The 60,948-nt window shown below is 34.6% G+C and overlaps 3 protein-coding genes across 3 annotated transcripts; all 3 read left to right on the top strand.

The window, feature by feature from the left end:
- Window positions 1-491: 491 nt before the first annotated feature.
- LOC145610142 (protein DETOXIFICATION 53-like) lies at window positions 492-7,377 on the top strand. The gene is made up of 2 exons (XM_081665413.1): window positions 492-639; window positions 5,989-7,377. The coding sequence occupies exons 1-2, from the start codon at window positions 496-498 to the stop codon at window positions 7,375-7,377; spliced, it is 1,533 nt and encodes a 510-aa protein (XP_081521539.1). The 5' UTR covers window positions 492-495.
- Window positions 7,378-21,812: 14,435 nt separating this feature from the next.
- Window positions 21,813-29,432, top strand: LOC145623683 (serine/threonine-protein kinase STY13-like). The gene is made up of 6 exons (XM_081676536.1): window positions 21,813-22,689; window positions 23,727-23,859; window positions 24,028-24,223; window positions 24,638-24,762; window positions 27,455-27,613; window positions 28,798-29,432. Exons 1-6 carry the CDS (start codon window positions 22,526-22,528, stop codon window positions 29,101-29,103), a joined length of 1,083 nt encoding a protein of 360 aa, XP_081532662.1. The 5' UTR covers window positions 21,813-22,525; the 3' UTR covers window positions 29,104-29,432.
- Window positions 29,433-32,125: 2,693 nt separating this feature from the next.
- Window positions 32,126-37,440, top strand: LOC145623682 (MACPF domain-containing protein CAD1-like). The gene is made up of 7 exons (XM_081676535.1): window positions 32,126-32,555; window positions 34,306-34,544; window positions 34,669-34,864; window positions 34,966-35,043; window positions 35,453-35,636; window positions 35,739-35,902; window positions 36,576-37,440. The coding sequence occupies exons 1-7, from the start codon at window positions 32,298-32,300 to the stop codon at window positions 37,203-37,205; spliced, it is 1,749 nt and encodes a 582-aa protein (XP_081532661.1). The 5' UTR covers window positions 32,126-32,297; the 3' UTR covers window positions 37,206-37,440.
- The last annotated feature ends 23,508 nt before the right edge of the window (window positions 37,441-60,948 follow it).

The following is a 60,948-nucleotide window of genomic DNA, read 5'->3' as shown; positions in this document are numbered from 1 at the left end:
ACCCCGCATGACCAAAGAAACTGGCTACTTTCGTCTCGTGCAAAGGTTTGTATTAATCTCCCACTAAATTACCATTTACTATCTTGGTAACAAAATCTTTCATTTATGTCATTACTTTGACTACAAAAATACAGACATAATAGTATGGCATATGTAACCACATAATTGTAACTCCTTTTATGTATTTTTATTTTCTTATCTTTACCCTAATTTCATTTCCTCTGTTATTTCCCTGATTTTTTTTCCCTCTCATTCTCTGTTTTCCTCTGTTTTTTTTTTTTTTTAAAGAAAAAAATAATAATATTTTTGCATAATTTTTCATTCTTGAGTTAACATAAAAATTTCTCCTGTTCTTAGGAAAATCTCTTTTAAGTCAATCCGTGGCACGGAACTGTCATTTTCTCTCTAGTCCGTACAACATCGATAATAATAACAATAGTAATAATAACAATAACGACGACGACAACAGCAACGCAGTATAAATCCCGATAAGCTATGTGCCCCGCGAATGATTCCGGAGCGATTATCGATAGCGAGTCGTTGATCCAACCTAGTATAGAAGATAAACAAGAATGTGATCATGATAGCAGCAATCAAAGACTTCTTCATGGCATCCTCCATCGTCTCCCATTGAGTGAGGTAATTAACAGTTTTTTTTTTTTTTTTTCTTTTTTAACTCTTCTATTTTTTTTAATTAAATCTTTCTTTCTTTATTAATTTACTTTTATTTATGTAATAAGAAAAAGAATTGTCAATGTGCAAGGGATTTTAAATTCCTCTAAAAAGATGTTGCAATATTATCGTGAATACTACCTCTTATTTTTATTAGGTGCAACTTTGGGGTATTATTTATAAAGTATAAAATATTTTAAAGTTGCAACTAAAAAAATCAGAGGTAGTATTTTTTTTGATATTATATGACCTTATTATGTTAATCTAATAATATTATTACATAGACTTTAGGTTTGCTCAAGAGTTTGATAAAAATCATACTTGGGCAATTTTCTTGTCACTATTCCATTAAAATTTTCTCTATATCTTACAATAAACTTCATTGTAGTTACTAAATGTAGGAAAAACCCACAACTCAATTTCAATAAAATTACCATTTACCCAAAATCACTACCAAAGCACCAAGTCGTAATTGCACATTTGCGTAACCTAAGGGGTGATTATGTCTATTGAATTTCCACGTGTGTTGTTCATTTTCAATATATCTTATAAACTTAGAAACTTCATTAATTTTTATGAAGTATCGAGAGGTGTTTCGTGCTTGCAAAGAGTAACGATATATATTATAGACAGAATTCGACCCCTAACCCGGCCACCGGGATACCATACCCTAGAGGCTTTATTATGGCTAAGCGCTCCTGCTCAGTAGTAGACAGCTAACGCTGTTTCCCTTTAGTCCATAAATATAAAAATGAATTTAAGTACTAAATTTAGTAAACAATAAAATGGGCCATACTTTTTTTAAGAGTGGAGTAGTCCTCTAATATTCCTTCAAAATTAGACTAAGAATCTTCATTAGTAGCACTAATTGATATGAACCCATAAAAAGGAGCAACCTACTTAGTAAACTTTTTCATATTTTTAGTGTTCAAAATTATGGAACTTATTCTCTTAATTATAATTAACACTATAATTACTGTACCCTTGACCTTAATTATTACCAGATTTGCCCTCTTTAATTTATCATTATTCCCATTCTATTCTAGGAGCTGGCAATGTGGGCCCTTCTTTTAGTAACTGAAATCACTTTTGTCATATTATCCATGGGCAGTTTCGTAATTTCAATTCCTGACCAAGTGGCTAGGGTGGAGTTGTGGAGGTTTCTAATGAGATGAATGAAATTAAAATTCTTTGAAGTAAGCTTAATTAATAAATTTTATGTCACAAATTTGACTAGCATATTGAGATTAATGTATAACATGTTTGAAATGAAGTCTATAATTATGTCCCTAGTAACCTTTTTTTTTCCCTAACAAAGTCAACATAATAAATTTGGTGCAACTAATGGCATAAATTGGGAAAAAACTTAGGGGGAGACCAAACTAATGAACTATTTACAAATATTCAATTATTCATTCATGCTTTAAATTCATCCAAACTAATAAATTATGCTTTAACTTGTTTTGCAAATATTCAATTATTCATTCATGCTTTGAAAAGTTAAACTTTTGTATTAGTGATATGAAAAGATTAGTAAATGATATTGGAGTATGGAGTATTATTTTGCCAAGTACGGAGTATCATGAAAATGTCTCTTACTCTCTTTTATGTGTACTTGTGGACATACATTTGGTCCTTAAGTAACGTGGAGACTCAAAGTATAACTACCTTCGTTTGTTTCATTATTTGCAATAAAAGTTAGAGTATGATTTGTGGGACATAAAAGATTTTCTAATAATAATTAAGAAATTAAATGGAGTTAATACAAATTTGGTGCTATATGTGGCTTTGTCTACGCAACAAAATAAGTGGTAAGAAAATTAGAAGATCTTCAATGTGTTGGCATTAGATTAGTAACTAATAAGATAAAAATCTTTAGTAGAATCAAACCACATCATAATATTTCTCATTGTATGAAGACTAGTTAAACAACTTCTAATCTCTGTGCAATGTACCTATTAAATACAGTGTTCCTAATGATGGCATTGGTTATTCCTTCACTCAAAATTTATGAAAATTGAGAGATTTTTATATACGCACAAGTGCAAAATCCACTAAGGTTATTATTTTTAAAAATATGTTACATACATCGTACACCCAGATGCATGTAATAACATTTGCAAAATATGTTGGTACCACATTAGAATCTAATGAACTTTGGAAAATATTGTAAACAAATTACCAAACTAGTTACTGAGACATTTTCTAACAATAACGTAATTGAATTTAACTTATGATTTACTATATTTTCCATCTTGTATTATCGAAAAAAAATTAAACTTAGTTTGAAAAAAAATGTTGCTTATCATTGTAATTTTCTAATATACACAAGGAAATCTTATCATAGATATTTCGTTTCTAAATACATGTAACAATTTGGCTTTTATAATTGATGATACTAAGGGCCAGTTCTCTTCAGATTATTTTCAGTTCAATTCAGTTTCAATAAGTTTAGTTTAGTTTAGTTCTTGATTTCCTTCTCTCGTAAAATAAATATTCAGTTCAGTTCAGTTCAGTTCAGTTAAGCTCTAATAAGTTCATTTCAGTCCAGCTCAGTACAGTCAATCAGAACATACCCTAACTTTGATCATCAATATCTTTATATGTAGTATTAGTTAAAAAATAGTGAACATTTTGAAATTTACATGGAAACTAATCCAACAACATTTTACATATTCTTTAATAACATAGTTTATCCATTCCGGCATTGTGAATTCACATTCTTGTATGCATTACTCGCCCTAATTAAAATTAGAAAGTAAATTTAATGTGTGAACGGTGCAAACAGAATGTAAATCTAATGTGTGAGTTATTGCATGTAGTTTTAAAAAAAATTAACATGTATGAAATTGTTTGTTTTTTTTTTTTTGGTGGGTAAGAAGGAAATTTACTGATCCAAGTATCCAACACCTCTCACGGACTAGTCAACTTAATTACGTCCGTCATTGTTTGAGAGTAAAGGGAAAAAGTAAGATAATCCTCTACTCGTGACTAAATATAGGTGATGGATCTCGAATTTGTGACCTAGGAATACAACTTTCAATTTAATCTTCACAAATACAAAAATGTATAAGGCCATAAGATGCCAAGAAGCTACAGCAAAAGAAGTAGTAGAGCCCAAAAAGAGCCGCCCACCACCTATAGAGAATAACACCATTAAATCCATGCACACAAATTTCTTTCTTCCCAACCCTTTTCAAGCAAGAGTATCGGCATCGAATTTCTATATTTTCCCCCCATTATATGTTTCTTAGCAATATTAAATAATTAGTTAGTTGATAATATATTAAATCCTATATTAAATCAATACTAAGTGTTCTTTAAAGCATATAAATGGGAGATATTATACTAAATGTTTTGCTAAAGCTAACATGTTAAATTATTCAACTTATTATTTAGTTGATGGGACAACTAAGTTAGTGGTCAACATCAAATTCAAATGCTTAAATTACAAATTAAAGTCTTTTAATAAATATATATATAGAAGAAAGTCTATCTGCCTAACAAGTTAGGTAACTAATACCAGACATATACTGGTATATATCTAATGAAACAAACTATAGTTACTTTTGGGTTAAAAATAAGACACATCATCGTGTATACTCAACAGTCAACACTGTAGTACGTCCTTTTTAGTTGTCAAACAATTAAATCGATCTATTAATACTTATCATTAACTAATAAATAAAAGAGTGAAAGATAATTAACCTAATGACGATGATTAACCAGATGATGTCATTTAGCCTTAAGCACGTGGAAGAATCGATTAACTCCTATGTTAGTATTTTTGTACACTTGACTTTTAAGACATGAGATTATTCTAAGCAAAAATATGAAAATTCAATAATAAAATAGTGTACTTAGTTGGAAATCTAATAATCTACACGTAAGCATCACATCGTCGAGTACAAGAAACAATGCAAAGTGGAGGCAAATAGGATCTGTTGCATGTGACCACATCTATCTTACATTCTTACTAGTTTCTTAGAAATATTTTTGGTCAATTAGATGATTGATTAACGTTTTCTCAAGATAAGAAATCCTAGATCATTTACCCTATCCTGTCTCCTACATGTAATAAATTGATTTTTGCATTATTCACGTACCAAGTTTGACCAATAATATAATTAATAATAAGTACCAGAATGTAATATCAACTTATTATATATTGTTTGCGTCAATAGTTCATTTATATGCAGTTTGGAATCTAGCTTATCACAAAGATACTCATAAACATTCATGTCTTCCTTGGTGCTACATGACTCGTATAATGCCATAAAAAAAATTACTATAATACGTCGTATTGGACTGAAGTTCCCTATCGGACCTCACTCTTGCCTTCTCTATCTTAAGTAGCTTAGGTTAATCTTGTAAACCAAATTGGTACAAAAATCTTGTAATTAAGAAACAATGCAGTCTAATCTTTGAATAGTTGTAAGACTTGTAACCAAGTCTTTAGCAAAAACATACTAAAATGAGGGTAAATTTGTATAATAAAATCACTTATTACACTTTTCAAGTCTTGGTCATGACTTGGTCATTGTATAAGTTACAACTTACAACATGTTATCAAAATGCTTGAAAAGAGTTAATAGTGCTTACGTTGTTCAACCTTAAATTAACGAAGTTTTTGCCCAACTAAAAATAAATTTCTCTATGTTTGTTGCAAGCTATATACACCCATATTGAGTTTATTCATTTAGAAAGGAAGTTTCAATTAGTAATTATTAATCTTCCTTGACTTTAATTGATCTTAAAATTTGATTGCTTTGAATTTTCTTTTTCTACATGCTGCTAAGTTTCTTCCTATTACGAAAAATATTTGTTTCCTAGACAATATCTTGTCCAAAGAAACTAATAAGGAATCCATTATTTCATATTCCAAGTTACATACTTATGTCAGTAATTTTTATTTATTTTTTATTTTTTTTATTTAGACAAAGCCAAAGGTGTCTTATATTAATAATTTGTCCATCAAGACATACATGCAAAGAAACCTTACATGGGTAATAGACGGGCTAAATTATGGGCAACAACATTCTTATCCCGCTTAACAAAAAAAAAAAAAAAACTGAATTAAAGTGAATACTTGTGTCAATTACTAAAGATTAGTCAATAAATAATTTTTCTTTGATCCATAATAGTCAATTAATATAGGTGTATAAATGATGAGATGAATGAAGAAAACAGAAAGAAATTCACATTAGTTTTCAATCGTTACATAATACATACTACACAATTTAAATTGATATAATGCACAAATAAATGTATGTGATATGTGCTTAAGTTAATATGGTTTTGTATAAAATGATGCAGCTTGCAGAGGACCTGAGATCACTTGGCAAAATTGTATGTCCTGTAACAACAATGACACTCTTGCTCCACTCGAAATCTGTCATTTCTATGCTATTCCTAGGCCATCTAGGAGACGCGCCACTAGCAGGAGGAGCTCTAGCTATCAGCTTTGCCAACATCACCGGCTTTTCAGTCATTAAAGGCATGAGCATGGGAATGGAACCCATCTGCTGTCAAGCTTTCGGGGCCAAGAAACTGTCAGTTATCAGCCAAACCTTTCAAAGAACACTCTGCCTACTACTACTTACCGCGATTGCAATATCCTTCCTCTGGCTCAACATGGAGCCTATCCTCTTGTTTCTTGGCCAGGATAAAGATATAATCGATGTTGCTAAACTCTACTTGCGATTCTCTATCCCCGAGCTTATTGCTCAGGTTCACCTCCACCCCTTAAGGTCCTTCCTTAGGACACAATGCATCACTAAACCATTAACTATTGCTACTACAATATGCCTAGTTTTACATCTTCCAATCAACTACTTTTTTGTTATATACCTTAAATTAGGTGTTAAAGGTGTTGCACTAGGATCGGCATGTAACACCATTAACTTGGACCTCAGTATCTTCATCTACCTTCTTTGCTCGAATATGGAGCCTAAGCCGTGGCACGGTCTAACTTTGTTCTCCCCATTTCAAGGTTGGAAAATGGTGCTAAGTTTAGCATTACCAAGTGTGTTATCTGTGTGCTTAGAATGGTGGTGGTATGAAATTATGCTCTTCCTCTGTGGACTGTTGCAGAATCCTAAGGCCAGTGTCGCGGCAATGGGGATACTTATACAGACAACAGGGCTTCTGTATGTCTTTCCACACGCGCTAAGCATGGGCCTGTCAACGCGTATAGGCCATGAGTTGGGTGCTAGCCAGCCTACTAAGGCACAACGATTGGCTGTGCTCGGGTTAGTTTCAGGCTTAACTATGGGTGTGACAGCTTTCGGGTTAACTATAGTGGTGAGATCAGTCTGGGGGAAGATGTACACTTCAGACCCTGACATTCTGTCATTAATTTCTGTGGCACTTCCTGTTTTAGGATTCTGTGAGATCGGAAACTGTCCTCAGACAGCTGCTTGTGGGGTTTTGACAGGTTCAGCAAGGACTAAAATCGGGGCTAAAATAAACCTTGTCGCGTTCTATTTGGTTGGCTTGCCTGTTGCTGTTGCAATGGCATTTTGGCTCAAGGTTGGGTTCATTGGTCTATGGTTTGGACTAGCTGCAGCTCAAGCTGCGTGTATGTTCATGATGATATACACGTTGATTAGGACCGATTGGAAACACCAGGCTAAGAGGTCTGAAGAGTTAACACAAGATGCTGAGGAGGAAACTGAGGACTTGGAAACAGGACTGTTATCTTGAGGATTTTTGGGTTAATATGGGAAATTAAGTAAATATGAATTAATCTTTTTTGGGGTGCAATTATTTTGGAGGAGATTAATTGCTGAGACGGTCTCAGCTATCCAAAGGGAAGGCAAAATAATAACAATGGCTTTCATATAGAGATGAATGATTGATTATACAACAATTTTTAACACTAACATTTTGTACAGGCAAATACCGCCTTCTTTACATTATTGCTTCCCTAGCAGATTAAGGGAGTGTACCATCTCTTGCATTTATTTTTGAGTATAGAAATTTGCATTATTTGAAGTTGATTTTATGTGAGTTTATGTACGAATTGGCTATTTAGATACTTACATGTACAAAAGGGCAAGTTTATCTCTGAATTGCCTTAAAACAAGATTATTGTACCACAAACTCTTACGAGTAATCCATGATAGATGTAGAAGAGACGTGCTCCAGTAAATTGTCTAAAATAAGGTATACCACGTACCATACATTGGTATACCTTCCATTTTGTACACCTGAAGGATCAATAGAACTTTCTTTTCGTACTTAAAATTTTGTCGGAAGCCAAATTTGACAGTCTTTATGTTTATTAGATTACAGCAATAGTAAAATTAAAATTTTTGATCGTATTGAGTTCTGATTTGTGTATATAATAATCTTTCAAAAGCTTATGAAGTTTCTGGAGAACATAATTCATAAGTACTTCGTTTAATGCATGGAAGGAAAACAAATGGGTTAAATAATAAGCCCTTAAAAGTCAAGCCCAATCAAAGAAGAATTTCCTGGCTTCTTGGGCTCATTAATTATGGTCTAGATAAACAAATACAGTAGAATAAATCGAGAGGCCCAAGAAGAATGAAACGAAACAAGTGACGGTGTGAGTGTTTGAGTAAATAATTTACGGCTATTTCACCGAATGCCACTGAGCACTTTAGAAATTCACCAAATGCCATCGGACTTTTCAGAATTCACCAAATGTCACCGAGTTTATAAAAAATTCACCGAGTGCCATTAATGACCAACGACAGTTAACTCCGTTAGTCATTAAGGCTAATTATGCCACGTGGTGGCTTATAATTGGTTGCTTATTAAATTAATAAATTAATTACTTAATAAAAAACTTTATTAAAAATAAAACACCCACCATGACCCAGCCCCAACCACCGCCTGTCACTTCCACCACCATATCTCCGCCTCCAGCCAGTCCCCACCGCGGCGCAACCCAACCCTGAACAACCGCACCGGCGACGACGCAACCCAGCCTAGCTAACCTGCGCCAACGACGCAACCCAGCCTAGCCAGCCCACGCCGACGACGCAACCCAACCGCGATTCACAAACTCTTTTTCTCCCTCGACAATCCCTCCCCTCCACACCGCCGACGACCAAACTCCCCCCCCCCCCACGCCGGAGAACCCAAATCAGTTCATCCCCTCTGAGCTCCACCCTTTCAACTATCACGCCGGATCCCTAAAATAAAAACCCCAAAAATCGAAATCTAGGGTTTCGACACCTTAAACCCCCAATATCGATTTCCCTTAATTCGAAGCCCCTTCCCCACTCCGGCGAACCCAAACCAGCCCTCCCCCTCCCATCTCCACCCTTTGAACCACCTCGCTTAAACCCCAAAATCGAAAACCTTCAAATTAATATTTAGGGTTTTGATTTTGGAGATTTCAATTTTGGGGTTTTAGGGTGCCGAGGATGGTGGTTTAAGGGGGGGAAGGGGAGGGTGGCCGCCGACACCGAAGAGGATGTTGGTCGTCGGTGGGGGTGGGGGCAAGGGATGGGCTGGCGTAGGGGCGGTGGTGCGGTGGGAAGAGTGGTGGCTGGGGTTTAATTTTTTTTTTTTTAAATTTTTTTTATTAATAAAATGAACCAATCATAAGCCACCACGTGGCATAATTAGCCTTAATGACTAACGGAGTTAACTGCCGTTAGTCATTAATGGCACTCGGTGAATTTTTTATAAACTCGGTGGCATTTGGTGAATTCTGAAAAGTCCGATGGCATTTGGTGAATTTCTAAAGTGCTCAGTGGCATTTGGTGAAACAGCCGAATAATTTATACAGTATATAAAGATTAAACGGCATAGTAAAGAGTAATGACTAAGGTATTGTTATGTTCACCTTATTTTTACTTAGTTCATGGTTAGTAAGTTCAGATTAGTTCAAATAAGGGTTAATAAGTTCATATAAGATAAGTTCAGGAAAAATAAGTTTAGATAAGTTGTGATATGGGTTAATTAGGGCTGCCAAGTTTATTTTATAACTAAAATCAAATAAGTTCAGATTAATAAAAATTAGGTGAATAGAACACATCCTAATTGTAAAAAGTGAAGCATACTAGGACCGGCAATTTCACCCGAACCCATGGATAACCGAACCATCCGCCCGATTAAATGGATGAAAACCTGACAAAACACGGATTTTATATGGATGGTGGATGGATCGGATCGGATTTGGGTGGAGCGTCATTCATCTGTCATGTCACCTGACCCATCCATCCATCCATCCATCCACTTATAATTTTAAAAAATTTACAAATGATTTTTTTACCTACTTGTAATACTAAAAAAGCAAATACTTTATATATAGAAGTAATATTACTTACTCTTTGTATAATAATGTGAATATTGGGAAATTTAAAGATTTTGTCAACTACATATCAAATTCTTAGTTTATGTATATTAGTGTTAAAAATAAACAATGGTGTATTTAAGTATTTTATTTCACCCGATTCATCCGCTGATGATGGATGGGTTGGATGAAGATGAAAAGTTAAATGGTTGGATGACGGATGGATTGGATGACGGATGGATTCTTAGGGGATGAAGGAATTGAGCTCCACCTGATCATTGCCATCCCTATACATGACTAAACAAAATAAAACAAAGGAGTATTATGAATTCGAGAGAGTACAAATTGATAGTTGCTACAATGGTGATTGGGGCTGCACTTGGTTGGAAGGACCGCGTGTTCGATCCTTTACAACAATAATTGGGAGGAGATTGTAAACTACCCTCCCAGTCGAGCCCCAATTCCGGATTATCCCAAAGGGTGAACAAAAATAAATAAATAAATATTGAAAGAGTAGAAGAAAAAAAAATATTATAACGTGTTAAATGGTAAATAATTTTATTTGCGCTAATGGGTATTAATCAGGTTCTAAGCATGTGCAGGGTGACCGGTCGCTCAAAGCCCCAAGTGAAATAAGACCCATAAAGTTTTTTAGATAAAATTGATAATTTAGTACTCCAAAGTATTTTTTGTTGATATTAATCATATGAAATATTTATATCGATACAAAAAATTATTTTATGGCCGATAATTTGACAAAATTGCATCAAATCATTTTTAGTGTTAACACTTGTAGTCTCACCTCTTGTATTAATAACATAAACTAGCTTTTAAGTTTGGGCGATGTCTTGATAGTGTTCATTTATTAATACTACCTCCGGATCATATTATATGCAACTTTGGAATTTTTTATATCTCACAAATAATACCTCAAAGTTGCATGTAATATGATCCGGAGGTAGTATTTTCTTTTGCTTCAAAGTTTAAAAATCTAATACGAAGTATTGCATTGTTTAGTGTTAAAATTTACATGTATAAACTTGAGATTCCATGATCAAATATAGAACCACGACTTGAAAGTTGAAACTACTCACCTACCCCAAAAAGGCAAAAACCACCACCGACCACCGAAATGTAGGTAGAACTAAAATTCAGACCATTATACTATACAAATTCTAAAATTGGCCTACCTATCACAGTAATTAAATCAATCTCTTGCCATGCCAAATTGTGTCTTTGTGAGGAGGGGACGAGAAATTAAATCTAATATATTTAAGTTATAAAAGCCTTTATTTCTTGTAAATGAATTGAACCGAACAAAAATATGTAGCGAAAACTGGCTGAATGAAATAAACTAAGCTAAATTAAATGTAAGATGAATATTACTGAATTATATCATTGTTATGTTTTTTTTAATTGCGTAAGATAATAAGAGGCAAATTTATTAATATATATACTCAATTGTTTAATATAAAAAATAAAATTCATCGTATGTTGGAGAGAATTGAAGGAACAATGGAGGGAAATAGAAAGCATAGACAATGAATTTGAAACCTATAACCGAAAGAAAGAAAATAGAGAAAATCTATCGGTCAAGATCATAATCTATCAACACTATGTTAATAATTTAGTGTGTTATTATAAAGTATATCTCTAAGTACATACTAGTATAATAATTTGGTGTACCATTGTAATCACATTTTCTCTTGTATTTTAAAAAAGAATTACTATCAACGAGTGCTCTCTCCTCATTCTCTTGGTTAGAGTTTGCTACAAGAAGAAACGGGAACATGTTGAGGAGATAGCTTTTTACTATACTCTACACAAATTTTATTCATTTTTTTCGCCTTTTAAGCACACAAAGAAACAAACTAGTAATGTCCCACGTTTTCCTTGAGGAATATAATAAGTGAAATTGTCATATCATTAATCCACATCAAAGAATTAGACGACTTTTGCCTCACAAAGAGACATTGTTTCAGACATGTCATCTACTAGATTGTAACGTCTCTCTTGCATATCTATATTATTGTTTTTGAATAATAATTATGATTTCTCTTTTGCCACATATAGTATATGTTTATAATAAAGGTAATATGAAGGCAACTGGATTAGCGATGTTAGGACAATAACAATAATAAGGGTTTGTTCTCTTCAGCTGATTTTCAATTTACTTTAGTTCATTTTCTAATTTTATTCTCTTATATAATATTCAGCTCAGTAATTCAGTTTAGTAATGGTCCTCATAACCCCAATGCATATACCTTTGAACAATCTTATATATTGTAGATAATAACTAGGTGAGGGGTTTGTATGATGATGATGTGACAATTGAACAAATTAAATCCCTCTAAAATCTGATCTAAAAGCTAAAAAAAAACTTTTTTTTCTTTTTATCTCCACAATGAAATCTAAAATGCAATATTTTTCATGTAGGGATTGGATTAGATTATATTATAAAAGTTCTTTAAAAAAAAAATTGTTTTATGATTTATATCGGTCTTTAATTTCTTATTACATGTCAATCCCAATAGGAGAAAATTATTGAAAGTAATAGACTCACTAAACTTCTAAAAGGGGTTTACATGTCTAGAAATCAAAGTCGATTAGGAATATTGAAAATGATTCATGTTAGAGGACCAACTCAATCAAAAGCTTAAGCTGATGGTTGAGGCCCAAAAATATGTTTTTATACTCTATCAATTCATAACCCTTTAAATCAAAATATTTAAACCAACTAATGACTCAAATCAATTAATTAACGGGTTTGCTCTAAACGATAATTAATTATGAATGGCAAGTACCAAAAGCAACATATATTATTAGTAGGCATGTACAAAACTATCCGAGAATCCGAAAATCCGATAATCCGATCCGCAACCGAACCGAATTTTTGGATATCCGATCCGAGTTTTCATTTCGGATCGGATATCTGATCCGAAAAAGCGGATATCGGATGGGGATTTGGATATTAATTTTCAGAATTTCAGATATCCGATATCCGAAAGATATCCGAAATATAAAGCCTAAAATAATATAATTTTTAAATTGTTCATATAAAACTAACCCTGTATTATTAACTTATTGTAATATTCTTAATATATTTGATGATATTATTAATTGCAAAAGGACTACTATTTTTGTTAAAATATTTTGTACAACTTAGCGATAAAAAAACGGTAAAATTAGTGAAATTTAGAAAGTAATCATAACAATTTTACTTAATATTGGATAATGGATATCCGAAGCATCCGATCCGAAAATTTTGGATATCCGAATATCGGATATCCGAATTTTTCAAATCGGATTTGGATATCAATTTTTGATATCCGAGTCTTCGGATATCCGATCCGTGAACATGCCTAATTATTAGGACAACGAAATATTTATGGGAAGATATAAATTTAGAAGCAAGTAAAATTTAATTTCTTATATTTGAAATATCAACCTCCTAAACTTTGCTCGTACCAATAATACTATGCTCATTGTTGACCAAAGATATCGACAATTGTTTACTTCCTTTGTAACCAATGGTATTAGTAGTTATAAGCAAGTTATAAAGTATAGTTTAATTTTCATAAACAAGTTTAACGACTATTAGAAAATGATGTACTCAAATTCAATAGTTTATTTCAACAATTTAGGCTTATAAACTAATGGGGTATAAACGCGTAAGGTACAATGTCATTGACAAATTACGCTACATATAATTGTCAAAAGTCAGTAGCATATTTCTATTTTATTTGACATCATAAACAACTTATTTTGACCAATTTTGGTCTTCAAAATATTAAGTTGACCAGCAAACCAAATTTATTCACATTCTTCTATCGAATAAAGGGTCTACATTTTTCAAGATCTCAACTACTTGAATTAATCTTCCAACAACATTCTACTCAAGTACTTTTGTAGTTTTGTAAATGTACTTGTGCCAAAAACAGGAAAAAAGTAGAGTTATGGAGTTAGCAACCTCTTCTTGCTTGTTGCTTAGCCTTATGTAAATAATGAGAGTACTAGATGATTCTTAGAAAAAAGTTGTTTATTTGGACATATGCTTAATACTACGTAGAAGAATATACTCCATAAGAATTATATATAAATTATGGCTAAGGGTCTGTTCACATTTACTGAACTGATTAGATCTAAACTGAACTGAGCTGAAATGAATATTTTATGAGAGAAGAAAATTGGGAGCTAAACTGAACTGATTGGAGCTGAACTGAACTGAACTGATTGGAGTTAAATTGAAATTAAGCAGGCCTAAGTTCGTTGAACTGCACAAAGAAGCCTTATAGCTCAAATGTTAAAAGCACTCTTAAGTAAAGTACAATATCCTTACCATGCATAAGTAGTCGGTTTGAAAATCAAGCTATTTGTCTTTGAATATACTACAGGATAGACCAGACAATACCATTGTCGGCTTTGTACCTGTCAGATAATATTAAACTCCTCGATCAGAGTGATTTCCATTGATCAATATTTATAGGGTTACAATGAGAAACCTAATCATATTAGGTAACATAAGATATGTATAGATATCAAAGATAATCTTATACAAAATATATCCTAAACCTAAGATGAGAATATTCTATGGATATTCTCTATCACACCCCCGCAGTCGGAGCTGGAGAAAATCGGATGCTCAGACTGGATCTGAATCACGCATCGAGCGGTAAGGATAGTATGGTAACCCATGATCAAAAGGGAAGTAGTAGACATGTGCCGATGATGACGATGAGAAGCAACAGCCACGACCTACGTAGAGTATAGATAAGCACTGCTAGGCCGGAGGAGAAGGAGAAGAGTCGCACACAGGCTTGGGCTAAGTTGCAGATCCAGAGAAGAAGAAGCTAAGGGATCAAACCATCATCGGGAAGAAGGCACTACACTACTACGTGAAATCACAGTTGAAGAAAAACAAATAAAATTGCGCAAGAAAAGATTAAATCCCACCGCTTGAAATTAATCAATTCTCAAAAGAGAAACCGGGTAGCAAGAATTAATACTCCACAAAGATTCCAAGTGCTGCAACAATAAAAGGAGCAAACTTGATAGCAAAAGAGATGTGCAAAAGTTGACCTTATTGTGATATACCACCACCAAAACAAAATCTATGTGATTATGTGTAAAAAAAACCAATGAGGCAATGTAAGAATCATTGTTGGTCATACGGAGGTGGAAATAGAGTGCGGCACATGGAGTAGGTTGACAGATGTGGTTACTGCCAGTAGTGGGAGGCGGTAGTGTATGCGATTGCCAACAACGATGGAGGAGGCTTTCGCGATTGCTACTGTTGGTAGGAGGCGCAAGGTTACATAAAGATTCTAAAAAAAAAAACTTTGAGAAAAGAAAAAAAAAATCTATATGTGTGTTTGCGGAAGCATAAAAAACTTTGTATATCCCGCCGGTGGGTTTAATTTTCTAACCCACCGGCAGGGTGAGAATTTTTTGTATATGATCCCAAGATCTCACCTAAGCTGTGATACCATGTCAGATAATATTAAACTCCTCGATCAGAGTGATTTCCATTGATCAATATTTATAGGGTTACAATGAGAAACCTAATCATATTAGGTAACATAAGATATGTATAGATATCAAAGATAATCTTATACAAAATATATCCTAAACCTAAGATGAGAATATTCTATGGATATTCTCTATCAGTATCCCATATTCCATTGATCTTGGGAAATGAGCAGAATGACATAGAATACACAGGTTTTGGCAAGCAACAAATAAATCGAGCTCAACAGAACACCAATAGTTATGAACAGTATGAAAAATATTTTGCTTAATTGAAATCTATTTAGTATCAAAATGTAGCTTTATTAGTGCTAATCAAAATTTAGTATTTGTTGGTATCCAATTGTTACCAAAAATATAACTTAGTACAAACAAGTTTCCACTAAAGTATTTAATGAGTCGCATTACTAGACAGACTTTCTCATATAATGAGAGGGTAGAGATGTAGAGAGGCATATCTTGCACCATTACACGTTACAATATGTTATACTTTGTCTTACCATTTAACCATCTGACAAATTATGTAATGGCCAACGAATTCATACTTGTGTTTATTGTAGGTAATAATGGAACTTCTGTTTTCGCCGGAGTACTTATTTCGGGGTTGCTCAGTCGGTCAATTAGCGTGTTTTCTATGTGAGGGTAACTCTTAACCGATCGAGTAACCCCTAAATAAGTAATCCCTAACCGGTCGAGTAACCTTAGCTCGGAATAAGTAACTCTTGAATTAGTAGCCTCAACCACACAGGGTGACCAACTACAGATAAGAATATTATTTAAGATAATTAGATGGACTAGTATTAATATATTCAGTTCTACACAAAGTCTTATATATGGCTGGCCACACGGTGTGGCCATCCATTATGAGGGTTACTTTGTTAGTGTTATAGGGGTTACTCGTTCAGTTTTACAAGGGTTACTTTGTTAGTATAATAGGGGTTACTTGATCAGTATTACAAGGGGTTATCGGGTAATTGTTACAGGGGTTACTTTGTTTTTTTAATAAGTAGCCACACATAAAACTGACAGGGTAAAGTCGTATCCCCTAATCAAAAATAATTACCTAAATCTCTAACTAAAGTAGATAGGGAAGTAGGGTCGAACTCCACAGGGAAACAGGTCTTTTTAATTCTAATTTATTATTATAATCTAAATTATTTAAGTAACCAATATTTATAATTAAGTAAGAAACTAAACTACTAAGGTTGAGAATAGGAAGATAACAATATATGGAAGGATCTAGGGCATAGGTTCACCAATAAATAATACCCCAGGGTAAAACATAGTAATCAATCATTGACATTGCATAAATAACATGATTAACAGATTCTCGCAATTTATTAATCAACATAGATTTAACAGGCTCTCGCAATTTACTAGATCTAAGTTCTTATTGAAAATAGCCTTTAATATCAAATTAACATCTGCTCGATTCATCAATTTAATATTGCTATACTTTTACAAGCCGCAATTGTAAAACATTAAAACAATCCAATAAGAAATTATCATGCAATACCAACAATCAATAATAGTCAATCATCAATGCATCAATTAACCAGATTGTAAAGGGCTCTCGCTACGTATTACAATCACACAATTAATTTACCGGTATTAAATCTCATCTCTCGAATCTTGACTTAACCATTTATAAATTAACCTGCCTATTGAAACTAGACCTAAACATCAATTCTCATCTCTCGCATCTTGAATCAATATTGTCAAACTCATGCATAAAAGATAGGCCTAATCTAGTTACAGAGCATTAAATCAATCAATAGGAAATTAATCTAGCATTGATAATCAACAACAATAAATTACCCCTTCATATTATTTAAGGATCCCCATAAACCCTAGAAATAAAACTACTCACACATAATTAAATCTAAACTAATCAAAGCAATGAAATAAGACATGATTAAAGGAATAAAATAAATAACTAAGATTAAAGGAAGAGAAATCGTTACCAAAAATAAATCTGGAATTAAAGGAAAAAATTAAGAACAAAGGTTTAAGAGAAAAGAAATCTAAGAGAATAATTAAGAGAGTAAAGAAAAGTGAAAAAGAGAAGAAGAGAAGGAAAAAAAGATCCTAAAAACGTATTACGGAGGAGTATTTATACTCCGTACAAAAATCCTAAGCTAAAACAAATTAAAACTACGTTAAACATCAACTAATAAAACACGCGCCCGATCGGGCGAGGCACCGCCCGATCGGGCGCGCCTTTTTTGACTCTAATACTAATCTCGCGCCCGGCCGGGCGCGTCACCGGGCGCGTCACCGGGCGCCAGACTAAGCTTCTCCCGCCCGGCCGGGCGCGCCTCCGGGCGCCAGCCTTTTTGGCCGGGCGGCTCATTTGGGCCACTGTTTGGACTACGATTGGGCTCTAATTCTTCGGGCCAATCTGGGTTTCCTCTTTGGGTCTTGAATACTCGGTCCAAATGCCCCGGTATCACCTATACCGAGCCCTTAATCACCGGTTCGATGGCTCTAACCGGCCCTGGGCTATAAACTCTGGTCGTGCTTCTCCAATGTTCGTGATTGCTCCAAAATATCTCGGGAAAATACCCCAAAAGCATAAATCCCTGCAAAAGTCAACCAAATCTACGAAAACACTAGAAAACACCAATTAGTAATAAAAGTGGCTCTAAAGAGCCAAAAACACTGCTAATTATGACCAAGGGACGGGGGTAAAATACTATATAAAATAGACACATAAAAAACGCAATGTGAATTCTAAAGTGAACAAAGAGCTTTTATCCAATCCTTTCTCCATCTATAAGTTTGATACTTATCCGGTGGTTATACTAATGTAATGCAATCCATTGTTTGTAACAACTTATAATTAACGATTGGGCATAATCATTGTTAAATGCTTAATAATGGGGCTTCTTATCAGAAAAATAAAACTGTATAAAATATAGCAAAAGTTCTTTTAAATGGGCATTATAATTATAAATTTATAACTACTAACAAGTCACAATTTAATACATGGGTAAGTTAATTATTTAATTAGGACATTCTCAAATGAGCTTATAAAATATTCATGGTGCTGAGATACCAAGTATCATGTATGATGGGCTGATACTATTTTCTAGTATTTCCACTTTGTTCCACGATTACTATTTATATACATTTTGTATCCACTATAATATATAGGGAGTACTCAAACAATTATTTATATTATCCAACAAATAATATGGCCTATCTCATGAAATGAATGTGTGAACAACAAACTGCTCGATCTCTTTTGCCACTTTGCCGGCCACCGTAGACTTCCAATAAAATACAATCCTAAGGCCGTTTAGTTACATATGGGAATTCTTTAAAAAAAAAAAATTACATATGGGAATTAAATGCCTATAAGAAGGTACAATACATAATGAAAAAATTTATATCCTAGGAATTACTAAAATTGTATTTAGTTGAAATATAGGAAATATAAAAGCACCATTTTGCGGAAAAAAAAAAAAAAAATCTTTTAAGAGCTTTATGTTAAAAAAAAAACCATCACGTTCATTTTTTTTTTTGCTAGAGGAAACTTATTTCCTTGATTATCTTCTAATTAACTTAATTAGATTCTAATTTCCTCCAATTTCTTCTAATTTACCTCTAACCCACCCAATTACTTAATAATAAGATTTAATTTATACATAAAAAAAACCACCACCCCAACCACCAACCAACCACCCTTTCCCCTTCTTCCTCCCTTCCCCCTCCCCCTCACCCACCGAACTTGCCACTCAGATCCCCCCACCCCCGGCGACCTACCTCCATCGCCAGAGGACCGTCCCTTTCCCCCGTTGGCGACCACCGCCTTCCCTTCAAATTTTTGGATCTTATTTACTCAAACATGATCAAATCAAGTCCAAATCAATTGCAATTTGCTTCTAAATAACCCTAGCATCACATACATACATAATCAAAGCCAAAACAAGCATCCATTGCTAGCAAGATACACACAATTAAAAAAACCCCCAAATCAATTTTCTAGGGTTTTTCAAAATTAAAGAGGTGGTTATCGAGTGGTGATTAGGGAGAAAGGGAAGATTATCTGGATGTGGAGGAGGTCGTTGAAGGTGGGGGGATCCAGACAGCGAGTCCAGTGGGGGGTGATTCAATGGGAGCATGAAGGAGGCGGAAGGGGAGGGAGAAAGGGGGAAAGGGATCATGTTAATTAGAAGAAATTAGAGTTTAATTATGTTAATTAGAGGGTAATTAGGGATATAGGCTTTCTCTTCCAAAAAAATAAACGTGATGGTTTTTTGAAATAAAAATAAAAAGGTTTTAAAAGGTTTTTTTTTGCAAAATGATGCTTTTAAAAGATTTTTTTGACAAATTTTCCTAATTTCAACTACTTTCCCAAAATTTTGGGACAATAATGTTATTTCACGCAAAATACATGTAGGAAATTTGAGTGGCCAAGGTAGGATGTGGGAAATTAATTCCCATGTTTTGTAGGAATTCCAAATTCCTTAGGAATTTCCACTTCCTACATTTTTGCTAACCAAACAACTACTCTTAAACACATTTTCCATGAATTTGTATTTCCCCAATTATTAAAGTGCAACCAAACAAGACCTAAGTTATATTATCTAGACAATAATTGTACTCAGTTTCTCAACCCTTGGCCCAACCTACCTACAAAGTGGTCTTATTGTGATAAGACGTTTTTATTTAAATTTTTAAAAAGTTTATTGTTATTTATTTATTTACTCGTAAATTTGAATTTGAAAACTCAATAATTATCATTGATATGTCCCTCATTTCAAATTAAACACTTTGATTTTTTTGCACTTTTGCAAACTTTACTTCACTAATTTTTTTTTCAATTATAGATAAGGAAGATCACATTCATGTGAGATTTTGTAGATTTTCTCACTCAATGTGCATATTTAAAAAATCTACTTATTAACTTATTATAATAATCCCAACTTTGCCTATTTTTTAGTTTGAATAATCTCCACTTTCGATTATTCTGCAATAATCCCAACTTTCACGTATATTTTCTTTATTGAGTCCCAAAAATTGGCAACCTGTTAAAATGTTTTTTTCCCTAATATGGCACGTGTCGCACATTTATCGATCTAAAAATGTAAACAAAAAAAAAAAAAAAAAAAAAAACGACAAACACCCCCCATTCTAAGCCCCATTGGAAGAACTCCCCCTTTCCCAACCCCATTCCTTCCTCCTCACTCCCCAGTTTAACCGGAAACCTTCCCTCCATTCTCCACCTCCAAAACTGGCCCACCCCCCTTCCTTGTTTTCTTTCTCTCTCCCTTCCCCACCACAAAATTGCTGACCCTTCACCACTAAAACACCGGTTTCGAGGGGTGAGGGAAAGGTTTCGATTAGATTTTCGAGGGGTTGGGGAAAGGTTTTCGAGGGGTGGGAGAAAGGTTTCGGGTGGGGAAGGGGGGGGGGGGCGTGTTTCTAGGGTGGTTTTGGGGTGGGTGGTTTAAGTCAGGGGCGGTTTCGGGGGTGTGTTCGGTCAACTGGATGTGGGAGAAAGGTAGTTTCGGCGGTGGGGCGAGGGAGGGGGTGGCTATTGGACTAAGGGGCAGGGTAAGGGGGTGTCTGCAAGGCTGGGTATGGGGCTATTCAATTTTTATTGGATCACTCACATGTCGAAGCGTGTCAAGCAACCTATAATAAGGGCCTGTTCTCTTACGTTGAAATTCAGTTCAGTTCAGTTCAGCTCCTAATTTCCTTCTCTTATAAAATATTCATTTCAGTTCAGTTTAGTTTAGTTCAGTTCTGAGTTCAGTCAATGAGAACATGCCCTAATAGGTTGATGATTTTTGTTGACCGGTTTGGAATTAATTGATGAAAATGGAGGGGAAAGTTGAGATTATTAAAGAGAAATCGAAAGTTAATTATTCGAAATAAATCGAACAAAGTTGAAATTATTATAATAGAATTTTCAATTTATTATTAATAATAAGAATATTTTTGGTAAATTTATGCATCGATGTACGAACATATAAGAAGAAAAAAAAAAAAGTACTCCGCATTAATTAATTTGAAACAAATGAAGTAGTCGGCATAAGCCAATTATGCCTTAACCCATTCATCGTGTTGGTGGCCTAAATTCCAAATTCGAAGCAAAGGGCAACCCAAGCGAAGCCAAGCAAAATTATTTGGAGAGTGATTGAGCTCCCAATACTAAACTAAGAACATCAAGATTTTTCTTTATTAAAAAAAACATGAATCACTTCATATGCTCTCCACGTGTGCACGTCTTATTCGACACATGTATTTTCATATCTCCTTTTTCTCTCTCTCCATTTTATTTTAAAAAATCAAATCTAATTTTTACCTCTCACTTTTTTCAAATAACAAAATAAAAAATTATTAAATTAAAAAAATAACACAATACTGACCGGAACAAATTCCTGCGAATATCTTCACCGGAACTTCCATTTTCACTTTTAGAGAGAGAAAATTAGTGCTTAGAGAGAGAAAGTAAAAATACTCTGCAAATCAATTACCCCACAAAAATTCAGAATTAGGGTTCATTTAATCTTCATTCAGCTCAAAATTAGCTCAAAAAAGATTTATTTTTTAATTTACTTATAAAAGATTCAAACTTTGCTTTTAGAATTTTTTCTACAATAATCCCACTAAAATTTCAACCCTCTTTTTATTTTTAATCTTTTTTTTTTTTTTTTTTTTGTAGCTTCAAGTGTAAGTTTCTCTGTTCTTTTTGCTACCCTTTTTCCTCCCCACAATTTTGCTTCCATTTTCGGGTACTAAAAAACTTCAAGTTCAATCAAGAAATTTCAAGAAAAAGAATAGTATAATAGTATTGTTGTTTGTTTGTTTGTTATTTTGGTAATTTCCAAAAAAATTCAACATTTGACTATTCAGGAGAGAGAGAAAATTTGGGTTTTTATGGGGTTGATAAACCCCGGATTCTTCTTTTGATGCAACATTAAAAGGTTTATTTTTAAAAAATTAGTTTGATTTTTTTGGGTTTTTCTGGGGATTTTTTTTTTTTTTTTTTTTTTTGAAATGAGGCATTCAGGGATTATTTGAGAAAATTAATTGAAGAGTATGAGTATTGGAAGAGAAGAGAATGATTGTGGGTCAAACAACCCGAATTCTAGAAACGGGTCGATCACCGGGTCACTTGATGAGAGTCTTCTGGTTGACCCGAGGTTGTTGTTTATTGGGTCCAAAGTTGGGGAAGGAGCTCATGGCAAGGTTTATGAAGGCAGGTCAGATTAATTTAACCAAAGGAAAGAAAAAGTGAAATTGTTATTTTCATGATTTTGTGCTGTTAATTATTCCCTTTTTTGTGATCATATTGTTAATAGTGTTTTAAAGTTGCTTAATTTAGAGTGTTTATGTTTAAGTCTATGGTAATTTTGAATTCATGATGTTTGTTGTATTATTAATTGATTACTTGGCTAAGTAATTGCTGATGTCTGTAAATGTTTGCTGAATTTTGTTTTTTCTTGTAACTGTTTTAGTTTTACTTTGGCCAATAAAACAGTTAAAAAAATTATAGGGGGCTTAAGTTAAGACTTAAGAGTAGATTTGTATGCTGTCATCATGCTAATTAGACTGTAACAGTAACATCAATCGCAGCAACAACCCGGTATTAGTGCCTCCAACAGGCTCGAGATTAGGTCCGATGAGGTCCAGATGTATGCCGTCTTACCCCGGTTACTGTTATCTGTTATTATTTTAGATTGGGGTATGAAAGAATAGTATAGTTGTAAAGTGTAACCATTTTTCTGTTTTAGAATAAAGGGGGGTGGGGTTGGGTGGGGAGAGATAAGATGAGCTCTATAAACTTCATGTAATAGTAAAGCTGGCCTGAGATTAGTTCCGGATGTATGCTGTCTTGCCCCTATTACAATTGGTATTTTCGATGGGGATTTGAAAGAATAGGATAGTTGTAAAGTGTGAGCATTTTTATTTTGTGTAAGAAAGGTGGGTAGGGAAGCTACAAATATTGCGGATTATAATGCACGGAATTACTCCTATGATTTTCATTGTGCACTTAGTTAATGATGCTTATGAAGCTAAAAACATTATGATACACTGAATTTCATTCTTTAAGTCCTACATTTGACTTGATAAATGATGTCTTGTTCATAAATTTTTGGTGTAGTGCTTTATAAGATTGTGCTATGTGACTTTTATTGGTTAGGGCCTTTGTTAGCACCGTATGGGCATTGCTTTGGTATGTACTATGAGTTATTGCCTTATTGGTGTAGTAATTAATACTTCCTTTGCCTTAATGCAGATATGGTGACAGAATTGTGGCTATTAAAGTTCTTAACCGTGGGAGTACTACTGATGAGAGGGCTTTGCTTGAAAGCCGCTTTATACGGGAGGTTAACATGATGTCTAGAGTTAAGCATGAGAACCTCGTCAAGGCAGGTCTTTAATATTTGATTGGTGAATTGTTTGTGTCCCTTTTTCTTTTTCAAACCTCCCTATTCCTTCTATCTGTTGCAGCAGAGAAGCTTGTATTTTGCTGTATTCTTGTGGTTGGAAATCTACTTCAAGCATGTCATATATTTACCCATTATTTTTCACTGCAGTTTATCGGAGCTTGCAAAGACCCATTGATGGTTATAGTTACAGAATTGTTACCAGGCCTATCATTGCGGAAGTACTTGAACAGTCTTCGTCCAAATCAGCTAGAGCTAGATGTGGTGTTGAGTTATGCACTTGACATTGCTCGTGCAATGGACTGTCTGCATGCTAATGGAATCATACACAGAGATTTAAAGCCTGGTATTGCCAGGACTATCCTTTGTTTGTAGACTATTTTACATACTGATATATTAGGAAGTGAACTAAATATCAACTACCATATGTATATTTTTTTTGTCCATATAACCTTGTTTGGTAGACTTGGGATGTAATGAGATTGAAGCATTAAAACTAGATTTTTTAATTTTATTTCTCACTTTATTCTACTTGATTTACAACTGTATGATGAAGTTTTGCTGCTTTTGCTCTCATTTTCTGTTGTCGAGTGTGATTCTGAAGTATAAACTACGTATATTTAATCATTTCAGCCTTTCAGGTTGTAATGCAAATAACTCCTTTTCTTGATTTGTTTGCTTACTTGTGTTATTTATTGTGACAACATTTTGTTCATTGTGGAGACTCTATATCGATTGTCTATTGTTATGCTGTTTGCAGATAATTTGCTGCTTACTGCCAATCACAAGTCTGTGAAGCTAGCAGATTTTGGTCTTGCGAGAGAAGAAACTCTGACCGAGATGATGACTGCAGAAACTGGGACGTATCGCTGGATGGCTCCTGAGGTAGGTTTTAGTTTTTATTTATTTTTTTGAGTGGTAAATTGATTTTTGTTGGATGATCTCAAATATGGTTCGAAAATACGGTTTTGGTCATGATCCCTAGAACGGCCTAGCGTGGCGGGACTAGAGTTGATGCATTGATTGCAGATCATGACGCGGTTGTCGCAATATGAATTTGATTACAAAGTCTTTTTAGAATCTTACAATAATTGTAATTTATTAGTGTTGTTAGACTATTTGAGGCATAAAGCCTTTATTGGGGAGACGTGAGGAAACTTTCGCTCTATCTAAAAATAGCAAGTAATTTTTGAGTGAAACACGGAATGTAATGTTTGATATGTTGAATCATTTGATTCTGATAAGATCCCGGGTTTTTGATGCACCTTATATTGAACCGTATGATTTTGGATTGATCAATTGAAAATCCTTTACAATATGGCTGTACTGAAACAATGCGGCCGTATTTTTGCACCTTGAACACTATGCATATTATTATAGGAAGAGGGCTACAACATGTCTAGGCATATGGTGTTTGGTTTGTAAAGGGGTAAAGGAAAGAAGGAGAAAGGAAAGCAACTCCTTTAATTCTCCTAGGTTTTCTTTTTTGTCTTTTATTAAAAAGAAAAAAAAAATAGTAAAGGGAAACCATGTATATCTATCCTTCCAGCTACGACCGCCACTACCTTTATTCTCCACCACTACTAGTCTACTAGTGCCATTCCTCTATCGGCTCTATGCTTCCAACACCGGCGCCCTCCTTCCACAATTACTGGACCAATGCCACCACCCCTCTCCCTATATACGTCGCACCCACTTTCTCTCTCTCCTCTTTCTTTTAGATCTACTTCCTCCACACATATTGCAACAATTACCATTTTAGGAAATTTCACATATATTGCAACATTTCCTTATTTGCACATATTTTCTCTTTCTCTATCCTCATCAAATGGTACCTTATCTTTATTCCTCTCTATCTCTCTCCTCTTCTTATAATATGTGCCCCTTCCCCATGTTGCAATATTTAGGAAACAAAGGAAGTATTATTTTTGATGGAATTTCTTGATGTTCAGGGTTGATTTTAGAGTAAGTGGTGTGCTTTTAAATGTTTAGAGTTGTTTTTTTTGTATTTGGGCTTTTCTGGCGTGGTTACGTGTTTTTATTTGAAGTGGTTTGGTGAAAGTGGGAAGGTTGGATGGTGGTGGAAGTGTGGTTTCGTGTGAGTTGGATATGTATTCGGTGGGTGGGGTTGGTTTTCACTCTTTTCAGTGGTGGGTGGTGGTTTTGTAGGTGGTGGATTAGTGGTGGTGGGTGTTTTTGAAGGGTTTTTATTTATTTATTAATTTATTATTATTACACGGAATAATCAAATTTGGTTCATGTAGCCGACCCCTCTTATGGGATTAAGGCTTGATTGATTGATTATTATTATTTTTATACAAGTGGGTGAGTGTTTTTGAAGGGTGCGGCGACACCAGGGGTTATGTTGGTTTTGTTTTTAGTCACTTTTTCGGTGGTTGGGGTGGTTCTGGTAGAGGTTAACAATTCCGGCATTAGATGGTGGTGTTACGGTGTATTGGGGTGGTCATAGTGGTAGTTAAGTTGGTTGGGTGTAGAAGAGTTAGGATGATTGCTTGGGGGTGTGGGAATCATGGTAGAAGAAAGTGGGGGAATGGAAGGGGTAAAGCGAATGATTAAATTAGCCTAATGAACGATAAGGGAATCATGGTAGTTAGTTGCCTTTCCCTTTCTTGAATCCCCCTAAACAATTGCCATGTGTTCTTCTAATTGTATACTTTATATTGCAATATAAGATGATCCTCAGTTTTATAGGCATGTCTTGCTGACATATCACTTTGGTTTAAGCTATTTAATTGGAGTCAACAGAATAGTTATTTAAGAGATTCTAGCTAGATTATGTTCTTTTAGTACTTTAGTTCTTAATTTGTTATAGAGTGGAACCATGATATTCCAGAGCAAGGATTTTCATTGTTTTATAGGCTGTTTAAATCAGTTGATTGACCAAGAGACTACTGTGTCCTCCCTTAGGTGCTTTCTCTTCTTCTATGCCCATCCACTCAATTTAACAACCGAAGGATGCCATGTTCTGGCTTCTGGCATAATGTAGGATTTAATGTTTATTAGTTACTTAGTTGTGTCTAATGCTCTGTAATATACTGTCCTGTAGACTAGTATGTAATTTGCTAGATTATGTTGATCCTATGATTTCTTTTATCCTTTTGGTAAATCGTATGCACTATGATATTTTGTAATTCATATAGATCCACGAAGTAGTTGCCTTTTACATTTAGAGAATTTGGATTGATGTGGATGTATTTCCTGGTTTAAATTTCCTTCTTTTTACATGATAACCCTTATCTGAACTTTCTATCCCTTATCTGAGCTTATTTTTCCTAATTTGTAGTTTGAACTTATTCTAACTTTCTTAGTTGTTAGCTTAGCCCTTGTCAAAGCTAATTTTTCCTTTGAACTTGTCTAAAGTTAACGCCCCAGTCTTTTAGTCCTTAGGATATTTTCTAAAGAAATAAAGAAATGTAATTTCCATATTCCTTGAACAGACAAAGGTTTATAAAGTTGTTGAAGATACTATAGGCTTTAAATCAGGCCAGAACATTGTCTGAGGTTCCTTCTGTAGTCTATGATAACCTTATATATGCATACTGGTTTGTTCTTGCAGTTGTACAGCACAGTCACTTTACGCCAAGGAGAAAAGAAGCATTACAACAACAGGGTAGATGTGTACAGTTTTGGAATTGTCCTGTGGGAGTTGTTGACTAATCGCATGCCTTTTGAAGGAATGTCCAATTTACAAGCTGCATATGCTGCAGCATTTAAGGTGTGTAGAGTTAAAATCTATCTGCTGCTGCTAGGTGTCATTGTGCACAGCATATAATGATTCTTCTTTTTAATTCTTTGCACCTTATGTTTTTATGGACACTTTCTTTTACAAGCTGCATATGCTGCAGCATTTAAGGTGTGTAGAGTTAAAATCTTTCTGCTGCTGCTAGGTGTCATTGTGCGCAGCATATAATGATTCTTCTTTTTAATTCTTTGCACCTTATGTTTTTATGGACGCTTTCTTTTATTTGCTTCTTGTAGACCCGTTGTTTAAACCTGTTTCCTAACTACTCTCTCCCTCCCTATTGTAAGTCAACTTTGCTTGAGGGTTCAAAGGCACAAAGATAAAATAGGAAGAAAAGTGAAGAGTTTGAAGTGACTGGGTAGGCGTGGGTTCTGACTTTTGAAAAATCTTGCCGAAAGTAGGATGCTAACTTAGAACTGGGACACCCTTTTAGTATTAGTATAAGCGAACCTTTGTGTTTTTTTAGCATGGTTTGCTTTTAGTTTGCGACTGTTTCAATATAGAGCAATGTCTTCAAATGTTATGTTTATTCTGGATTTTGCTGTATGTTACTTTTATCTGGATAAGGGTTAGAAAGGCTACAATCCATTTGGACCTCTCTTGACCTTCCCAGAACACGGATCCTTACTAGGTAGTTGTTATTGTGTATGTAGTATGTACTTTACATTGGGTTGATCCTACTTGGAGGTTGCTGAAGTATGCATCTCTCTTCATTTAACTCAGAATTTCTATATCGTTTTCTACAAGATTTTGTATGATCTTAAAAAGAATGTGTTGTTATTGAATGGTAAGTTGATAATTAAGAAAAAAAAATGGTGAAATATACTCCTAAAATTTTGAAAGTGTAGAGAAAAAGTAGTACGAGGGAATGTAGTATGAGTGAATGTCGGGAGTTGTGAGAGGAAGGTTGATGGCTTGATATGATGGAGATACAATGTTTATTGAGACGAGCAAAAACGCAGGAAGACTATTGAGAGTTCAAGGGAGTATGTTTATAATTCAGTTTTGAAGGGGGGCTTTATACAAAGTTCGGGTTGTCCTTTGTTAAAAGCTAAATGCCCTAGCCCATAGTAGTATTCGTATAATTCCATATAACTATGATATATGTCTTTTAATGTGAGTTTCTGAGTAATTTTGTCGTCTTATTTTCAATGCAGCAAGAGAGACCAAAAATTCCAGATGATATAGCCCCAGAACTTGCATTCATCATACAATCATGTTGGGTCGAAGACCCTAACTTACGGCCTAGCTTCAGTCAGATTATCCGCATGTTAAATCAATATCTCTTTACACTCCAACCACCAGCACCTCCTCCACAGCCGTGCTTGCCAGAATCAGAGGCCAATCAGGCTGCTTCAACAAGTAATGGTGCCATTACCGAGTTCTCAGCACGTGCTAGGGGGAAATTCTCATTCATTCGCCAGCTTTTTGCTGCTACAAAGAGGACAAGGAACTTACAATGAAGAAAATTGGGTAAAATTTTGTGTTGAAACATTCAATAGACGGTTATTTTCTTCTCTTCCTCTTTTTTGTGTAATATCTTTTGATTAGTTGGAGAACTTGATGATTAGCTCAGGATGATTATTGAAAGAGATAGCATGTTAGTGAGGGAACATGTTCTTGTTCAGAAATAAAGGAAATACACAAGTTGTCAATATTACACCAACGTTCACTTCATTGTAAAGAAAATATATATGGCTTGATCAATTTGTTGCTCGGCAAGACTCATTTAGAGTGATGGATGTGGAGTAGTGCCGTAATGAGATGATTTATACACGTATATATCCTTCTATGTGGCTTGTTTCAGTTTTGGTGTATTTCGTAAAACATGTTTGTATGGTCTGTGTGATCATTCCTTGTGGTCGTTGTGGATTAACTAGATTACAATCTGTAAGCCTAATACGAAGTATGTCACATGGAAGGTTTTGAATCTTTCCTCTAATTCAGTCACCATGTTGCAATGCTGCAGCAAGGACACTGCCTTTACTTGGTTCGTTGTGTTATGTTATCAGTTCGATTATAAACTCACGAAGCCTCTGAATCCCAGGTGTGACTGTGTGAGGTTCGAGACTCTCACGTAGCTCATTGTTGGGAGTTTCCCCATCACTTCCACCTGATGGTAATCTGCTGAAATTATACCCTTATGCCCTCCAACACGAGTACAAACCACAATAAAAGTGATGGTAGTCATAGATTCATTGTCTTGGTAATTACTTTCTCCGTGTTTAAATAAATGAAACGTTTTGACTTTTTTCACTATTTTTCTAATTTAGTTTGACTAATGTTTGTGATTTATACAAAAAATAAATTGTATTGTGGGTACTTGTTGGAGTCGTCCTTGCGAATAATTTATTAATATTCAATTGTTATACTTTTACCTATTGATAATTAAAGATATTATCATTTAAACTATTATATTGACATGCGTGCATAAAAAAAAACGTTTCATTTATTTGAATATGAAGAGAGTATGAGGTGTTTATTTATTTGCATATAGGGGGTTGAAGAATCAACTTATGGAGTAATATTATTATGTCATTGAAATTACTCAAAACTTTATTAGCAAAGTTACAATTTTCGTTTTATTGATTTCTTATATTTATGAAAAAAATATTGTCAAAATTTATCCCATTGTAATAGATTAATAAATCTCCTTTTGGATTTCATGTAAGTCTACATTAGAATTACTAACTCAAAAAACTAAACTTGGACAAATCCCGAGGCACTTGCTACACTCAAACAATAATGCAAATTTACCAAAATGCATAACGAAATCATAAAGAAATTAATAAAAAAATGGTCGAAAATAGACAAATATTATGAAGAAATTTGGTTATGAAGACATTTGACTTTTGTTATTGTTAAAAAGCACCACTTTGATTTTTTTTGCTACCTAGGTAAAATTTTATTTTATTTTACAACTACCAAAACACACAAAAATATGAATTTTGCTATCATATTATTATGGTTTCTGTTAGGATTTCGTTAACGATCGCCCATTAATATTTTTTTCTCAAATTGCGTGTCGAAAGATATTCCTATAAGGTTTTAGAGGGTTATTTTGGCTCATAAGGTTAAGTTTATCCCAAGATTGACTTATACTCCACACTCAGCCACATCAGATTTCCACTAACTTTTAATAATTTTTTTTTTTATTCAGATTCATACAAAACTTCATCCAATTTCACACGTTATTCCATGACTCACTTCAGATTTGCTTATCTATTAATATTATTAACATTCATTTACATATATATTTATTTTTTTAATAAATTTTTTTAAGAGGGTGTGAGTTGGCAACTCACTATTGGTAATAACTAAAAGATTTTGTCCTCTTGTAGAGTCTTAAGATGAGTTTTGGATTTCAAAACTCATCTCAAGACTACATGTAGTCTTTGTATACATTATTGCAAGAATCTGGCTCAAGACTCCTTCCAAGACTTGCAATAAACTCACCCTAAGGAGCCAAATTGAGCTCGATATTAAAAAAAAAAAAACACGTGCCTGTTTTGTTTTACGTGTCAAAAAATGTACATATATGTGTGGTGCTATTCTGTTTGTCGCGAAAATTGCTCCTTTTAGATATTATGAGCCATTTTAGTCTTTAATCTTACAAATTGAGTTCAAAATTGACAAAAATTAACATAAATATCTCATTTGGCGTGTCTAAATTGACATCATTGCGCTCGAAATTAACATTATTAAACACGTAAAACTAGACATTTACATTATTTTAGCACAAATTAGTAAAAACTGGTAAGACACCAAACACAAACGTAACACGACATGACATGACAAGACAAAAGCCACATAGCACAGCAAGTGATATCTTAGGAGTTTAGGACAAGTTAGTAATGTAACAGTAATACTGAGTCTGTGAGTCAGTCAGTCAATCGTAGGAGTAGTGGTAGTTTAGTGGACTAGACAAGTCAATGTTTAATTTGGACAACTTTAACAACAATCGTGGAGAGAGAAACACTTCACAGCACAGCTTCTTCCAGATTTTAGAGAGAGAAAACTATCAAACAAACAAACCAAAACAAAAAGAAAGAAACTTGCTTCAAATGAATTGGGATTCAAGATCTAGATTAGTGAGAAACAGGTTTTGAGCAAGTTTTCATCGAAATTCCTCCGTATCATTTTTGAAAAATGTCTTATTTTAATTTTGTAGAGGGTCAACTATAAAGCTTCTTTACTTGGAAATTGAAACTGGGTTACTTTGAATTTGGTCATGAATTTCGTAGGAAATTTCTGCACCAAATACCCAATTGAAGTTTTGAGATTGGGACCTAATTTCCCTTTTATTTTCGAGGGAGCCCCAGTTAATCTCGGAGATTAACATTTCAGTTTATCTCTCCTCACAACTTTATGCATTGATCTCCGTGCCACTTTATTATTTTCATTTTATCATTTAAATAATAAAAGAAAATGAATAAGTTGTGAGAGGAGATATATTCACAGATTTATCTCAGAGATAAACTTGAATTTACCCTTTATTTTCTTACCAATTTCTGGGTTTCTTCAAAAATCCCTAATTAATTAGGGTTTTGGGTATTCAATATGACCCATTAATTTTTCTGGGTTTCCTTTAAATTTGACAGATTTCATCTTAATTTTTTAAATTTTAATTTTTTTGGGGTTTTGGGTTTAAGCTTAAATGGATGGAAATGAAGCAGCTTTGCATACAGCTATTAATGCAATTGAAGCTTTAGGAAGAGGTTTTGATTTGAACTTTGATACGAGGTTGTTGTATTGCAAAGGAACTGCTGGGTCTAGGATTCTCCAAATTGATGAAGAAACCACTTGGGATTTAAGGTTGTCTAATCATATGATTATCCCTAATGTTCCTAGGTCTATCAAAACTGAACACTTCCACGAAGGTCGGGAGAGTTTTAGTGTTTGCTCTTATGATGAGGTAATGCTCTATAATATCTCTACTCTTCAATTGGAGTCGATTTTAGATGTTTGTTTCTTTTTGTTATTCTTATATATAGGGATTTGATCCTAGGTCTTGGGCAAGTCTTTTACCAACTAAGCGAGCTGACATCCATTGTGTGTGTGTGTGTGTTTTTTTTTTTTCTTGTTGTGGTTTGTGGGATTTGGTTGTTATTGCAAATAATTAGTGTTGATCATCTAAATTGGTTTTATTTTTCTTATTATCTGAAATTTTACAAATTTTATTGTTCTGGTGATGATTGTTGTATTATAGGTGTTATGTAACCTTAATTAGAGAGCATTTATGTGGATTTTTGGGTTTTACCTATAATTTTGTGTCATTATCATCAAACATCAAAGGCTATTGCTGTTTTGGTTTAGAAAGTTTATTATAATGATTTCTATGTATGGCTTGAGAGGTTGGATCCTATCCATTCTCCGTCTTGCGTTTTCTAGTTCAATGAACATCTATTGTCGTTGGAATATTTGTTATTTGTGTTTTCAATCCTGAGCTAAGGGTTGAATGATTGAGTTAGGCTACTCGCAAGCTCAGTTCCGTTGTAAATGGAAGTATAAATTGAGCTTATAAGACGGTGCATTTGCTTGAAGTGGGATGGTAATTCATACTGCGTCATTGTGCATGTAGAGTTTATGCTACTCATGGTTGGTCCTGTAAGAAGTTTTGGACATTAGAACTTCAATCAACGAAGGCTGAAATTTGAGAGACTGGAAAACTTCTCCTGTTCAGAAGCTGAAGAGTGGGATACTGGTAAAGTGGATCGTTATCTAGGAAAAGTTCATCTTGCATCTCCCGCTTACTATTAAGCTCCTTGCAGTGCTTGATCAGTAACATTCAGGAGATTCACTGATTCACTGTTCCCCTTTGGCTATTTAAGGAAGCTGAAGGACATCTCAATATGCAAGGAAGGGGTAAGAATCGGAATGGGAAGTGGAAGCTGGAGGGTGTCTTTACACCTAGGTAACGCTTGTGAGGGATGATATTTATGTATCTAAGAGAAAATTGATTCTTATGCAATTCTTTGTAGTATGAGAAGTGGTAGTTTGTTGCAGATACACGGGAAATGATTGCTCAACCATGGAAAGTTCTGCTAAATGCCATCAAGTTACATTCATTGGCTTTGGAGTTCCATGCATATGAAACTTACTGAATTTAAATGTGAATTGTCGAGCAATATTATGAATGCTTGATGACAAGATTAAAGTTGACCGTACTTTTAGTAAGGGGTGTAATGTTGGTCTGCAAGGGTGTCAAGAAAAGGATGACGTGACTCAGAATCAGTTAAATGTTTGAAAAATTGTCGTGTTCGGTTGACTGTTAAGTTAAAGGCATTAGATAATGATCATGAAAGATTGCATTGCTACCTGTAGCTGATCTGATTGTAGCTTTGGTTATCTGGACCATATTAGGGTCACATCAAAATACATAGTATAGGATTATATGAAACCTTTATCTTCTTGGTTTGTGACTTGTCTACTTTCTACTTGGAAGCCTTGATTCTTGGAATCTATAGTATTGGGAGTGGTAGTTTTGTTACTAGATACCTATAACTGTAGGGAATTTCTTAAGAAAAAAAAAAGGTTTACATTTACAAGTTTCCCCTGTTTGGCTCTGCAGAGAGTTCCCCTTTTCACCCCTGTCAGCTTGTGGCATGTTATCTCAATGTAATTGTTTTGTCATTCTAATTCATCTCTCATGGCTATTGCATCAGATGGTGAAGCACTTTAATAAAAAAGCTGAGCTAATGGCTGACATTCCTCTTGGAAGTTTCAATTCTGCATTTAATTTTACTGGTTCGAAGCACATTGATGCAACATCCACTAAATCCTTATCAGTGGAAGGGTTTGTCATCCCACTTGCCAAATTTCAGCTTGCTAAGTCTTCATGGGTTCTACAGGAGAATGTCATCAGGGCTATCCCTACTTCATGGGATCCGCCTTCATTAGCTAGGTATGAGTGTTCACTGAACTCCTGTGGTATTTTAAAACAAATTACTGGGTTGTATTACTTTATATTTGTGATGCCACTTATTGCTTATAATAACTTTTTTTTTTTTAATTTTTATTTCCACCAGTTTTATTGAAAACTTTGGGACACATGTTATTACATCCATTACCATCGGTGGTAAAGATGTAATATATGTTAAACAGCATCAATCATCACCTTTATCTGCCATGGAAATGAAGAACTATGTTCAAGAGATTGGAAACCAGAGGTTTATGCAAACCGACCCTCGTACAAGTTCAGGTCCAATTAGAGTAAAGGATAAGGCTAGTCTCAGAATGTTTCTTCTATTGGTTGTCTCCATTAGTGTGAGCTTTCATATTTTGACTCAGTTCTCATGCTTGCTTTCTTCCGATTGTTGTTACAGGTTGGAGATTCAAGCTTGTTCAACAGCCAAGGAATATATCCGCAACCGGCAAATGTTCCATCTCTTAATGGAAAAGAAGTAAGGACTTCAATGCTTACTTATAATGAAATCCATATGTTTGTGGAACATATGTAGCTTACTCTGGAAATTAGCACGACGTTCCTCTGTTATTATTATTTCTTTATTTTCTATAGGAATTTATACCAGGGCTGAGATTTAGTATCACAATTGAGACAATAATGCTACTTTGGGGCCAATTTTTAATGTAAATAAAAATTGTGATTTTGAGTAGCTTTATCTCCTTAATTTGGGACTTAAAATTTACTTTATAGGTACTTGGTGTTTTTCTGAAACTGTAGGATATACGGTCCACAGGGTACTATTTGAAAATTCCCTTGTTCTTATTTTTGTCTTTGTGAGTGCTGACATGAGTTTTATACTCTATATTTTGTTACATCCTAATTCCTTCGTTCAACTGGTCATGCAGGATATCACTGTCATTTTTAGGCGGAGGGGAGGTGATGATCTGGAGCAAAGTCACAAACAATGGCTTATGACTGTGCATTCTTCTCCAGATATCATTGAGATGGCCTTTGTCCCGATAACTGATCTGATTAAAGATTTAGCAAGAAAAGAACACCTCAGCCGAGCAATTAATCTCTATCTGGAATGTAAGCTGTCACCGTATTTGATGAAGTCTGTTGCAGCATGAACATATAATAATTAGGTTTTTCAGTTTACAAGATTATTCATGTAATTAACTATATTTGCAGACAAACCTCCGATTGAGGAGTTAAGATATTTCTTGGAGTTTCAAATACCCCGGGTATGGGCCCCTATGCACGATAGACATCCCGGTCATCAACGAAAGGAACCTGTGTGTCCATCTTTGCAGTTTAGTTTAATGGGGCAGAAGCTTTATGTTAGCCAAGAGCAGGTAACTTTGCATTTACTTACATGTTTCTGCATATTTATATGCTTGCCTAGATTTATATCAAGACTACTATTTGCCTGTGTTGCTTCTTCCTTAACCTTGGAAATGTTGGAACTGGTCGGTGGCTAATGATTTCATTGAGTCTTTCCTGGATCATGGAAGACATTTTATTCAAGTTCAATTTGGTGTAATCTGTTTGATGGGTCCATAATATCAAAGTTTTATGTTCCAGACCTAATTTTTTTTAGCTTAGACAATAGAAGCCGGTTTTATAACACGGGAAAAATATTTTTGTATAGTTTTATAATTCATCTTTTTGCCGATATCTTGTACACTTTCCTTCTAGTTCTTTTTAAAACTAAATTTATCATCTAAATGAGAGTGAGATGAAGAGTTAAGGGGCTGAAAACTGAGAATTATTTATCCATTGAAAGGAGATAGTTTTGCCCGAAGTTTCTTATTGTCCTACAAATAACGAGAACACTGTTATTTTCCACTCATTAGCTTTGGTTCATAAATCACAGCTAAAAGTTGCATTTCCTCTCTACCCAAATATTGTTTGGAGAAGAGGAGTTTGTTTGGGTCCAGTTTAAACTGGCCTACTCAATGTATCCTCCAGTGCTTTATGTTGTGTTTTTGTGTTTGCATCTCATGTCTTTGTATTTCATATATGCAGGTTTCTGTAGGGCGTAAACCTGTAACTGGACTAAGATTATTTTTAGATGGAGCCAAGCAGAACCGATTATGTATTCATCTTCAGCACCTGGCATCTCTCCCAAAAATCATGGTTCCATATTGGGACTCTCATGTAGCAATTGGTGCACCCAAATGGCGTGGACCTGAGGAACAGGATAGTCGGTGGTTTGAACCTGTGAAATGGAAGAACTTTTCTCATGTGAGTACTGCTCCTATTGAGAGCCCTGAGACTTTTGCTGGACAGCTTTCTGGAGTCCACATTGTCACAGGAGCTCAGCTCGGAGTGTGGGATTTTGGATCAAGAAATGTCTTGTACATGAAACTCCTTTACTCTAGGCTTCCAGAATGCACCATAAGGAGGTCATTGTGGGATCATTCTCCAGCAGAAAAACCCAAGAAATCGGGTGGTTCAGAAAGCACTTCTGGTGTGTCAAGTTCAGGCTCATCAGAAAGTGTCAACGGCAACAAGTTGGTCAAATTCGTTGACATGTCAGAAATGACGAAGGGCCCAGAAGATCTCCCTGGTCATTGGTTGGTAACGGGTGGAAAACTGGGTATTGAGAAAGGGAAGATTGTTTTGAGAGTGAAGTATTCATTGTTAAATTATTAAGGATTTTTAGTTTCATGTTTTTGTGCAGTTGTGGCGTCTAGTTTGATGTTAAATGCAAGTGAATTGGTTTAAGTAGCTGTGTAATTTGTTGTCTGGCTATCGGGGGATTGATAAATGTGCATTTTTTCCAATTTTGGTGTTAGTTATCTATTCAGCTACCATTGTAAAGTTTGTAGATAATGCTAATTTTGCTTGTATAAGTTTACCTTTAAAATGATGTTCGAGTTTCCTAAAAGCTCCCAAGTTCCCTGGCCATTGAATCGTTTTCTCTCTTTCGCTATCTGAATGCAGTGTATCCAGCTAGCTGTTGAACCCCATAGTTGAGCCCGGCACAACTAAGGTATCTTGTTATTTAGAAGCAACAGAGAGCTTCAAAACCGGAAATATGATTACTGCTAATATGTGGCAATGTGGGTGTACTAGTTAATCCTATCAAAAACTTTTTTTTTTTTTTTTTTTTTTTTTTTTTTTTTTTTTTTTTTTTTTTATTATATATAAAGAATGAAAAACTCTTTCATACATGCAAATATTTGCTTACTTCCTCTGTTTTTTTTTCTTTAGATTTTTTTATTCAAAAATTTAAATTGATTCAAAAGCGGAGGGTGTATCTTAGAAATGACAAGTAAGATAGACCATGCTCTTTTTGATCTGTAATAATTAACACTTGTTAATAGACACAACATTTAAGAAAAAGTTGATAGGGTTAATTTTATTGAAATGTTTAATAGTTTCAGTCCATCTTAAAATAGGAAAAATTGAAAAGAATAATCCCACCTTTCGCCTATCTGCTCAAAATAATCCTACCTTTTCGAATTCCAGAAATAATCCCACCTTGTAACCCCATCTTCCCAAAATGATCCTTTTACTGGTTTATGAAATTAGTAACCTGTTTTAGAAGGTGACTTGACACGTGTCACCTTTTAATTGGTCTTAAATTTTAAATAATTTAAAATAAAAACAAAAATAATTAAACAAAAAAAAAAAAAAAAAAAAAAAAATCAGAAACCCACCCACCCTTCTTCCCTGGCCACCACATCCCCACCGCCCACCAGCCACCAGCCACCAGAACCTGGCAACCCCAATCTCCTCTCCACCGGAAAACCCACTAGACTCCTCCCACCGCCAAGCCGCCCCTACCTCCATTTCCAATCTCCGTTTCAGCAGCCCCGCAACAACCGCACCACCCTCCAACTCCAACCACACGACACCAGCAACACAACCACACACTTCGATGCCCCGCAATCACAACCGCACACAGCCCCGCAATCACAACGGCACCACCCTCCAACTCCAACCACCTTGCTCGCCACCACATGACACCAGCAACACAACCACACAATTCAGCCCACCAATTTAGCTTCACCAACAACATCAACTCGCTAACAACAACAACAACAACAACAATTAACTGCTGCCCCAAACTGACCACCAATTCAGATGCCGCTGCATCATTTTGAGGTGGGATTATTTTGAGGTGGTGTTTGAGGTGGAATTCGGGTGGTGTTTGCGGTGGTTCGAAGAGGCTGGGGTTCGAATGATTGAGGTGGTTAGGCTGGGTTAAGATGGTTTTCGGGGAAAGAGAAGGGGGAAGGAAGGGTTCGCCGGTATTGGTGGGGCAGGGGTGCCGACGGCTAGGGTTAAGCTGTCGCCGATGGGGGGACAGGTGGTGCCAATGGTGGGTGGGGGGCTGCGTTAGGGTGTTAGGGGATTTTTTCTTTTTCTTTTTTCTTTTTTTTAAATTTTATTTTGCCTTTGTTTTATTTATTTGAAAAAAAAATAAAAATTACCTGTTGAAACGGTTGTGGGTAAAAAGGATCATTTTGAGAAGATGGGGTTACAAGGTGGGATTATTTCTGGAATTCGAAAAGGTGGGATTATTTTGAACAGATGGGCGAAAGGTGGGATTATTTTTTTCAATTTTTCCCTTAAAATATTAATAAAGAGTTACAATTATTTATTAACCAATTATTTATCAACTTGGTTAGGCTCGTGCATGGCACTGTTTTCACAAAAATTCTACTCATCTATTTGCAATGTACTTACTTGTAAATGATTTTAAAATAATTCTTAATCAGTTTTTTTTATTTCATTTTATTTTATTTATGTGAGTCTTTAGGAATCAAGGAATATGATACGAGTACTATGCATATAGAGAATGGATCGGACAGAATATATTGAGGGAAGTTATTATTGATGATGATTTGCATTGATTATGAGCAGCATAGTGATTACAAGAGTATATGATATTGACAACTACAGACCGTCTACAGTAATTCTACGAGGAAGTTATGAAAGAATATATACATTACTAAAGTCAATCCTTATCAAGAGGTTGTCATTATAGACTTAGTATCAAAAATATTCAAAACCTACTTAATATACTAAATAAGTGCTCAAAGTAAAAATCAGATTTTATTTAGGCGGGAAAATTTTTCTTATAAAGTTGTCACGTAAACAATATCAATGTCAGCGGTTGCTACTTTAGTGATATTTATTTATAAATTGAATAATAATTTATCAAAGGAAAATGAATTCTAAAATAAAATAAATTGAACTATGCTATACATTTACTACGTAAGTAGCATTTGACTTAACATGTACTATTTTTTTTTTTTTTTTTTTTTTTTTTTTTTTTTTTTTTTTGAAGACACTTAACATGTACCTTTATTTCAAGCTAATTTCTGCTCTTTGTAATATGTACAATAAAGCGTCCATATTCTTTATAATTATCCCTTTCTTTCTTGACGAAATAATTATCCATTTATACTTCATCTGTGTTCAACTACATGTTCTAAGTTTCCCTATATACCGTTCTAAGGTCTAACTAAATTCCAAATTTGTAGTATTACTGTATCTATCTATATCTATCTATCTATATTATATATACTAAAGTAACAACCGCCGATGTCATCCCTGCCTACGTGTTAGTTTCTTATTTTATTTTTTCCCTCCAAAATACATGGATGATGTCATATTTTTCCTTTACAAGCTACCCTATTTAACATTGATTTGAAAATTAAATTTCATTTGAATTTTAAAATTTTTGGTTTTCTATAGATATTATGTTATTATGGTATTTATGATTTGTTTTTTTTTTTTTTTTTTTTTTTTTTTTGACAGAAGTTATTTATGATTTGTTAACAATAGTTAATAATATAATTTAATTGAAATTTCCTAATTAAATGTGCAAATTATGCACTTTTGGGAATTGTATATTATTTAATCAAAAATTAATTAGGAAAACGGAGGAAGTAGTTATTTTATATCAATATGTGTTAAAAGTATAAAATTCAATTCTTATTATAAAACCGTGCATCGCACGGGATTAACCTAGTATTATAATATCATAAATCCCTTGAAAAATTTCCTTCAATTGTGTTGAATTTCTAACTTTCCTTTAGAATTGCAACCTCTTTTCTAAACTCTACTACTATAAGATAGCTTCATCTTAGCTAACTAGTAAAAAAGAGAGAGAGAGAGAGAGAAAAGTGAGACAACACAATATAATAGAGAGCAAATATCCTACCAAGTCAATTGACTAAGAAGAAAGAAAATTAAAAAGAGCAATAATAAGGGTATAATCATTTCCCTTTGTTAATTGTTTATATTATACATGCTTGCTTAATGAGGGTCTATTCATATTTACTGAACTGGCCGGGTTGAATTGAACTGAATAGATCTGAAATGAATATTTTATGAGAGAAGGAAATTAGGACTTGAACTGAACTGAACTGAACTGATTAGAGCTGAATTGAACTGATTGGAGGTAAACTAAACTAAAATTAAGCTGAAGTAAACAGACCCGTAGTACAATTCCCTCAAAAAAAAATAAAAAAAAATAAAAAAAAATGTAGTAGCAATTTATGAATTTTATAATTGTGGTTTTCATGTTCAATTGATTATTGTTACCTAAAGTTTTATGAAACAAAATTCTTCAAATTCTTTAACCTAGATCCTTATGTTAAAGGGTCATTTCTTGCATTTGTGCAAAATTAGTTGACATTCTATTAAAGTAGAATAAGTGTTACAATTTCTAATCATTGTTATATATATATATATATATATATATATATATATATATATAGAAATGGGATCATATGAGACCACATCCCTTATGTGAGAACCCTATTATATGTGAGGACTAATTATAACCGTTGGATCAATTACATCCAACGGCCACAATTAAATCCCGGTCAAACAAAACCCCTGCGTTTTTTCTCTCTCCTCCTTTCTCTTTCACGCGCTATTTTCTCTCTCCTCACAATTTCTCTATTTTCTACTCTCTTTCTCTCTGCTATTCTCTCTGATTTTTCATCACTACTCCAATCTTCATCAATTCTTTGTCAAGGTGAGTTTATTGTTTATATTTTCGTGTTTTTCAATTAATTTTAGGTCACATTCAGTTACATTTGTTGATTTTCGTTTGATTTTCGCTGATTTCAGCTCACATTGTTTATCAATTTGTGTCGATAATGTTTTACTTTGTTTTTTCATTGATTTTAGTTTTATTTTCGTTTTTTTGAGTAGTTATCAAGTTGATTTTTCTTATTTTCGTTATTGTCCAGTTTTTTTTGGAAACCTAGAAATCACTGATAATTTGTGCTATTATGTTGATTTTAGCTTGATTTTAGGTATTTTAATTATTTTGTGTATTTTAATTTGATTTTCGGTTTACTTTAGTTCTCAATTATGTTTTATTTTCTAGTTTTATCTTATTATTTGTTTGATTATAGCTTTATTTGAGTAATTATTAATTGATTTTAGTTTTAATTTTGCTTCATATGAGTAATTATCTTACATTTTCTTTGTTTTTTTGGAAACCTAGAAGTAATTGCTATTGATTCTGCAAATGTTCCTCAAGAAAATACAATGTATGTGTTTCTGCTCATTTTATTTTTATTATTTGAGTTATTATTATTTTTGTTGTTGTTGTAGATTAGTTGATGAGTTGTATTACTTGTATGGGAGTTCTTGTATATTAGTTGATAACTTGTTCATTTTATGTTTTGTTGTTCATTTATGAAATATTAGCTTTTTAATTGACAGTTACAAGCAATAAAAAGTTGTAGATTATGTTGGGAAGTAATTTTCAATACATCTAAAACTGCCACAGGTTAATACTTGTATGTGAAAGCAAATAGGAAAAAAAAACAGTTTAAGATGGGAGTATAGGGCTCTCATCTCTTTTGTTTGTCTTAGAAATTCTCACAATCAAAATTCCCTGTGCAATGTTATTACTATCGTCACCACAAAGCTACCAACTTCGTCGTGTACTTAGTTCGACTTTTCACATCAGAAGCCAAGAAGTTGATAGTTTGAAGGCGTTTTACTGTTCGGCTTTTCACTTCAGAAGCCTAGAAGTTATTTCATTATGTTGCACATCAGGTCTTAAAGTAGATATCAGTGAGAAAGAATTTGAGTTTAAAAACAAGTTCTCTAACTTCTTCACAACTTTGAAAGTAGTTGATAACTTGTTCATTTTATGTTTTGCTGTTCATTTTAGCACTAAGTATTTGCTCATTTGACAAATGAGCATTTAACTATTTGCTCATTTGAGAAATGAGCAATTAACTATTTGCTCATTTGAGAAATGAGCATTTAAGTTTTTGTTCATTTTGTTAAATTAGTAGCTAAGTATTTGCTCATTTGACATTAAGGATACCTATTTTGTTGAGCAGGACATCTGTTGAGACAGATTTTGCTGTTAATGTTGGTGAGCAAGATGCAGCAGGGGCAGGACAGTTAAGAGTTATTGGTGGTGACGAAGATGCAGCAGGGGCAGCACAGTTAAGAGTTGGCGGTGACCAAGATGCAGCAGGGGCATCACAGTTAGGAGTTGTTGGTGGTGACGAAGATGCAGCAGGGCCAGCACAATTAGGAGTTGTTGGTCGTTCTACACAACCACAATATAAAGGAATGAGTTTCAAGACAGGATCTTCTAATGAAAAAGGAAAAATGGTTTTAAAGGACACATTAAAGAAAGAAAAACAGATGATTAATGTAGTGGAGATGAAATCCAGCAATGAATTGCAAAGTGGGATCCTAGTTTGAAGAAAAATAATGTAAGTCTTTCAGATTAGTCTCATTAATAATAAGATGTTTTGACCTATTTGCTTACTTGTTCATTTCATAAATGAACAAAGAAATGTTTGCTCATTTCACAAATGAGCAACTAATTCTTTGCTCATTTAAGAAATGAGCAATTAACTTTTTGATTATTTGCTAAATGAGCAAAAAATTACTTGCTCATTTATCAAATGAGCAAAGAAATGTTTGCTCATTTGACAAATGAGCAAGGATTTACTTGTTCATTTCATAAATGAACAAAGAAATGTTTGCTCATTTCACAAATGAGCAACTAATTCTTTGCTCATTTAAGAAATGAGCAATTAACTTTTTGATTATTTTCTAAATGAGCAAGAAATTACTTGCTCATTTATCAAATGAGCAAAGAAATGTTTGCTCATTTGACAAATGAGCAAGGATTTACTTGTTCATTTCATAAATGAGTAAGGATTCCTATAAAATGTTTACTTTAATTTTGAGGTCTATGGTCCATTAATCTAGCAATACCGTAGGCCATTGCCTTACAAGTTACAACTGCAACTTGTGCTGTTACTTTTACATGTTTGCTCATGTTATTGAAATCTCCTAAATTGTATAGGATTTGATTATGTTATTTGTTTTGCAGCTGATAATCTTGGCTAAACTTCGTGAAAAGTACATCCTGGGAATAATTACAAGTGAAGTGAACACTATTCAATCTGTTAAAGAAATTGCTCAGAAGAAGGAAAGGCAAAGTAAAGTTTTGTTGCTGACAAAGATGAAAATGCTGAAAAAGAAGAGCCTGAAGAAGAAAAAGTTCAAGGAAGAAAGAGCAAAAGACTGAAGAAAGCTGAATGTTAGGGAATTAAATAGTTAGTAGTGATGATTTGTCTTTTTTGGTTTAGGGAATTGGGTAAATTAAGATTTTATCTACTTTTAAGTAGTCTTTGAATGATGTAAAACTGATTTATAAACAGATTTTACCAACAGAAGCCTACCCTTTTTTACTATAGTGATGATTATATTTGAATTAAAATTCAATCTTTTATTTGTTATTACTTCACATACCTTGTTATATACAGCCAGTGTTCATTTGAAATATTCGTTCATTTGTTAAATGAGCAAACAGATGTTTGCTCATTAAATGATAGATCAATGAATTCTTGCTCATTTGATAAATGTTCAAAGAATTTCTTGCTCATTTGATAAATGAGTGAAGAAATGTTTGCTCATTTCACAAATGAGCAACTATTTTTGCTCATTTAAGAAATGAGCTTTTACCTTTTTGTTATTTGCTAAATGAGCAAGGAATTACTTGCTCATTTGATGATTGAGAAAAGATAATGTTTTCTCATTTGACCCGAGGAGAGCTGATTTTGGACTGGGAGATGAAACAGGAGTGCAATTGTTCCAAGTTCATATAATAGCTAATTTGCTCTCTTGCCAAATGAGCAAATAATTATTTGCTCATTTGACAAAATGAGTAGTTAACTATTTGCTCATTTGATAAATGAGCAAGGAATTATTGCTCATTTGAGAAATGAAAAAATATTTAGTCACTCATTTGAATATGTTCTATTTTCAATTCAACAATATTGCAAAGCATTAAACTATGATAAGTACAAAATTAATAATATATTATTAAATATAAAAATTCAACAAAATCTTATATGTATATAAAAGTACCATTACACTTTTTTTTGACAATTTCTAATATCATGATGACTCAATTCACCACAACCTCTACATAATCTCTTCTTTTTTTGGTTTTGTTCTACATCCTTTTCTTTTTCTTCCGTAAGCCTTTTTGCACTTCTACCTCTTGTTTCAACATTTGACACATCAATCTCAATCGCTTTCTTTTTTGAAGTCTCTTCATTTGATACATGAACTCCAGTCCCTTTATTCTTAGAAACTTTAGGAGGTTTGACAATTATTTCAGTTGGCACACTAGCTCCAATCAATAGCTCAATGTCTTGCTCTTTGTTTTTTGCACTTCCAGCTGTTGTTTCATTATTTCTTGAAATCCTCTTTGCTTCCAAATCCTTTCTTATTCCTTGAAGATTTATCACAAGGTCTTGAATATCTTTATCTTTGCCTTCTGCCAAACTTACACAAGTGTGTATCTCTGACCATAAATCATTTAACAATTGTTTCTTGTCTGTTATATTAGCACATTGCTCCAACAGGTTTCCTCCCAAGTCAAAAATTGGTTTCTTTAATGCCATAGTAGTCCACCTGTGTAGCATATACTGCTCGGGAATGGTTTCAAACCTTTTTGCTTTCCAAACCCAAATCATATGTCTACATGGAATTCCTTGCCTATAAAATAGCTTACAAGAACATGTGGTGTCATAGTTAGTTGGATTAAACACAACATCAAATGTTCTAGTCCGATTTCCTTCACTTACTGTTGCAACTTCCAATTCATTTTCTTTCTTCAATTCATCAACACCACAAGAAAAAAAAGCAATTTCAACCTCGTATTGAAATTCATAAAAGACAGAGTTAGTATATAAATGTGAGGCATGCTTTTCTATCCCTAGTGGTGTTTTGCACTCAGGATATTTGTGCTTTGAATCATTATCATTCTGACCTTGAGTGTGTCTCTGGGCATCAATTGCAGCTTCATATCTCAAGTAAAACTCAACAAGTGACACATGAGGATTGATAAAGGAGCAGAAAAAGTTGTTTTCACTTTCGGATCTTGATGTTGTACGCATTATTCCTCCAAGGAACACATCTCTGAAATAGGCCGGAATCCACTTGTCTCTTATCTTGTTCATATAACCTAACCACTCATGTTGTTCCAAGTGGTATTCAATCATCACCTTGTTCCACCTTTCTTCAAACTCAGCGGGTTCAATTTCAAGGTGCCAAACGCAAGCACATAATTTTTTTAGGAAACCAGTTTCTTCTTGCATGATTGATTTCTCCACCTTATCTGGTAACTTTTTCATTATGTGCCACATACAGAACCGATGTTCAGTCTTCTTAAACACACTTCTAACAGCAATTTTCATTGCTGGATCCTGATCTGTGATCATACAATTAGGTTCACTCCCACCCATTGCCTTGAGGAATGATCTGAATATCCATTCAAATGACACGATATCTTCCTTTGCTATATGAAACCAGCAGCAAAATTAATGCAATTCTTATGATGGTCAACCCCTATAAATGGAGTAAACACCATGTTGTACCTGTTTACACATACAAAATAAAGTTTAAATGAGCAAATAATTTAATACTCATTTGAAAAATTATCAAATAATCGATTGCTCATTTGTCAAATGAGAAAATAACTCAATGCTTATTTGTGAAATAAGCAAACAATTCTTTGCTCTTTAGTCAAATGTGCAAATAATTGAATGCTCATTTGTCATATGAGCAAATAACTCAATGTTCATTTGTGAAATGAGCAAACAATTCAATGCTCATTTGTCAAATAAGCAAATAATTCAATGCTCATTTGTCAAATGAACATGCAATTCAATGCCCATATACATACTCTTATCAAAGGATATTAGACTTATGGGGATATTCAATTTTCACATAGAAGTAATGAGCAATTAAACTAATTTTATTTAAAACAAAGTCATTAATTTTAGCCATAGCTAGTAATAACACATAAATGAATTACCTATTGGTTTGGTATGTGGTATCAAAGGATACCATATCACCAAATAGAGCATAACTCTTTTTACAAAGGGGGTCTGCCCACAATGCTCTACAAATGCAATAATCTTCATCCATCTCAAAATCAAAGAAAAAAGCGCTCCACATTAGCTTTTTGTTGGTAAAGTTATCCACGAACATTTGAGCATCACATCCTTGAAAGTATGCTTTTAAATCTCTATGAAATTTTTTGAAATCTTCCTTAGATGTACCAATGTTTTCATATCCTCCAACAATTTCCTTCATCATTCGAAAAGTTGTAACGGGACCAATATTCACCTATTTAAAGAACAAAACAGTTTGTCACATGAGCAAATAATTCAATGCTCATTTTTAAAATGAGCAAACAATTCAATGCTCATTTGTCAAATGAGAAAAAAAAATATTTGCCCATTTGTCAAATGAGCAAACAACTTTTATTAGAACATACAGAAAATTCATGAAACATAAGAGAATTTGAAACATAAGAGAATTCATGAAACAATTCAATGCTCATTTGGCAAATGAGCAAAAAATTATTTGCTCATTTGTCAAATGAGCAAACAACTTTTATTAGAACATACATAGAATTCATGAAACATAAGAGAATTTGAAAGTGTTACCTTAGAATTATTCACAATTATTTTTTTGTGTAAAATGTTCATTTTCCTTGCTTCTTTTTGGAATAGATTGCAGCTAGGTGTATAAAGTGCATGAGTATGCCCCTCATGGAATTTTGTCACTATGAATGTGTTATCATCACAATGCTTTAGGACAATATGTGCCTTGCACCCAACACGAGTAACGAGTCTCTTCCTTTTGATTGAAGCTTTTTCTTCACTGTTTTCCCCTTCCTTGTTATTTAAATCTTTTTCTACAGTAGTCTTTCTTTTCTCTTTGTATCCTTCCTTACTGCACAAGATATACTGATATTTCAATTCTTTGCTTCTTCTTTGTCTTTTAGTTGTAGACTTCCTTGTATTGAAACCAGAAGCAAATGCATAGCCTTTATAAAATTCAAGGCCCTCTTCAAGATTATTAAACTTCATCCCTATAGCTGGTTTCAACTCATTGGGGCATATTGGATGCCATTCTTTTGTTCCTCCAAGAGTGATCAAATGTGCTACTTTAGGAGAAACTATTATTGTAGGAGTAGTTGGCACATTTGTGATGGTACTTGATTGACTCTCAACTTGTTCGTTGTTGCTCATCATTTGTGAATATGCACCTTTTTAAACACACTTAAACACACACACACACATACACTCTCAATAATTAGAACTGAAATCAGATTCTTAAACAAATTTACACACACACAGACATAGATACACACTTACACACACACACACACACACACACACACTCACACACACACACACACACACACACACACACACACACACACACACAATAATTTCATAATCTATAATTAGAACTGAAATCAGTTTCTGAAATCAGAATTGCAAGCAGAAAGAAGAGGGGGCAGGGGGGATAGGTTTGCTCATTTGTCAAATAAACATGCAATTCAATGCCCACATATATAAACTCTTACACTCAATCACACTCACACTCACACTCACACACAGACACACTGTTACACTCACTCACACACACACACACACACACACACACACACACACACACACACACACACACACACACACACACACATACATACACAATTCTGTATACGTAGTGTTTTTACCCGAAACACTGAGTACTTATAGATCCTTGAATTACTTATGAATGTCATTAATATTTGCTCATTTTAATTGTAGTTACCTCATTTTAAATGTTCTATTATACATATTTAGGTTTGCTCATTTTCATTTATTTGCTCATTTTGAATTTGATTGAAAATAAGAACATAATAGCAGCATTCAATTGAAAATAAATACCTACTAACAACATAAATAATTGATTCAATCACTATCAAGTTTAATCTGATATTATTAAAATCTCTATCAAATTAATCAAACCTAAATAATTGATTCAATTTAATCAAATAATTGATGCAATTAAACATTCAATTCGATTAATGTAATTCGAAAATTAACATGTAATTCAATTCGAAAATTAACATGCAATTCCAAAATTTTCAGAGATGTAAAATTAAAATATTTTGAACATTCAGATTAACATGCAATTCAAAACTAAAATTACGAACAAACCTCAATGATGGATGAAATTGCGACCGTTGAAATTTGCAAAAAGAACCCGTTGAAAATTGCAGAAAGAAACCGTTGAAATTTTCCGAAAGAAGAGCATACTCAGTGAATCGCCATTGATAAGTAAATCGCCATTGATGAGCTTTGATTTGCAGACAGAATAGAGGAGAGAGATAAATTAGATGCTGAAAGTTAGTTTGTTAGGCAGGCTTATAATCTCAGCGGTTGGATTTCATCTAATATAGCGGCTGAGATTTGTTCTCACATAAGGTGTGGGTTCTCACATAAAGGGTGGTTCTCACCGGATCCCGACCATATATATATATATATATATATATATATATATATATATATATATATATATATATATATATATATATATATATATATATATATATATATATATATATATATATATATATATATATATATATATATATATATGTTGTGGTTTGTGTTTCCTTAATTAGTTTTACCTGTGCAAAAAATGGAACACTGGAACGGGGTGATTGGGATTGATAAGGTACTACATACTCATGTGTGATGTGGGTGGTGTATGGCAAAATGGTAGTACGTGTTAAGATTGTTCCTAATAACAAAGGCAGCGGAACCACACCATCTTATTGCATCTTACATGGTACGTACACTTGAGAAAACCAAGAACATCATGGGTACTATTGAGAAAATCAAGCTGCCATACGATATTGCAGAGTATCAAATATTCAAAATACATTATTCATTAAAAAATCTAACATCAATATGAAAACTACATAGAGTACAAAGCATGCACTATAAACGTACATTACGTACCTCAAAATCAATAAGCAAAAAACACATACTCTTTTTTACCAAATACCAATTCCCTGGACACTCCAAGTGAAATTTCAGGATATCTTGGTTTTTTCTCTCTCTAGTAGAGAGTTTCTCACTCTAGAAATAGAGTTTTTTTTAGTAAGGTTGTTCCTAGGGGTGGCAGCCACCCAATTATCTTGGTAATTTTACTACAAAATCTTTTTTCTTTTTAGTAGCAAGGTAAACCTACGAATTTGCCCTTTAGCTACTCTTAACCCCGTAAGGCCACCTGTCTTCACACCTTTGGTGCCTTTCCTAAAGGCCAATCACTTTTAATTAGAGTAATCATTGTATTGTTAACAGTGTTACTTCCCTTTAACTGTAGTTTAGTGCCGTCATTCCCCTCCCCTTTGTTCCCCCCTTCTGTTAGTCACGGAACTGCTTAATTAGACAGAATTTGGGAATTAGCCGTTTCGTTTTACGGAACAGTAATTAAATTATGGCAGTGACTTTTGTTACAATTAAGGCTAATTTGCATGCCTTTTTCGCCTGCTCCGAGACTGGAATTCGAATCGTCTCCATGTAATGGTGGCTAGTATAATAAGCAGCTTCTCCACAACCTCTTCACGGTCTTTTCTTCTCGTCTTCTTCACACCACTTCTTTCATTTTCTCCTCTGTTTTTCCTCTTTCTCTTTTCAAGATGAATAATCAAACAAATACTAACAACAACATTAATAGGGTAGCCCCATTAGCTGAAGTTGAACCATACAGAGTGCAAGGAAGCAGGGCATTCTAGCAAAAGTGCGTTTATGGCTACTTAATGGACTACCGTAGCCTAAGCATACACTCCATTCGCAACTTCATCAACTCTAGATGGAGGAAGAGAGGGTACATTGATGTTTTCAAGATGAATGATCTCTATGTCTTCAAGTGTTCTAATGAAGAGGACAAGAGAGAAATGCTTGCCATGACTAAGGCATGCTTCGATGGGGCACTAATGGTTTTTTTGCCATGGTGGCCTAACCAAGTACCTCAAACGGTGCAATTTAGAAGGGCAAAGTTCTGGGTTAGAATTTGAGGTCTACCATGTGAGTACCTCAACTCACACATGGCGGAAACAATAGAGGAAATACTAGGAATGCCTTTCGAAGTAGATTTGGAACCAAACTTTGTGCCGAGAAATGATTATCTACGGATTAATGTGATGATCAACTTGGGAGAACCACTAATCCCGGGTTTTATTATGAAGCTTGATGATGATGCTATCATATGGATTCAATTGAGGTACGAAAATTTATTCAAGTACTGCACAAGGTGTGGCAGAATTGGACACAAGTACATAAGATGCACGAGGCACGAGGACCTCATCAAAATTGACATAGATCACAAGATGATGAAATACCTTTCTAGGGGTATCCCAACAATGGAAACAGAGGAGGGATTCTCGATGTTCACATTAGATTTGAGAGTTACTCCTTCGTCGGAACGCATCATTACCACAAGGGTGAGGCTGGTGGATGAACCAGTCAGGCCGCCTTCACCAAATTTCAGAGCATCTGATATCTTGGTGGACTTTGACCTTGGAATTCAAAATGGTGGGAGAACAGTCCAACCAGGGCAGCAATTTAAATATGGGCGCTCCGTTCAGAGGTCCGGCAGTCGGCCAGGCGGTGGTTTAAAGAGCGACAAGTGGTCTGGAGCCACCACCGGCGCAAAATGCTAGTCAAAATGTTGCGGAAGCTATGGACGTGGAAGGTGGAGGAGTTGGTCTCAACTCAGATATGGATGCTGAAGGTAATCAAGGAGCAACGAGCGCTTCTGCTGGTGTCAATCAATTAAACTTGGGGGAAGGAGACCCTTATCGGGCCGCGGCTTTGGCGGTTTAGGGACGCTATGGCGGTTCAGGGATAGAGCATTGGTGAGAAACAAGGAGCTAACGAACCGATGGATTTTCAGGGGGAGGAAGATGAAGGCGGCTTTTCGGCGGGACAAATCCCTGAGGACCCACTAAACCCATGGGCTGAGGAGTTTGAAATTGCTGTGAATGAGGACGTTCAACTAGAAGAAAATAGTATGAGGCACAACCCGATCTAAAAAAACAAGCTGATCTACCCCAAATTGAAAGATTAGAAATTGTTATTTCTGGAAACAGGGAGTTGGATTCAATTTCTCCAACTGAAACCATGTCTGACAGTGCTGTTATCTTTACTAGGTGGGGTGAGAGAGATAGAATGGGGAAAAAAAATGAAGAGCAAGCGCTTTAAGAAAGGAAAAGAGAGGAGACGATTCAAACCAGAGAATTGTCCTTTAAAAAGAAAAGCAATCTCAGATCTGGAACTAGCTTCAGTGCAATTTATAGAGGATTGCGAGGATGACGTGGATTCCTTGTTGACTAGAAGGAAGAAGAAGGGTAAAGGGCCTGCTCACGATGGACCCCAAGATGTGGCCCTTCCTCCTCCAATCTTGGGCTTGGGCCAGGTCCGATCTTCAATTTTGATGCTTGCATTTCGCTAACTTATGCAGGTGATGGGCTTGCGGTGGTTGACCCGATCCAACCACCTCTCCCGCAGCGATTGGGCTTGTTTGGAATTATCGGGGTATTAAAAGCCCAACAACACCGATAATTCCAAAACTTAAAAGGCTTGTTGGGTCTTTTGATCCGGACTTCATTTTCTTATCGAAAACAAAAAGTAGTTCGGATTTAGTTTTTAATCGGTTAAGGAACTTAGGTTTTAATTACTTTAAAGGTATTGACTCTAGGGGTCTTAGTGGTGGTCTTTGGTTTGGATGGAAAAAAAAGTCACTTTTTGAAGTTGTTTTCAATTGTATCAATTTCCTTGTTGTAAACGTCAATGATGTTATTAATTGAAAATGGAGATTGATTTTGGTGTAGGGTGAACCTAGCACGTCTCAGCGTGGCGGGGTTTGGGATTGTCTAAACCAATGGCCTACTCCCGCTCTTAATTTACCGATTGCAATTGTGGGGGAATTTAATCAAGTAGACTCACATTTGGACAAAAATGGGTATAATTTCTGATATATTAGGGGTGAAAACTTATTTATTGATTGGAAGGAATTAAATGACTTCCATGACTTAACTTTTCAAGGTCCCAAGTATACTTGGTCAAATGGTAGGGAGGGTGAGGATCTAATACTTGAAAGGCTTGACAAGGGATATGCTAATACAAAGTGGCTAACACTTTTTCCCCACTCGATCATAACGCATCAACCCATCCAACTTTCTGACCATGCCCCAATTATTTTCCAAACACATTAAACCACAAAAAAAAAAAAAAAAAAGAAACAGTGTGTACAAACTGGAAAGGTGGAGCCTTAATTATTCGGAGTGCATAGAGGTGGCGCGTGAAAATTGGGGGAAAACACAGAGAGGCTCTCCAATGTATAAGCTAGCACGGAAAATTCAACTCACAGAGAGGGGAATCAAACGCTGGTCTCTTGACAAATTAAAAGGAGCGAATGGAACGGTGAGTGGGACAAATTTGAATCAGATTTACTTGAAGCGCAATTATCTTTGGAAGATGATGGCAATTCAGAGGAGTTCATAAGAATAAGTAAACAATTGGGAGAGTACTCAAAAAATATGGCAGCTTACTAGAGGCAGAGAGCAAAAATTAATTGGAATTATGCGGGTGATACTTGCTCAAGGTATTTTTTCAATTTTGTCAAGGGGTGAAAAGCTAGGAATAAATTAGAAGCAATCAAAGATGATAATGGCAATTGGATAACGGAGGAGGAGAAAATTGCAGAAATCGTGAATGATTATTTTCAAAGCCTGTACGGTTTGGATTGTCAGGTCAATGCTACAAGTAGGAAGGATGAAATTGATCAAGTTACCAGGGGCATTACGGCCAGACTCACCGAAGATCAGAAAGATATGATCTCAAAACCATATTCAAGAAGAGAGATATCAAGAACGCCCTCTTTTCTATGAAACCATGGAAAGCTCCCGGGCTGGATGGAATTCCGACGGGTTTTTATCAAAGAAACTGGAATAGGATCCAAGATGATGTCATTGAAGCGGTGCAATCAGCGCTTTCTTTAGGTAACATTTTAAAAGAGTTAAACTTCACTAATATTGCGCTCATACCAAAGTATGATAATCCCGAGTCCATGGATAAGCTTAGACCTATTGGATTGTGCAATATTATTTACAAGATTATTTTAAAGTGCATTACTAACAGACTTAGAAGAGTGATTAATGATCTGGTCAGTTAATTTCAAAATGCATTTATTCCTGATAGAGCTATCTTAGATAATATTTTGCTTGCTCATGAACTTCTAGAAAGCATAAGGAAGACTAAGAAAGGTGTTAAAAGGAAAATTGCAATCAAAACTGACATAAGCAAAGCGTATGATAGGATAAAGTGGGATTTCTTAGAGCAAGTTTTGTGCAAATTTGGGTTACCTAACTTAATGGTTAAAACTATTATGAATTGTGTAAGCTCTGTCTCTTTCTCGGTGTTGATAAATGGTGGCACTCAAAAACCTTTTAAGCCGAGGTGTGGCCTTAGGCAAGGGGACCCCCTGTCTCCCTACCTCTTTATTTTGTGTATGGAAGGATTGTCGAGTTTGATTAGGTGCGGAGAAAGTGCAGGGAGAGTTGTTGGGCTAAGTGTGGCTCAAAGGGCCCCCAAGATTAGCCATTTGTTTTTTGCAGATGACTTGACTTTCTTCATTCAAGGGAAGGATAGTAATGTGGTTGCTCTTAAGCACATCCTGGATATATATTGTAGGGCTTCGGGCTAGGTGATCAATTTAAGTAAATCTAGTCTTCTTGCTAGTCCTAACTCGAAGGAAGAGGATGTTAATAGATTTAGTGAAATTCTGGAAATTAGCAAAAGTCGTAATTTTGGGGTCTACTTGGGTATTCCGGCAGATTTTGGCACTATTAAGAAGGAAATCTTCGGTTTCATGGTGGATAGAGTGAAGGAAAGGTTGAATGCTTGGAACTCTATGTTTCTTTCACATGCAGGGAGGCTAACACTCATCAAATCTGTTCTCTCTAGCTTGGGGACTTATGTGTTATCCGTCTTCAAATTCCCTATGGGAATGCTAAAAAAGATAAATAGTATAATAGCCAAGTTCTGGTGGCTTGGTAAGAAGGATGGCAAAGGTGTATATTGGAAGAGTTGGAAGCATCTTACGACAGCTAAAGAGGATGGTGGTCTTGGTATCCTTGACAGAAGGTTCTTTAACCAAGCTTTGCTTGAAAAACAAGGATGGTGCATCATTATGAACACTGATTCTTTGACTAGCAAGGTGTTTCAGGCTAAATATGGGATTGATAAGATGTCTCTATTTGATAATAACTGGTATGGTAGGAAAGCAGGTTCTTGGGGTTGGAAAGGGATTGAATGGGGCTTAAATGTGCTTAAAAAGGGCTGCTCTTGGTCTATTGGGGATAGGTGCTCGGAAAAAAATTCACCACCCCTGGATTAATGGGAAGGTGCCTAGGTGGAATGGCTATTTTGTCCCAAACAATGATAATACAATGGTGGGTGGGATTTGGAAGCTTGTAACATGATGTTTGATGGTGATACAGTCACCAAAATAAGAAATATCATACCCATGGAACAAGGCTTTGATGATATGATTATTTGGGGAAGTGATAGTAAAGGTCTCTACTCTGTTAGGAGTGAGTATAATTTCATCTTTGCAAATGATCAGCAGCTTAGTGACACTCGGAGCAAAGTCAATTGGAAAAGTTTTGGAAGACCCTAGAAATCCCAAAGCAGAAGATTTTGCTTTGGAAAATCTTCAAAGGTGCCTTACTTGTTGGAAGTGAGAGGAAGAGAAGAGGTCTTGGTACAGATCATCACTGTCTTCTTTGTTTCAGAGGAGATGCAGGTGAGAAAGGCCACTTGGAAAGTTTAGAGCATCTTTTTCATGATTTCTCCTTTGCTAGTCATGTTTGGAAGGGCTTTAATTTAGGGATCAATACTGAGCATCAGTCTAACATTCCAATTGCAAATTAGATTCATAACTGGCAAGGATTACTATGTGACAAGCAATGAAGTTTGCATGAGAGTTACTCACTTTTCCTTAGTGGTTTAGAGAGCATTTGGGAGGCACGCAATAATCTGGTTTTTAGGAATAATAGACAAAATTCTTGGGCCACGATTAAACAAATGGAACACAAAGCCATGACACATAGGAGGAACTGCATTAAGGAGGGGAGTGATGAGAACACAGACTCAAACGATGACAGGCCACCAAGTTTGAAGCTGAGACTGGAAGCAGGAAATTGCAGCAACACAGTGAGAAGAGAACTCTGATTGCAGGAAGCAGCGAATGCATTCCCTCTATTCTAGAAGTTAAAAAACTTAACTGCAGGGATAAATCTACTTGGAATTGGAAGCTTACTGCTCCTGATGGCAGTATTCATCTAGCTGAAGAATTTGGGCAGGGAGATAGAAGCAGCGCTATTGTGGAAGCCACACTAAAAGGGGTTACAGTAGCCATGGAAAAAATATTGTGGCACTTACAGGTTTGTACAACAGATGCAAGATTAGGCAATTGGCTGCAGGGAGTTCGAGCAGGAGACTATCATCATGTTCGTGACATGAATACAAGACTTATGAACTTGTTACCTAGTTTTTATTGTTTTAGTATTTGTGCTTACTTGTGTGCTGGGGATTGATCCCTAATATCAGCTGTAAAAAAAATAATAAATAAAATAAAATAAAATAAATAAATTCAATTTCCAAAAACTTTAATTTTAGGTCAAACCTTAAAAAATATTTACCTTTCTTTGTGGGCCCCTCATTGTGGTGGTCTCATAGACCAAAGACCAAGCCCACCTTTACTCATCTCATTACCGTTGTTCAAAGCTCCTTTAGTTACCCTAATCTTGAGCAGCAATTTTCCTCCCCTTCATTTGAGCCGCAATTCTCCTTAACTTGAGCATCAATTATCCTTCGTTTGAGCATAATTTGGCAAACCAGGACTATTCTAGCCACAACTGCAAATCTTGCAACCTTTAAAGTATTTTACTGACATTTTTCTAAGTTTTCTTTAATGAGTTACATTTGTCAATTGTTAAGTTTGTTTACCTTGAAAGTATGCAACTTTTAAGTTTATTAATTACTTTTAAGTTTGTCTCATCTAGCATGTTGTAGAAATGTGAAGGAAATTGTTTGGATTTATGCATACCCCTGTTAAAAATAATGTTTCTTTAATTAGTTGACCAGTAAACCCTAATTCTACTTTTTTTTTGAGCAATTATACTTGAATACACCGTCATTATTGTTGATTTGATGTTTGTGTTTATTTTTCTGTATTATTGTTTACTTATCACACAATAAATACCGAGTACTTGTTAAGAACATTTTAGAATTATCTCATATTTGATAATATTTCCTAAAATCTACTTACTAAGAACATTCTAGAGTTGTATGTGATAGGATATATTCCGGGAAGATTTACTAAAATCTAGAATTACCGTAAGATAAAGTTTGATGGGGATTGGGAACTTTTCGAGTGTATTATAATTATTGATGCTGGAGATTACCAGGTTAATAATACTATGAGCTGAATTTTACCAATTTTACATGGTATCACGCTAAATGTAAATATTTTATGAGAGAAAGAAATTAGGACTTGTACTGAACTGAACTAATTAGAGTTGAATTGAAGTGATTGGAGCCAAACTAAGATAGATGAAATTAAGCTGAAATGAACAGGCCCGTAGTACAATTCCCTCAAAAAAAAAAAATGTAGTAGCAATTTATGAATTTTATAATTGTGATTTTCATGTTCAATTAAATTTTGTTTCATACCTAAAGTTTTATGAAACAAAATTCTTCAAATTCTTTAACCTAGATCCTTATGTTAAAGAGTCATTTCTTGCATTTGTGCAAAATTAGTTGACATTCTATTAAAGTAGAATAAGTATTACAATTTCTAATCATTGCTATATTTTTATTTTTATTTATTTTTTTATTTTTTTATTTTTTTGTGGTTTGTGTTTCCTTAATTAGTTTTACCTGTGCAAAAAATGGAACACTGGAACAGGGCGATCAGGATTGATAAGGTACTACATACTCATGTGTGGTGTGGGTGGTGTATGGCAAAATGGTAGTACGTGTTAAGATTTTTCCTAATAACAAAGGCAACGGAACCACACCATCTTATTGCATCTTACATGGTACACTTGAGAAAACTAAGAACATCATGGGTACTATTGAGAAAATCAAGCTGCCATACTTTAGACACCCATTTGTTTCTTCCCAAAACCAAACTCGGTGATGAGTTCCTTTCTTGTCGAATCATAATCGAATGAGGTGAAAGTGTGGAAAGTCTAGTGTTGCGGATAGTTTTAATTTCTTTTCTCTTCTCTCTGTTTTGAAAACCTATTTTAAGAAAACAGACAATCCAGTTTGGTTTGGTCCATAGCAATGGTCCAATAATGGTGTAGTTGGATGGGGCTTGAAAAGAGCTTTCCAACGATATATTATAAGCCCAATTCCGATGAATAATGAGTAAGTTATGGCCAAATTACTAAACTGGGCCCGGTTTGACACTTATATGCGGCCCAATGTGGATTTATCATTCCTAATGCAATTAGAATTGATTTTAGTCTTCTAGATTCTTCTAGAAGATTCTTTCCATTCCTAAATTCAATTAGCATTGATAAATTGACTTTGGTTGACTTTTTAGAGTTTTAATCAGAATAAAAGAGTGTTTTTAAGGAAAATACGATTTTGCCCTTCTGTACAGCTAAATTCTATCAGAATTAAGAAAACGCGTGAAAATAATTTCTAGCGCCTGGCGCTAATGCTTGGTGCCTGGTGCTAGCCTTAGCGTCTAGCGCTAACATGTTTTATCCTCGTCGAAACTCTGATTTGTTTTTTCTATCCGTTTGGCTGATTTTCTCTATAAATAGCCTCCTAAAACCACCGTTTTGGATCATCAACTCTCTAGTTTTCTAATTCTCTCCTCTCTCTAAGCTAAAGCTTATTTCTCTCTCTTTTCTAAACCAAATTTTTTGCATACAAAATTCCGCATTCACAAGACCAAGAAACACCTAGCCAAATTCGAAGTTGCCTTCGCCCTAGACGTAAAAGGTTTTAATTAATGAGGGTTTGGTCCTGTAGGGAATATTTCAAGCGTTATTCCCTAGCTTGAACCCCACTGTGAACATACACCAAAGTACGGTGGCGTCCAAAGGGAAGGAAGCTAGAGCAAAAGAGTCGCCTACAAGTTTTAGGAACTTGTAAACCGTTCACGAGGTAAAGGTTACACCCCTTAACGATCCAAGAGATCGTCAACTCCAATAGGTCTGGAACCATGACTGGTAGTTCGGGGATGAAGGTACAAATCCAACCTAAAAGAGATTAAACCTGCCCTAATAATAGGCCTCTACTTTATTCTAATCGTATTCATGTGCGCTTTCTGACTAACATGCAATCAATATGTTTAACCCTAAACCTGTTTTCTATGTTGGTTGAATATAAATGCACAAATAAAACTATTATTGGCAATCACTTAAATTGTAATCATATTAACCCTAAACAAGATTATTAGTTATCTTATTAAGCGTGATTACAAGTACAAATTCCCTTTAAGCATGTATAAAAGGCGTGATCAAGCAATAACAATAAATATAATCAAGCAGCATAATAATTAACGATTATCATCATAATAATAAACATGTTAAAGCATAATAATAATAGCAAGATCCTAGGCATGATACTAACAAGATTAATAACAAACCCTAGCATGTCACTAAACAATAAAAATCAAAGATTTAACCCTAATTAACATGATACTAACATGAATATTAGGAAAGAAAATAAAAGGCATCATACTTTTAATCATACTTGATATTAGGATTTTTTAGTTGTTGCCCTAAACATGATACTAGGAAGATCAAAACACCCTAACATGACACTAGGAATCATAATAACAACCTAGACATGATTTCTACATCATAATATTAATAAAAACCATTGAAACACTTACTTGGATGGCTCGTATCTCTTTCTAATAACAAAATACACGTGTTAGTAATTTCAAGGAAAATAATAAAATAGCAATTAAATTAAATAATTGAAATAGAGATTTGGGACCAAACCCTCAAAAATTAAAACCTTTCACGTCTAGGGCGAAGGCAATTTCGAACAATAGAGAGAGAGAGAGAGAGAGAGAGAGAGAGAGAGAGAGAGAGAGCTTTAGCTTCGAGAGAGAAGAGAATTAGAGAATTGTTATTTTTGATGAGAATTGGTGATGAAAAACGGAGGTTTTAGAAGGCTATTTATAGAGAAAATTAGCCAAACGGATAGAAAAACAAATCAGAGTTTTGACGAGGAAAAAAGAAGTTAGCGCCATACGCTAATGTCTGTCGTCAGGCACTAATTAATTTTTTCACGCGTTTTCTTAATTAAGATAAAATTTAGCCGTATAGAAGGGAAAAATCATATTTTCCTTAAAAACACTCTTTTATTCTGATTAAAACTCTTAAAAGTCAACAAAAGTCAATTTATCAATGCTAATTGAATTAGGAATGAAAAGAACCTACTAGAAGAATCTAGAAGACTAAAACCAATTCTAATTGCATTAGGAATGAAAAATCCATATTAGGCCCTCCTCTAGATCATTGGGCCGCATATAAGGCTCAAACCGGGCCCAGTTTAGTAATTTGGCCATAACTTCCTCATTATTCATCGGAATTGGGCTTATAATATATCGTTGGAAAGCTCTTTTCAAGCCCCATCCAACTACACCATTATTGGACCCTTGCCATGGACCAAACCAAACTGTATTGGCTGTTTTCTTAAAATAGGTTTTCAAAAACAAAGAGAAGAGAAAAGAAATAAAACTATTCGCAACACTAAATTTTCCACACTTTCACTTCATTCGATTATGATTCGACGTGAAAGGTACTCATCACCGGGTTTGGTTTTGGGGAGACACAAATGGGTGTCTACAGAAGCCCCCACTTTGACTGAGTTTGGAGAAACGAAAGTTTCGAAAACAAAAGTCAAAGTATCAATAGGGACGGAGAATGACTCAGAACGTTTAGCGATCCTAAATCACTCTTGTAACGCTGATATCTGTA

The sequence above is a fragment of the Chenopodium album genome, chromosome 3, assembly GCF_948465745.1.
Source record: "Chenopodium album chromosome 3, dcCheAlbu1.1, whole genome shotgun sequence".
NCBI classification, from domain to species: Eukaryota; Viridiplantae; Streptophyta; class Magnoliopsida; order Caryophyllales; family Amaranthaceae; genus Chenopodium; species Chenopodium album.
Note: the sequence above shows the minus strand (reverse complement) of the source record. Positions and strands in the feature narration are given on the sequence as shown.

What these genes read in the sequence shown, in the direction of transcription:
- LOC145610142 (XM_081665413.1), top strand. Translation starts at nt 496, where the DNA reads ATGTGCCCCGCGAATGATTCCGGAGCGATTATCGATAGCGAGTCGTTG. An exon ending in ATCGTCTCCCATTGAGTGAG is followed by an intron (nt 640 to 5,988) that starts GTAATTAACAGT and finishes AAAATGATGCAG; the next exon opens with CTTGCAGAGGACCTGAGATC.
- LOC145623682 (XM_081676535.1), top strand. Translation starts at nt 32,298, where the DNA reads ATGGATGGAAATGAAGCAGCTTTGCATACAGCTATTAATGCAATTGAA. An exon ending in GATCCGCCTTCATTAGCTAG is followed by an intron (nt 34,545 to 34,668) that starts GTATGAGTGTTC and finishes TATTTCCACCAG; the next exon opens with TTTTATTGAAAACTTTGGGA. An exon ending in TTTATGTTAGCCAAGAGCAG is followed by an intron (nt 35,903 to 36,575) that starts GTAACTTTGCAT and finishes TCATATATGCAG; the next exon opens with GTTTCTGTAGGGCGTAAACC.
- LOC145623683 (XM_081676536.1), top strand. Translation starts at nt 22,526, where the DNA reads ATGAGTATTGGAAGAGAAGAGAATGATTGTGGGTCAAACAACCCGAAT. An exon ending in GGCAAGGTTTATGAAGGCAG is followed by an intron (nt 22,690 to 23,726) that starts GTCAGATTAATT and finishes GCCTTAATGCAG; the next exon opens with ATATGGTGACAGAATTGTGG. An exon ending in CATATGCTGCAGCATTTAAG is followed by an intron (nt 27,614 to 28,797) that starts GTGTGTAGAGTT and finishes TTTTCAATGCAG; the next exon opens with CAAGAGAGACCAAAAATTCC.